This window comes from Sorex fumeus, unplaced genomic scaffold (assembly GCF_029834395.1).
Source record: "Sorex fumeus unplaced genomic scaffold, SorFum_2.1 ptg000115l, whole genome shotgun sequence".
NCBI lineage: Eukaryota > Metazoa > Chordata > Mammalia > Eulipotyphla > Soricidae > Sorex > Sorex fumeus.
Genome location: NW_026606172.1, coordinates 5,404,740 through 5,476,828, shown reverse-complemented (window position 1 = coordinate 5,476,828; position 72,089 = coordinate 5,404,740). Strand labels below are relative to the sequence as shown.

Below are 72,089 nucleotides of genomic sequence, written 5' to 3'. Positions count from 1 at the left end.
TAACAAGTTTCACAATGTTACTGGGCCCGCTCAAGCAATTCAATGAACAATGGGAGGACAGTGCTACAGTACTACAGTGCATTATGTTTCTTTACATATCACATATGAGAGAGGTCGACCATTCTGTATCTGTCCCTCTTGTTCTCACTTCACTCAGCACGATAGCCTCCATATCCATCCAAAAACTGCATGATTTTGTCACTTCTTATAGCAGCACAGTATTCTGTTGTGTATAAATAATAAGGTAGCATTTGTTCAAACGTCTTTTACTCCCTTTATTGGTAATATGTTGGGGTTGATGTGAGAATACTCTGTCAAATTGACAGGTAGGGAAGGTCCTTACCCAAGTGAATGGGAGTAAATTTCCTGGGGAGTAATAGCCCTGAAGTTGTGAAAGCCAACCTTGCAGAAAACAGGAACAAAGGCCCGATAATACCTTCACCTATTGCCAGCAACAGACCAAGAGAAGTTCCAGCAGGAACAAAAGGGCAGAAAAGGAATTTCAAGGAAGACCATCACCATTCCCAACTCTACCCCCCTTGGTAACCTCTTTAGCAATGGACTTTTACTTATGTAAAAGCCTCACATAGGGGCAGATTGGAAAAAAACTATACAAGCCACCTTGAACAAAGGAAGGATGCGAATACACTGCCTGAGTCCATGAGCTGCTTGACCTTATGCACACATGGCTGAGTACATGTGGCACCTGAGCACATGTGGCACCCACATCTCCACTCTTGAGATGTGTCCTTTCATGCTTTCATGTCTAACGCTGGGATATACATAGGGCTCTCTCAGCCCTTGGAGAAGCCTGGGTTCTCTCTTAAGTGTGTTACTCTCTACTCTCTCCCACTTCCTCTCCCTCCTTCCCTTCAAAACCTCCAAATAAAATCTATTTTACTTCACTGCTTGTCTAATCCTGAAATTCTTTTCTATGAGTTGAGATGAGAACCCAGTAACCCTGTGTCCTGGGTGGCTGAGGCGGATCAGGAGCAAGTGAACATCATTCCTTCCCTGCTTCGCTTAAGTCACTGGTGGGGCCCACTAACATCAAACTGATTGCTGGAGAGGTTAAAATTTTGAAAACATATAATCATGATGTAGCAAAGAATGACATATTAATGTCAGTAAGGTCAAGGCAATTTTAATGACCGTATGGGAGATACTAAGTCTGATTAAGAAAGCAATATGCTATAGATTCCTAACAAGGCTAATGATTTTTAAAATTTTACATAAAAATGTAATCTCATCTATAGTAGAATTCTATCCCTCATATATGCTCAATTTTTAAAAAAAATTTTAATTTCTTTTTTTTTTCATAAAATATACAAGGTCAGTCATATGGCTATTTATTCGGTACTTTTCATGTGCAGTATTTACACACACACACACACACACACACACACAAATTTGCATCAGAGGCAGGAAAACAAAAGAAACTGAACATTTTTATCACGGAGCCAGAATTCTAATCCAAGGACACTAACACCAAATCCTAAAGGTCAACCATTAACACTACCCATATTCCTCAAATACACCATCTTTCAAACTCTAGATTCATAGAATAAGAAACCCCCGAAAGGCCAGGTATTTGTGTGAAGATGTACCACTCAGCTAACTCAACTGAACCATCTGATGAAACTGTCTGAAGGAGACTGGCAGTATTACTATTTAGTCATATTGCTAATTACCCTTCAATTATTATGTAGCACATGAGAAATAACATTGCTCACAAGAACATTAGAAAGCAGGTCAATGAAATGTGCACTATGCTCAAATTTTAATGTCTAGAATGTGTGACTATTTTATGCTCCATAAAGCGTAAAAATTAACGTTACAGATAGAGTTATTTGCTAATCAGCTGACTTTTGTAAAAGGAGACTACTCTTAAATATCTTGGTGAGTTAAATGTACTAACAAGGGACCCTAACAATGGAATGGCAGAAAAGTTAGAGTCCAAGAGATTTGATAATGCTAAAACACTGATTTCAGGAGTGAAGGAAGGGGCAAGAAGTCAAAGAATTTGAGCAATTTCTGTAAGTTGGAAAAGGAATAGCAGATACAGGCCAGATATAACCTTGATTTCAGGCCACTGCTACTCATTTTGGACTTCTAGCTACACAACTGTAACATAAATATAAATATCTCAGTGGTTTTAAGTCTTAACTTTGTGATAATTTATCAAGCAGCTTTAGGAACTTCTGCAGTGAAAGCAAAAGAAGAAATCTAAGAGAAGGACCAGAAAAAACAACTCCTTTGAATCAACATCCTATTCCAACTAATCTCCTGAAGGTAATAGCTGTTTTGTAATAAAAGAAAAAATCTTTAATGTTATTAAGTTTGTTTTGACATAATGAACCAACTTGATATGATTGATAAATTTAACCCAGAGTTACTAGAATAAGGGATTAGTTTCATTAACCAGGATATTTCTTAATTTAACAGACACCCTACTTTCATGTGTTTCTTTAAATTCGTTAAGCCATATATAACATAAGCATCACTAAATATGGTTGGGGATAGGTGCTTGGGCCACATCTAGCTGTGCTCAGGGTTAACTCTTGACTTTGTGCTCAGGGATCACTCCATGTGTTGCTTGAGGGACCGTATATGGTACCCCAGAATGAATTCAGATTGGGCACTAGCAAAGCAGGCACCTTTCTCATTCTACTGACATTTCAGCACTAAATATGATTATTGACTATGTTCTAATAAGGATGCTATAAAAGCTATTATATGGTTGAGAATAATCTCACAACAGGGTCAAAGTACATGTTTAACAACAAGATTCCAGAACACTGAAAACCCAGGTTCTAGGTTATAGTTATTTCAAAATGTTATAGTATAAAACTAATATTGAAATTTAAAAATTTTATTGTTTTGAAAATGTATTTTATAGCTTAAATAATATTTTCTACAAAAAATCAGATCTAGAGGGAGTGAAATAAGTGTCCTCTTAAGCTATTAAATATAATATTCATCCAGAGTCTGAAGCCAGATGTTACTGATCATTACTATTCTTTCAGTTAGAAGACTCAAGCTTAGGCACTAAGATTATGTCACATACATTTATTTGCCTCAAAAAAATATTTTTGGAATCAAGATGATATGGAACAGTAGATAAGGCTCTTGTGAAAGAGAAAGTCTCAGTTTACCCTTGCCAGGTGATACAAGCAGTCCTGGTTTTTTGTTTGTTTATTTGTTTGTTTGTTTTGTTTTGATTTGTTTTACTTCCTGCAAATTCCTGGGCTTTTTCCTGATAAACAGGGAGTTAATAATTGTCCATCATAAAATTTTTCCTCAGAGTTTAGGCTACAGGGAGGGTAAGATAATGGAAAATGCTTAAGGTAAATGGCCAGGCAATGTTCTATTAGATGCTTGCATTCTCTGTAACATTTGCTGAGAGCCCACTTTTCATTTTAAAAGGATAACAGGAAAACCCTTATCTTTAACTTCCCTGCATTCCCTATAACACAAAGACCAGATTTTTCTACCCCACAAAAAAAAATATCACAAGAAGAGCCATAGTTAACTTGTCCTATACTAAGTTCCTCTCCACTTGGGGAGCAACTTTTCTTTCCTCTTCTACTTTGCAATATTTTTTTTTTACTTTCCAAATGAGTCTGAGTGTCTTTATTATTCAATATTATCATTATTAAAAATATTGAAGAACCCAGAAAATGTAAAAGAACATAGAGACCTGCCATGTCTGCTTCTGCCTCACCTGCATCCCTTGCCCTGCACATAGCTAACTTAAATTGGATCCCTGACATCCCATTTGGTCACTAAACCAGGCAGGAATAAATTCTGAGTGCAGAGCCAGAAGTAAGCCCTGAGCACTGCTGGGTGTGGCCCAGAACTTCAAAAGAGTTAGTTTTAAAGTTGTTCTTCCATCTGCTCTTAGGAATCTTTGAACCTTGTATAAATTCCTTATATCGCTTCCTTGTATATAAGAGAAATAAGTTTAAGAAGTGATGTTTTGAAATGATGATGCATTGCTATGTACATTAATTATAGCCCAACTCTAAAGATTCCCGGACCTCAAATCTGTAGTTAGAATTTCAGTTAATCCTGCAATGTATTTTGCTGCAATATACTGTGCCTTGTTATTTAATTCTTTATGTACCTCTAATACTATTTCCAGATTTTTACCATCAATATAACAAAAGCCATGTGAGTTAATGTTTAGATTTCCACCATAGATACTAGCAATACCATATTTCACATCTGAGGCATTCTATAAGTATCTTTTACATGATTGGAGAAAGCAGTGAAGAGAAGGTCACTTAGAGGTAACTTGAAAGGGGTATCATTATTATTAAAAAAAAAACACCTTATTTGTATGGAAAATGCAATGGATTTGCTTTAGTCAATTATTCATTCTTACTAATTTACCAAGATCTAACATTTAGAGCCTCTCTTAATTTCCACTCATTCAAAATAGAAAGTGAAATAGCTATTAAGGTTTTATTTTATTGACGAACCAAATCCATTACCCCTATGTTGAAGTTCATTTCTATTTTGTATGGTAGTAGTTCTGCATTCAAGTCCTTATTGGATTGAAGAGCAAATATATACATATGCTCTGTTGTGCCGGGGGGCACAAATTCTGTCTTGATTTACTCATGTGCAACTCCTATTAACACTGTGTGGAATTCAGGGCAAAGTTTAGTTTATTTTTTCCAAGAAGGATCATGTTGTTATATATTCCAAATAACACACAAACTCTTTCAGACTATAAAACCAATGATGTGCAGCCACACACATTTAGGATACTATTTAGCTTTTTCATTGACTAGATGTCTGACTAATCTCATTCATTCTTTATGGCACTTATTTTTAAAAGCAAGATTCACCAAAGAAAGAAATGAGGTGGATTTCTGCAACTATTCAAGTATGGATACAGAATTAAAGGGGAAATTCCATATTTTAAAGTTAAAATATGAATATTTTAAATACGGCAAAAAATTTAGCATATAGCCTTTGACTTGAAATGTGCAAAACAATGCTTGAGATCATCTTATTTAAGCATTATCTTTTAGTTTGGTAAAATGTAAGGTGCCACTTTGAATCTGGAGAAGCTGCCAGAGGTGGATTCATATGCAAATGTTGAGCTCTGAAAAAGAAAAGGAGTTAGGAAGGGCAGATACAAATAAAAATCCTCTTCTAATTTCCTCTTCCCTGATATCAATGATCCTCTGAGTAAATCTTGGACAGTCTTATACTCTTAACACTTTGCTGCAATACTCTGGCCCTCTGCATGATCAACCTGTCAAGTCATAGTCACAGATAGTAGAAAAAGAGAGTTCATGTGATTCTGTGTGTAAACTTTGAACACACTAAAGATACTCTGACATGTCAGCATATCCTGACTCAACACCTTCCCAACTAGATAATTTGGAGAAGCCATTTCATTTATTTTGATTTTCTCTTATCAGAAGAGGTTTTCAGGGGTTGGGGAATGGCCAAAGTGGCAAAATGCCAGCCACGAAAGCACTAGACCCTGAGTCTTATCCCCCAGGTACCCTCATGCACTTATGGTCCTGTGGTCTGGTCCTGGGGACTAAGCAACAATGTTCTAACCCCAACTAACATGTGAGGATCTGAGATTCCAACTTCTGAGTGTGTTTGCTTATAAGAAGATGCGCTAAGCCTGTAAATGCAACTCAATCTGTTGCACTATAACTGAGCACCACCCTGATGTCAAAACAACAATAAAAACAATGTAATGTGTGCATGGGGGTGGGGGAGGGGGTTATGGAGATACTTTTATTTATTTTTATTTTTTAAAGATGTTTAGATTAATTTTAATTTTTTAAGTTAAAAAAATTTTAGTTGTTCATGATGATTCATTACATTAAATAGTCTAACACCAATCCTACCACCATTAAACCTTCCCACCACCATTATTTCCAATTTTCTCAACCACCACCCAAGCCTGCCCCAATAGCAGACCCTAAATACTTTATTTTGTATTGTTTGTTATGAATAATTCCTTAAAAATGATAAAAAAAATTTCCTTAGAAGAACGTGTATGACGATTGTTGTCTCTCACCCTGGAGCAATTAAGCCCTTGTATGAGAGTCTCCTCCCCCCTGCGCCTGGCTGTCCTCATTGGGGCCCCTTGGAGGGAGGCAGGTTGAGTTTCCCTCCTCCCCTTCCCCCCAGCAGAGCCCCAGCAGCCAAAGACCTCCAGAACCAGCCACAGCCATGCTGAAACCACTCTCCACACGTCCGGACAAGCCTCATGCATGAAGGAACTGGCAGAGGAACCCAGGGTCCTGGGGCTGAGATCTCCAAGCCTACTGGGATTGGGACTGGGCCTTCTCCACCCAGATCCCCCATCTTCCAGTAGGTAAGCGTCACACCCACTAGCTGCCGCCAGCGCCAGATTGGTCCCATCAATGGCTAAAACGCAGAGGTTATAAAACCCAGCTCCCAGAAGCGACGTCTTATTATCTCATTCTTACTTTGGACAACCTGGCAGGCTACCGAATGTCACCTGCCCACACGACAGAGTCTGGCAAACTCCCCATGGTGTACCCAATATGCCAAATACCAGTAACAATGATGGGTCTCATTCTCCTAATCCTGAAAGAGCATTGAATATGGCTCTTTTAAAATATCAGGGCTAGGAAAGAGACATTACTGGTACCTGCTCGAAGCAATCGACGAACAACAGGATGATCATGATCGTGATGAGAGATTAATAACATATTGTTATAGATTAAGTCTTGGTGTTAAAATATTCTTAATAGACAATGGTTGCCTTGTATCAATGTGGTGTGCTACTCCTAGGATATTAGTGGTATAGAATGTGGAATGTTGCACAGCCAGGCACTCCAGAAATTCTAAAATTCTGAATGGGGTAATGCAAATAGAGTTCAATTTTTAACTGAATGGTGACTTTGGGGTCTGGAAGCATCTCTGCGGCTTGTTGATTTCTTTTGAGATTTATTTGAGTCTCTGGATCATGTCTGGTTAATGAGCTTATATGGCACCAGAGGCAGTTCATGGGTGTGACTACCAGGCTCCACTGCAGAGATGCCTCCAGACCCTTTGCCAGGCTGAGTCTCATCCAGACCCCCTGGAGTGGGACATGAGTCCTGCCACCCAGAGCTCTGGCAGCTGGAAAACCTCCAGAACCCGATTACTGTCATGCTCAGAGCCGACCTTGGATGAGCATCATCCATGAGTAGCACTGTAGCACTGTAGCACTGTCCTCCCGTTGTTCATCAATTTGCTTGAGCAGGCCCAGTAACGTCTCCATCGTGAGACTTGTTGTTACTGTGTTTGGCATATTGAATACCTCACGGGTAGCTTTCCAGGCTTTGCCATGCAGGCCAGACACTCTCGGTAGCTTCCCAGGCTTTGCCGTGTGGGCCAGATACTCTCAGCTTACTGGGCTCTCTGAGAGGGGCAGAGGAATCGAACCTGGCTCTGTGCAAGGCAAACGCCCTACCACTGTGTTATCACTCCAGCTCAGTGAGGATCAAAAACTCAGGTATGTGGGTTTTGTGACCAAAATCTAACAGGTTTTCATGGAGTCGGGAATGGGCAACCTCTCCCCATCCTCCTATTCTTCCTGGAGCCTGGCAGTCACACCCATGAGCTGCCTCTAGCGCCATATAAATTCATTAACTAGCCATGATCCAAAGACTCATAAATAAATCTGGAAACTGTGCCAGTGAATCGGGTTTTCTGTTCTGAACCTCTCTGTCTCTAAAACACTAGGTTCTTTTGTTTGTTTATTTTAGAGTCACATCTGGCAGTGCTAAGGGGTGACTTCTGATGCACTGCCCAGGGGTCACTTTCTGCAGGTACTTGAGGACCGTGTAATGGCAGGGATCCAATCTAGGCCTTCTGCATGAAAAGGAGATCCACTGATCCTTCGAGCTCTCTTTCTGACCCCTCTACAAAATGTTTTAAGGCTATGTAAGTTGATGTGCTATTGATAATTTTATGAAGTTAAATTTATAATGGGGCGGAGAGATAGGGCAACGGGTAGGGTGTTTGCCTTGCATGAGACCAACCTGGGTTCGATTCCTTCGTCCCTCTTGGAGAGCCCAGCAAGCTACCAAGAGTATCCTGCCCTCACAGCAGAGCCTGCCAAGCTCCCCAAGTCACATTCAATATGCCAAAACAGTAACAACAAGTCTCACAGTGGAGACATTACTGGTGCCTGCTCCAGCACTTGATGAACAAAGGGAAGACAGTTCCTACAGTGCAATGCTATATTTATAATGTAGCATTATTAAGTACAAAACGCAATATAGCAGAAGGTCACTAGTGACAGAGTAGCAGGTTGTAATATTACCCTATTTGAACCTGAGTGAAGAAAGAAACAAGAAGGGCTGTGTGCAGCAAATGCTGATCTAATGCTACGGTAGAATTATTTCTCAATAGCAAACCATTCTCTGACCTGTGTTGTTTATGGAGACAGACAGTGTGTTAGCTGCCTTGTGGATAAACAATTGAAACTGAATGTATCAGTACAAACGTATTAAATATGTCAGCACTAAGTTATATTCGGCTGCGTACAAGGCAAACGCCCTACCCGCTGTGCTATTATTTTTGAAAATCATAAAGGTTTTAGGGCATGTTAAGTCTTAAATATTTTTACCAAATGAACTGGTGTTAATAATTTTTTAAATTTATAAAAAATATATGTATATCTATATCTATCTTTAGACCAAATTGGACAATTCCCTGAGCAAGCAAAAAACAAAGCAATTAGCTTCATTTTTAGCTTCGTTTTAGCTTTGGGCCACACCTGGCAGGTGGTATTCAGAGGTTACTCCCAGCTCTGTGCTCAGGCATTGTCCAGGTGGTGCTGGGGGACCATATGTGGTGCTGATATGGCAGGAGGCTGCAGGGACTTAGACTGATTGCAGAGACTTCTGCCAACCAACCCAGGGTTGCTTCTAGTTTCCTCAATTTCCTGATCTGAGAAATGCTCGGTTTGCCACCCTTTGTGAGAAACTGCAGCAGACTATGACCACAAAGGCCCCCAGCAGAAGTGAGTCGGTTCCTTGGCTTTGAAGTATTAGAATTAAAGGTAACTATAACTTGGCTTTTGCCTCTGCTTCTGTCAGTCTGCATGCTTAGGGTACGAGAGAGAAATGAATTGTCATCTGGGGTTCAAGTGTGAATCCTGCCAAGGTCTCTGCCAGTACACCTATTAAAGCAGTTTTTCCTGAAGTCTGTGGTGTCCTGAAACTATTCAAGATTCCTGCCACACCAGAACCCACTGGGCCTCCTGTACACACAGCATGCATTCAGCCTGTTGTGCTATCTCTGCAGTCAGAGAGGTTTCTGCTTTTGTGTCTTTGACAAGACTAACTTGACTTGCATCAGCTATTTGCTTTTGTCTCTGAAAATCGCAAATAAAACTCCAACTGTTTTAACAAATGGATGAAGTAATTTCTAACTATCTTTTAAGAAAGCTCTAGTTTGATATCTAGTCATTTTGAAGAATATAATCCCTGTATTGACTCTATGTTAGTGTCTTAATAACAATATACATGGATATAGCCATGCTCCTGTTTTAGTTTGTAAGCTCCTCATTTGCATACTTTTTGTGTGTACACAACAAACTTTTACTAATTACTACTTTGGTGATTCACTGTTTCTGCATCTGTTACCTCAAAAATTTCGACAAGGGAATGACATATTTCATCACAATTCAAGGAGTTTTAGGATAGGAAGGAGGACATAAATGCAACCAAAGTGGTGATAAGTCCTCCCAATATTTCAAGTACAAATGTTATACACATTCTTATAATAAATCAATTATTGTTAAAAGGATAAACCCAAGGATCAGAGAGATGATACAGGGGTTAATGTATTTCTCTTGCACGTGGTCCCCTTAGTACATCCAGGAGTAATGATCTCTGAATTCAGAGCCAGGAGTCAGCCCTGATCACCAATGAGTGTGCCCCTAAACCAAAATAAATAAGTACCAATTGGACATATATCCTATAAAAATATAACTCCTATAAAAGGAATAAACTCAAAGACTAGAAACATATATATATATATAACTTAAGGAGACAGAAAAAGGATAAATAATGTGCAGGTGGTATAGCAGTATCCAGTCAAGAGTTGGGGAATCAGGATTAAAGAAAGACAAACTACAAATTGCAAGTAAATTACAGATAAGTCAATTTCAAAGTAAAATATAAAATGGCAATAGAACTAGTCACAATAATGTAGGCATCTAAAACCCTAGAGTTGTAGTGCTTATGTCAGAAACTGCTGTAGATGTTTTAGAAACAGCAGGCCATTTACTTCCTGCAACATTCATAGGAAGGAAATGACTATTTTTCCTATTTTGAATGTGACAAAAGGTATGTGGTCTGGTGTAACTTGCTCTATCTAAGATAGCTACCACCTGTCAAACTGTACGAACATCAATGTTCAGAATCAACATCCGGGAATATTGTATGCCTTCAGGGCTCAAAGAGTAAAATAAATGTCATATCAATTCCAAATGTAACTTCAGATAGCAAAAAACTAAAAAAAAGACCCAAAAATCTCAAAATATTTTAAAATTATGCTTCATTAGTAGCTGTAAAAGAGTTGATCATATGAAATACATCTGTTTCCTCATGAGTAAATTATGCCAAGCTCATACGTTTGTCTTATCTTTATGGGTGCTACAGTTAATAAATACTTACTATAGCATAGTTGCAATGCATTACAAAGTTTTTTAAAATTGTGATAATATGAAAGTTAAATAATGTTTCAAAGTTGTAAGTGAACCAATGTTAAGATGATTTAATGTTTCTCTGATATACAAAAGGATGGGGAGAACTGCAAAGAAATTTATTATTAAAAAGGGTTAAAAATTTTACTTGAGAAAAAGTTGGATGCAATTAAACAGTATGGGAGTTAAAAACTAAAATTATTAAGAAGAGATGCTATCATAAATGGTGCTCAGAATGAGAGAGGTTAAGAGTTAGCAAAATATCTCACATCTATACAATTCTACTACATCTGGGCAACAAAGAGAATTGAGGATGTATGAATAACAATAATTTGAACATTTGATGATTAGACAATAATTTATTTAGGTTTTACTTGCAGGGGCCACACCTGGCAGTATTGAGGGCTTATTCCTGATTCTGTGCTCAGGGATCCCTTTCAGCAGGTTCAATGAACCACATGAGTTTCTGGGAATTAGGTTTGTTTGGCAGTATGCTAGGAAAATGTCCTACTCATTGCCCTATCACTCCATCCCCTTATAATAAAATTTAATCTGTATGAAAGATATAGAGTATGCATAATATAAACATTCAATAATATTAGCTTATTTTTTAGAATTGAAAAACTTACTTGATTTGCTTATATCCAAGCACTGCTGTATGGAGAACCAGGGAAAAGTCCTGGGGACACTCAGTTAATCAGGCCTGTGTTCACTAGTAGGTCCTGACCATGTGGATCTATTCAGGTCCTGTGTTCCTGGGGACCATCAGCATCAACCAGATGATATTTGATGGATTCATTGGCCATTCCTTGCAGTTTTGGGAATTCTCCAAGGCCAAACATGGTGATACTCAGAGGTCCAGGTACCGCACACAGGTGAGGAGCATGCTATGGATCTCTGCATCACCTACTGACTTGATTTACATTTTAAGAAGAGTAATCTGACTGCTCTGTTGAGAAAAGTGAAGTGAGTTAATGAGGAACTTAGGGAGGAAAGATAGATGAAAATGCTCAAGAAGACAGATGATGGTTTCTTGAATTAGAATGATTCAAATTGCTGACATAATGTATTCTTCTGCTTTACCACATTTTGAAAGTGTAGCCATTTGATACTAATATTTAGACAATTAAATACCACACAGCATGGTATTAGTTCCAAATAAAAACCAGAACTTTAAGAAATCTTAGCAAACTTCTACTAAACATTTGATTCTTCCAAGAAATGATCTCTCATTTGCGGGATATGATGGGGAATATCAAATGTTCAAAGACAATAGAAAGAAGTGAAGGAGAACTGGTCTTTAATAGAAAGCTTGTCACGGATGTTGGGGTGGAGGTGAAAAAACACATTAGGGAAGGAAATACTATGGAGGGGTATTGTACCTGCTACAGAGGCAGGCTGGGGGTCAGGAGGGAAATTGGGGACATTAATGGAGGGTGGTGGACAGTTATAGGATTGGTGTTAGAACATTGTATGCCTGAAACTCAATCACACATATCTTTATAACTTTATAATTCATGGTGATTCAATACAAAATTAATTTTTAAAGATTTTTAAAAAGAACTGTTTCCTAAAGCTTCCTGTTCGACTACTTCCATGGTAAAAATATTACTCTTATACAGCATATAGCCTATTTTAAAATACCTGTGTTCTTTTATTTGTTTTGGGGACCATACCTGGAAGTGCTCAGGGACAAGTCCTGTCTCTATGCTCAGGGATCACTCCTGGTGGACCCGAGACTATATCCGATGCCAAGGATCAAACCCTTGTCAGCCTTATGCAAGGCAAGAGCTGCTGTACTATCTTTTCACAACCACCGGCATTAATTTTTTTAAATAGCAAGCCAAAGCCTGCCTGTCACAGACATGTGATAATTGTGATTTATAAGACGAATATATATATATATATATATATATATATGATCTTTATCTCTGTTTGCTGCATAGAGTTTCTTAAACCTTTGGAATGTCCTAAGTGATAAGAGTTATAAAGGTTACTTCATGGTGAGTCAATTAAAAGAAAAAGAGCTATAAAGGTGTCCAGTTATTCATGGCAAAATCTTTTCAATTACACCAGAGTTTACGTCATTAAGAACACTCTTGGAAAGCACCTAGAGATGGGGGAACAACAATATAATTGGAATTTTAAATTCCTTATTCCCAATTCACCGAAAAAGTTAACATGATGAAATCATGCAACTTGCGGCAACCTGGCTGGAACTGGAAGATACCATGCTGAGAGAAGTAAAACAGAAGAAAGACAAACACAAGATAATCTCACTTATCTGTGGAATATAGAATATTGAATGAGGACATATACTGTAGTAAAGAGGGGATGCCTAGATCACCCTTCACCCAGTGTTTAGAAAGGAGGACAGAGAAGAAATCCTCCAGGGGTAAAGAAGAGAATGGGAAGTAATGGAGACCATACATCAGTGTTCAATTATACAGGTGACATAGGTGAGTGGTATAGCCATCTTTCCAAAACACAAACTCAACACTGAAACCATGAGATCATAAGATGCAACCACTGGAACTTTATAATGTGACTGTCAAGTTGACAGGTGGGGATTGTCAGTGGGGAGGGAATGTGGGAACACTGGTGGAGAGAATTGAGACTTGAGGTGGGATTAGTGTGGAAATAGTCTATGCCTAAAACTCAACTATCAAAAACTTTGTAAATCACATTTGTTTAATTATATTAAAAAATACAATTAAAAAAAGTTTCCAGGGTCATAGGATGCAAAAAAGCACAGTGATGCAAGCCTAAGACACTGGGTGCTGAGGTCTACGAAGCTGTCCATAGGTATCAGTTTGGGTCCCAGAGGCTCTGTCTGGGGACCTTTAGCAACACAAAATTTGCACTCCAAATTGAGAGCAAATGTGTGTGAGCACTATGCCTGAGTGCAACTCCCAGCAAGGCCAACTTCTGTAAGCTTGGCAACAAAAGTGTGAGACCTTGGCAAGCAATGCAGTCAAGTGTATGTGTACCACAACCAAGCAGATGAGTCTGCAGTGATTTTAACAGCAGCAAAGGAAAGAGAAAATTGACCAAAATTAAAAAAAGAGAAAGAAAGAAAGAAAAAAGATTTTGTGGTCACCAGAGACAGAGAATGGAAGGAAGGGAACTAAAGAAAAATGTTCAAAAGATCCTATTACTCTCAAAATTCAGGGAGCTGCTAAAAGCATTACTTGAGATCAAAGATTACAATGTGGGGGTACATAAAGTCACATATAAACCTCAAACCACCCAAGGAAAGACGAAAGTCTGGGGTTTAATGGAAAAAGAAAAGGAGGCAATTAAACAAAAGAGTTTATTAGTGTTAATAAGCTTAACTCATTCTTGGCTATGCGCAATTGGTTACTGATTTTATCCTCCAGCAAATCATCAGTCCTCATGATCAGATGACTTCTCAAGCAATTGTTTGATGTTCTATAAAATGATGACTTTTTTGGCTCCAGCAAGAGATCTGGAACCCAATTCAACCCACTTCACTGCACTTTTTTTTTTTCCTTGCTGTGGCATCTCTGACCCCATTTAAAAAGGACTCCTCCTAGGTCAGCTGTTCACTATACAAACTTACAGTTAAAAGTGAAATATGCACTAGTATGTATTGTTCGACGAGATGATTATAGCTAACACAGCTATCTGACATAGAAAAGTTCATGTACTAAATTCTAAGCATTTTTATTCAAATTTTTCTTTTTATTGTATCTATATAAGGAGAGATATTAGCAGGCCTTGTTATATAGCAATCATTTTACAATATATGTAAATGTTATATGCCTTAAGCATACACAGTAATGTATGCCAATTCTTGCTAAATAAGAAGAGTGGGGATAGGTTTCATTTTGGTAAAACAGAAAGCATTCATGTACCACCAGACTTGGGCCTTAAAATTCAAAGCGACTGCTTTTGTGACCTTGCTCTATACCTCCTGTCATCTGGTTGAGTGGTATTATTCAGCATTCTTTCTTAATAAATGGCTAATCTAAGGAATAAAATGACTCATCAAACTTGAGGAGAGGGTGGTGAGAACCTCAGATTTTCCTTGTCGGACAAAAATCCAGATAACAACCTGGACCTGATAAGCATCTGAAGCGTCAATCTCCTGGAACTAAATTTTAATCTATGGAAGCCAATGTGATTGCAGGTAGATATGATCATAATTGAAATGACATTCAGTTTATATCACAGAATTTCTTAGTGTGAGAGGGAGAAAAAGACATCCATTGGAATTTATGTGAGAATAGCACCAGGTGCATGGGAAAAGATGGAAAAACCTGGTAGGAAGGGTGTAGGAGAAAAGGAGGGAGGAACTATATTTCCTTCTTCCTGCCTGTTGTCCAGCACGGCATATGTCATTAGCATGTATTCATTTTTACTGTTTGCGCTATTAGGAATGAATTTAATGGATATGATGTGATAACAGGATATGAGTTTATTATTTCTTAATGAGATTTAAAAATTACAATTAAAAATACATTCTAGTACCTACTAAAACTACTCTTGTGTGCTGATACAGTTTTATAGGATGATAGTTTTTACAAAATATATCATTGAATTACCTAGTTTGTAAATGCTCTGTGGTCCTATATTTAAGTACACATTGTAAGTTAACAGTATAGACTTCTGCTATCCACATACCTTCTACTCCCATGGCATTTTGCCTTGTCCATTTGCTAACACAAAGGAGTGCTTTTATGCATTGTATGTTTCACATGAGCCTAAGAGTCAGTCACAGACAATGGGAGGGCAGCATCCCAGATCCTCTGGAGAGAGCTCTTTGGCGGCTATCAGGACAGATCTGAGGCAAAAACTGTTACTTCAAAGCTTTTACCAGAAGCCAGCCACCACCATCAATCTACTGACACCAGCTGGATAGCCGCAAGACTGGAACTCTCTTCATAATCCATTAGCCTACTACCTTCTCTCACATCTAAGTCCTGGTCCCCAGTCTGAAAGTAAGGCAGTTTGTGGGGGAACAATTAGTTCACAATCTCAGGTTCTCAGCACCAGAATAAACCTGTTTTGTTCACATTAACCCTCAAATCTTCATATTTGACCTTTAAGCAACAAAGGGACCCTGGATTTGCTAACATTCTTGCTTTCCAATACAGACTGATAAGCAAAATCCATATAGGTATAGTTTGGCCACCAGAATGGATGTCATCCGGCATCCAATCAGAATGGAGACCGTTCAGCCAGTGCCTTTCAGCTGGTTATTAGCCTGATTCAAACTACAGGAGAATTAAGCTATTAGATTGCTGGATTTAAACACTACATATTTCTATTTTGTCTTTATTGTAATGAACAAGCCGTCTTTAGCTCCTGCTGTGCACTTTTGGAGGGTCTTCCATATGGTTACTGCTAAGTATTTTGGCATTTTCCCAACTGTTACAATTGGGTCAGTAGGGGGGATTGGGAGGAGTAATAAAACAAGGGTGACTGCAGCAGGGAGGAGTACCATTACTACACGCATAACAGCTTATTGCCTCTCATGCATTCAAGCACAGCTCAATGCTATTCATTACAACAGGCAGTCAGGGCAAACACTTTTTCCTTATAGTTTGCTCCAGGAAGGGCTAAGCTTTGCAATTGCAAGCTAAATCTCTGCATTTAAAAAACTTCCTTATCTCACCTTTTCATGACATCTAGCATAACTTTAGGAGGATCAAGACAATTAGATACTGCATACTGCGTGTCATTTATAAGGAAAGTTTTCACAACTGGACAGGTAACTAAACTTAAGCAGCAATAACAGAATCATCAGAAGTCCTGAAGGTCTTGACAGCTTATAAAAAAAAATAAAGAAGAGAAGTCTGAGTTAAAAATCCTTGAAACATGATTCATAAAGTCAAAGGTGACTCACAGGATTGACACTATTATTGGGTGTGTCTTCCCTATCAGAAATCACATGTCTGGGGGGAGGGGACATACTATTTGATCTTACAGAAGACAATGTTTCTTTTCAAGTACTAATAGATTGGTAAGGAAAAAATGACAGTGACATTAAGATTTGAAATAGCAAAATCATATATATATATACATATACACACCTATAAACACATACAAAATGGAGTAAAACAATGAACAGATTGTTTCTCATATTTATGCTTATACACACAGACTCTAAATAATTCACTATGCTTTTTCTTTAATATGATATAGAGCTTTTTCTCACAATAGTATGGAGTTTTTTTGTACTATACAGCTATATAGTCTAATAGGTTCACAGTATAGTCATGAATTCTTGACCGATCAAGATTAAAAAAAAAGTTGCATACATTTAAACCATATACCAATAAATAGAATTTAATGGGTACGGCGTGGGGGGGGGGGCAAATCTGTTTCAGTCAAGAACATCAAGCAAAAAAAAAAAAAGAGCATTTCATTAAGAAAGTGATTGCCCATTCTATTGCCCCCTTGCCCCTCCCCCGCCATCCCCACGCCTAGAAACCAGATTCCCAGATGCCCCCTCCGGGGGGGGGGGCGGGGAGCGGCTGCACGCCTTGACTCCCTCCGGGAGGCTGCATGTGGGTGGGCACCATGGAGATCGCAGAGCTCGTCAGGAAGAGGGCATGAGCCCCACAGTCAGCCAATCATCGGGAAACGACCTCGGCTTACTACTGCTCCCCCCAAACTCAGGACTGAATCCACACGGGCAGCAACGGGAGGACCGTTCCAGGAAGCACCCACACCTGCCCTAAGACCTTGGGTGGGTACGGGGGAAACCTGCTTCCAGCTTCATTTCCCGCCCCTCCAGCCCCCATCTCCCCTCCTCTCGCCCGGGGCACAGAGGCAAGCAATCAGCAGGGCTCCAGCTCGGCCGCCGACGCCCTGCATCCCCAGGCACTCGGCGCCAGCACCCCTAGCCCGGCCCCGGAGCTCGGCCCGTCGGCGCGAGCCGCGGGAGCCGGCGGCCGAGGGGCGGTGAGGGCAGCGACGCGGCTTCAGGCGCCGCAGTGCGCAGGCGCCACCGCCGCAGTGCGCAGGCGCCGCCCCGAAGTGACTTCTCCAAAAAAGTGTCTTAGTTGGCGGTCACCTGAGCGACCGGAGTGGCTGCCGGCAGAACCGGGCCCCTTCCTTCCGCGGCTCCCTCCCGGACCCCGCGCGCTCTCTGCTCCCGCGCCGCCCCCCCGCCCCCCGGGCCGCCCTCCCGAGACGTCCTGCGCGTCTGCCCTCTTCGTGTGTCCTTTCCGAGTCTCGGGCCGAACCGGGCCGCCCGGGCGCCGTCGCTGACCATGGCGTCCCTCTTCAAGAAGAAGACCGTGGATGGTAAGTTCCGGCCCGGGCCCAGGGGCCCCAGCATGACCATTTTCTGGGCTGTTTTATTATTTTTTTTGGAGGGGCGGGGGGAAGGTTATGGGTTTGGGGGTGAGATGGCTCTGTAGGAGGAGGGAGCTTCCTCCCGAGATTTCTCGCTGGGGGAGGGGGGCGGGGCTGGACCAACTGGCCCCACAGGTGACCGCCCTGGCGCGTCACCTCTTGGCTGGTCCGCGTTCGCCTGCTGACACGCCTCACCTGTCCCTGGCCGGTTGCAGGCTGGCCGCTTCCGTCTCGTAACATTCCCCACCTGCACTTCATCCTTACCCGCCCCCCGCCCGCCAGCCAGCGTCCGCGTGTGTCTTTCGTGGGACCGTGAGCATCCTCGGCGTGGGGAGGCTGCTGGTCCTCGCCGGGGCTCGGAGGCTGTGGCACTTGATGTTTTTCAAGGGTCGGTTTCTTGCTCCCCGCAGTTGGGAACTGCCCTGGTGGGCGTTCCTACCGGAAACCTGTGGGTTGGTGGAGCTGTTGCTCTGCTGCAGTTTGGTGGCTATGGAATAGGGGAAAGGGAGGGTATTGCGGGGTGGGGATGCCTAGAGGACGGTGGGTCACGGGCTCCCCGTACCAAGTGAATTTCGGGCTTCCGCAATATCAGTGCGGATGGAAATAGATGCTCGGGGAAAACAAGACCCAACGGGAGCGCGCGGGAATGCGTGCGTTGAGGTCGTGGGCCGCGGTGCCTCTCTTTGAAAGTTTGCCTGCAGCCCTGATTGATCAGTCCGGATTCCCCCGCCGGAGAACAACACGGGGCAATCAGAATCTTTGGGGATGGTAGAGAACAGCGTCCCCCCTCCCCCCCCCCACACACACCTCCCATGACGTGTCTACCCTAGGTGGTTGCTGTTCTTTGTGAGGGTCCAGTTGCCACAAAAGGAGCAGGGGTAGCTAGACAGTGATTAGTACAAACTGGGGAAGCTGTCCAGATCCAGGATAACACCTTTCCCCGCTTTGTATACATTATTACAGTGCCAGCAAGAAGGGGGTGGGGGGTGGAAGATGGAGATGGAGGGGGGATAACAAAGACCTTATCTTTGCCTTGCTATTCTATCTTTAACGTCAACATTTACTGTTATTTTACGCTAATTTATCATATAATTTAACTTATTTTTCTTCACTCTGAGAGGATGCTAGTAACATGGTGTTCTTGCTTGCTTAAAATCTTTTTCAATGACAAAAGTATCAGTTCTGTTTTCTCATTGCATGGTTCTTAGAGCTTTTGACAATCTAGTGGCTATGCACTTGAAATACACAGCAGAATATTTGGGGGGGGGGTGACAGTAAGGATATGCAGAGAAGTTGTTTATTTATACTCATTTGCAGTTGAATTAATTCATCTCAAGAAATAATGTTTTTGCTAAACTGACTTGTTTGTGGAAAAAAAGTCTTTTAAGACTTTATTCAGGAACTTTGCTACTGAATCAGCCTGTGTGTGAAATTTATTAATGTAAATCTTACCAGTATATTATTTACTCTAATGTCTGCACAATTGATTTTTTTCAATTATCATGCCAATTCAGATCACTTAATAACATCTTAATTTTAGATACTTGTACTTTCAGTATTTTGATATAGAGCTTTGCTGATGCCTTGATCGCTGCTTTTATTAAAAAGGAGGTGTTTTATTTTGAAGGTGACAGTATTCTAGCAGTAATGAGGCTATATATTATGAAGTATAATGTATTTATATGCAGTTCTCCAAGATTCCCAGACTCCTTGATTATTGATCATAAGATCTTTACTGTGCTGTCTTTTTATCTGGTTCAGCAGTAATAAAATTCTGATATATAAGGGAAATGTGTTACTGCTTATAGATTTGCAGAATAATTGAATCTTGTTTCTTAGAATTGGCTGGAAGAGTTGCAGACTATATCATTAAAGACTACTGCACATATAAATTAAAAAGGGAGACAACATTACAGCACTTATTACTATTCAGAATAATGTTTAATTCATTTTTGACACAAAGAGGAACAAGTCTCTGCAGTGTACACTTTTGTTACAGAAATTATTGAGAAATGTACCTTAATGCCTTAGAAGAGAAAGATTCTTTTGAATTTGAAATTACAATTGAGTACTTAATTTTCTTTCTGTCGATCTGTATACATCTACTTCTGTGTAAAATTATGTGCTTATGTACAATGTTTTTTTTTCTAAGTGAACTAAAATAGTCATCTCATTTTTGAAGCTAATTAGAGCCTATTAATCAGGATGTCATGAGGACTTGTCATGTCTGCACTACTTACTGTATGTGACTCTTACAAACTGAAGTTATTTAAGCACTATGTATATTTTGTTATTCTCTATAAAGACAAGTTTTGAGGTTCACTATAAGGTAACTATAAGTCTTAGCATTCTGTGTGCAGTATCTTACTTAATTTTCACAAACTCTAAAAGTTCTATTATTCCCACTATTGTGAAAATTGAGAGGTTTAGGACTAACTAGCTGGAGAACTGTACCAGTGTTATTTTTTTCTTATTAGTGATCCTATAGTAGATTTTAATTTTGATGGTCTTGTTAAATCATCCAATTCTCAACCCTTGGTAGATACTTTGTAATGTTTACCTTTTTTTCAGTGAGGTAGACTCTCCTAGAATTAGTAAAAGAGTCTTTATTTCTAACAGGGTAGAACTGGAAACAACCCCCTCCCTGACTTTCCCTCAATGCATCTGGTTTTTGTGTTTTTGAAACTTTTTGAAGGACCATATGTATCTCTTGTAAATCCATTTTTTTTCAAAATTTCTTAGGAAACCCCTCCAACCCATTTTACAGCACTTTATTTTACATCTCATAATGATAACTTTTGACATCAGTGACTTATATGTTCATAAATCCAGTGGACTTTTTTTTAATTACTGTGATATTTTGGGAAAATGTTTTGTTTTTAGATCCTCATAATTATTTCTTCCTTGAAATTTTTCTCTATGCCATGACTTTCTTAATTTTATGAGTCTTAAAATCTCTCACTGTTCTTTTCTTTCTTCCTTTCAATATTTCCTTTTTTTTCACTGCTTCCTCCCTATCTCTAGGCTTCTCTTTCTCTCTTAACTCTTCCTTTCCTTCCTTCCCTCCCTTCTGCACTCGTCTTCCATCATGGATTCTTTCAGGATCATATGGAACTCTTCAGTAAGACATAATATAATCTTTCTTGATCTCACCTTTGTCAGTTTGACCATGTCTTTGACATTTTATTGTCAGTAATATAGTTCTGTGTCCATCAGTATATACCATGCTCTTTCTTACTTTGACATGTATTGCTTATGGTGCTCCTACATATAGACTTCTTTTTTCTAGGTAACTTGATTATCAAATGCTTTCTTTGTCAAGTAATTCTGTGATGTAACCACAAACTGTGTTAAGTATATCACTCTTGGTGTTTATATTTTAAGTGTCTTCTTTCTGAAATGCATTGATCTGAACCAAAGTAATTTGTATGTAACTTTCAAAGTTGGATTATGCACACTCTGAATTTTTCTGTATTCCATATTTGTAAGATTACTGTCTTCAGCCTACATGGGAACATAGCTATAGTAGTTTATATTTTATAGACAAACCCCAGATATAAAAGTTTTTACCAGTCAAAAGGTAGTGTGTCTAATATCCAGAGCTTGCTATAGATTACCTTCCTATTATCATCATTCCACCTTGAATTTTTAGTGCATTTAGAGGTAAAATGTTGTGCAAAGAGCTTTGAAACAAAATTTCTTTTTTTTTTCTTGCCTCATTGGGATGGTAGCCATTAATGCTACTTGTATAGAGTTCATAATCTCTGATATAGATTGGATATATTACCTGTCATTAGTACTGATGTGATGCCTTATTGTTTATGGAGAAATGAAGTCACCATATATACAAACTGAATCTCACCAAAAAACATTAATTGTGCTTTCTGCCAAACAAAATACAACATTTTAATGGCACTATAGTACCCAGATATTTCCTAGGTTGTTGTGCTCTACTGAGCTCCACCAGTAGAAGTTGCTCAGGCCTACTTTTTCTGAACACAGATCAGTTATCTTCTATTCATAATAATGATCAGTATTTATCTAAACTCTTTAGTGCACTGTACTGCAGTGCTTCTCATTTTCTCATTTATCTTAGCAGAGAATTGCCCTTTGCCAACTTTTTAATGGAAGCTGTGATGGTGCCAATATCTCTGTCTTTGAAAACCTAAAGGGACTTACCTAAATTATGACCTGCCTCAAAACTTTTTGAAAACACCATTATTTTAATAATGTAAACATTTCTTTAGTGAATTGGGTGAGAAAGATTTTATTGGAGAAGAGAGGGAAAGTATCCAATTTTACTTGGTTTTATGCTATTAACTTGCTAATAAAAAAAAACCTGAAATGAGACACAACTAAGTACTTATTGGGGGTTTGAGAATTGCAGTTCATTATATACAGTTTTTAGGTAAAAACGTTTAGGACTGAAAATTGGTGAATTTTTTTTTTAAGGAAGAAAAGAGAAAGATGAAACAAGTTGTTTAAGAAAAATACTTTAATAGTAGTAATATATATATATTTTTTACCTATGCTTAATTGATTACTGGTTACATTCTCTGCCATTATATACAGTTTTTAGGTAAAAACGTTTAGGACTGAAAATTGGTGAATTTTTTTTTTAAGGAAGAAAAGAGAAAGATGAAACAAGTTGTTTAAGAAAAATACTTTAATAGTAGTAATATATATATATATTTTTTACCTATGCTTAATTGATTACTGGTTACATTCTCTGCCAAAATCTACAGTCCTCAGTATTTGTGATCAGGATTTCTTTTCTCTTGCTGGTTTCTCTAGCTAAAATTACTAAAACAGTTGTCTAAGGTCTTTAGGCCCAGCACAAATACTGTCATTGTTTCACCATATAGTACACACCCTCTTTTAAAGTGATTCTACATGTTTCTGTTTTACACATTACCACGGGGCTAGTAGACTCTCTATACTTTCTTTATAGTATTACAGGTCTTCTTTCTAAGCAAGTTCTGCTGAGTTTTTGGCCTTTACATAGTTTTCAAGTTGGTTCTGGAGTAAAGCTGTTAGCATGCACCTCCACTGCTCTTTCTGTTTTGTAGAATTATTTTTTGTTATTATTTCTTTATCCTATGTCAAACCCACTTAATTAAACTAAAACTGTTACCCTTGATTTCCTGGAATACCCTTTCTGAAGCCTGAGAAATAAATTTGTTTTGCACATTAAATACTGATTTCTCCTCACCTGTTCACATTGTCATTTTTCTTTTTCCACTGAATCTAGTTACTTCCTAAATCCATTGAATTTTTTTATTTTTTACTTAGTGCTTGATTTTTGAGCTGCTCCATTTGTTTTTTCTCTTCATCTACCTAAGAAAGTACTTCTGCACATAGCCAGGGCCTCTTTCCTTATTGTTCATTGGTGAGCTCCACCAGTGGAATTTGTTCAGACCTACTTTTCCTGAACATGTATCAGTTATCTTCTATCCATAGTAATGATCAGTATTTATCTAAACCCATTAGTGCACTATCCTGCAGTATCGTAATATCTACCATTTCTTCCTGTATCAGCTGATACAGAGCTTGCTGGTGAAATCCAGTGTAAACATTCTTTCTCAGTATCATGCTAAGCGAAATGAGTCAGAAAGAGAGGGATAGACATAGAAAGATTGCATTCATCTGGGGGATATAAAGTAACAAAGTATGAGATTAATACCCAAGAATAGCTGAGATCAGCACCAGGAGGATTACTCCATAACTTAGAGGCCAGCCAGGTATCCTAGAGGAAAGGGCAGCTCAGATAGAGAAGGGAGCACCAAATAAAGGATGTTTGGAGGATCCTCCCAGGAGGGGAGATGCCTGTCGAAAGTAGACTATGGACTGAACATGTTTGCCACTCAATGCCTCTTTTGCAGACCACAACACCCAAAAGGAGAGAGAGAACACAGGGGATTGCCCTGCCACAGAGACAGGGGGGATGGGGGGATGGGGGTGGGAGGGATATTATCCATGGTGGTGGAAAATGGGCACTGGTGGAGGGATGGGTATTTGATCATTGTATAATTGAAACCAAAGCACAAAAAATTGTAAATCTACAACTGTAAAAAAAAATAAAATAAAATAAAATAAAGGGAAAAAAAAAGTCAAAAAAAAAAACATTCTTTCTCTTGTGATACTTATCTCCAGAAGTAGTTGATGAAGTTGTGAAACATAGATCATAGTGTGCCCCTATCTCAATTTATATGAGTTGTACCAGCTGTGAAGCATTAAAATCTTGTAGATCAGTATTTACAGTCTTTTTATTGATTGAGGCCCCTCTTTGACCTTGTCTCCTTTCAGTACAGTGGCCCACCTAACCCCTTTTCGGTCTGTTACCTGTCTGCCCAACAGGTTGGCCCCATAGTCTTAAACTGTTGCTCCTGTTAATCCAGTTTTCCCTGGTGGGCCGTTCCCTTGAAATATCCTGGAGATATGGGCATGGGATATCCATATGACACCCCCCCCCAGCTGAGAAATACTCCATACAGCGATATTTTCCTCCTAGAGAGAGTTAAAAACATAAAATAGAATTTATTAGACAGAAAAGTGCAGAAAGTACAAAGCTTAGTGTATGACAGAGTGGATATTGTCTGGTATGATCTTTATGCTATACTTCAACAATTCAGGGACTTCTCTAATAACAGAATCACTTTAAATAGCAACTGAATGTTCATATATTTAGTTGATAATTACTTTTTGTTTTAATCCTCAAAAGTGTAAATTGAATGTAAATGAGCAGTATCTGGAATAAATGCTGTAATTCAAGTTGGGACTTGGGCTCAGATCCCAGTAGAAAATTGTAGTGAAAGAGGCTGGATCACATGGAAGGTCCTTTTGGTTTCACTTTTGTCCAGACCATATCATAGCCAAGAATCATTGCTGTTTATACAATTTGACAATTTTCTGATACCACCTATTTCAAAGTATTTCACATTACCCAACAAAGCCCTGGCACATAAAAATTTAGAATATACACTTAAAAAAAATTTCTATAGATTTTTTTTTTATTGTAGTTGTTCTAGCAGACAGAGCAGAGAAACTACAGAGAAAGTTCTAGGACCCACAAACTCCATCTTTTGTAGATATCAGTAGAATGATATAGTCATGTATGTACTTACCATTGTTTTGGTTCAAAATGAAAAAGAGGGAGAGTAAAAACTATAAGGGAAATATTTGATTATTTTAACACTTCATATTTTTTATTTCTGGTAGAAGGATCACCATCAGATTTTGCTGCTAAATTATCAGTCACCTTTCTTGAGAAACAATGCATTTCACTGTATATTTTATTATACACTTAACTATGCCTGTAAGGCAAATCCCTTTACATTTCATTGTATATGTTTGTACTTACTCAAATCACTGCTAAATATAATGGCATGGTAGTTGGTATTAAGAATAGTGAGAATACAAATAGGTACATACAGTACTTTAAAAAGACTTATAATCTTGGAAAGAGATCAGACATACTAAAAAATAAATTTACTGGTCTTCAAAATAATACAAGTGTCTCAGAATTATTCTCCTATTATTTACTCTGAATTATGTAGAAGACCAAATTGTTAAATATGGGTTTACTTAAACCCATATTTATTATTTAAATAGAACTTATTTTAAAAAATTAAAAAAATAATTTATAGGAATTCATCTCATGGAAAAATAGTTTACTGTTCTTTTCTACTTAACATACATCTTAAAGTATTATAGCTATGTTTTAATATGTAACATTATATGCTTTTGGTTTATGGCTTAAGAACTGTTTAAATATTAATAGATCTATTAACAACTGTGAGTTTGTAGAATCGCAGTACCAGACTTAATTTTTTTCTTTTCTAATATGCAGTGTTATGTTACACATAGTTACATAAAATTAAAATGAAACTCTAGCAATTAAATATATATGCTTTATTAAAATGTCCTGCCTTAATATTTATTTATCAATGAGAGCTACATCTGTCTTTTATTTTCTGATTCTCTGGCACAGACTAGCTGTTTCAAAAGCTTAATTAAAGTCTAGTATTATCTGCAGTTAGTAGGACCCCCATAGTTTAAGAGATCAGTCCCATAAGACTGTCCTTACTTCAATAGCCTGCTGCAAAAATACCATGTACTTCTGTCTCACCAGCTGTTACATTTGGGAGTACCCACAATTTCTTCCTCTAGATTCCTAATTTGCTAGATCAGAATAACTCTTAGAACTCAGAAAAGTGCTTTACTTATTACCTATTTTTATGAAGGATCCAACTCAAGAACTTTCATTGAAAGCAGGGTATTAGGGGTGGGAGTCAGTTAATTTCCATTTCCTTACCCAGCTTCTTCCATTTCCTTTAGTCAACTTCTCCAGTCTCTACCCCTTAGCTGTATCTCCTGGCTTACTGTTTAAGTAACTAGCATCACTCTTAAGTTATATCCAGCTCAGTGTGTGAATCAATAGAAACTCCTGTTTGGGAATTCAGAGCTTTTAGAAGCTTTGCCAAAGACCAGATATTTTTTGTTATGCAACCCTAGGAATGGAAAAATAGTTATTAATAAAAGTCTTGATCTTAGTTATCAAGTGTTTCAGTAGTGGTTTTGCAGTGTGTGCAAGACATGGGATGATGTATCATTGAGCCACACCCCTCAGCTGTGTCAATTACCTGTACACAAGCTAAATTATCAACAGTGGCTTCTCTTTAGCTCAGTTCTCATCATCACTCTCACTTAATTGTGTGCTAACTGAACTTTGGCCACAAAGCAATTATACACCAAAAATTTATTTGTGATTTTAGTCTTAATTTAGAATATATATTTTTAATTGAAATAGTAAGGGCATTGTTTTCCTGTTGATCTATTAACTTTAGGAAACAAGGAAAATTGCAAGTGTTGAGGATGAAAAGTTGAAAATTGCTTTAAAAGAGAAGAATTGGAGCTTTCCTTGCTGTTGTATGACATTTGGAGAAAGGATGTTTAAAGACACTTGACCTTAACTGGTTGAAAGAGTGGATTACTAATCTAGAAGAACTCCTGACTTTTAAAAAGAGGAAAATGTACTAGGGACAATTACATACAGAGAAAAGATCATTTTAAGAACATAGCAAAAATTGAGCCAAAGGGAGACTTCAGAAGATACTAGATCCTTTATCTTTTGGCAGAAGACCAAGGAATAAACTGACAAAATGGTTGTTTAAGAGAACCAGTCTGGAAATTTGTTATGTTAGGAAACTAAGAGATTATATTTTAGACTAAGGTTGATCCTTGAGAGATTATATTTTAGACTAAAGCATCCTTGATTTAATGAATTTTGAAAACAACCTGTAATATATTCTATATTATGGATGGCAATATATACTCAAATAGTAAACATTCTTAGAAACCTTGGAGCAAAGACATCTATTTAATTTTTTTTCTCAATTTTAACATTTCCTGTTTTTTTCTCTAAAAGATTTCTTCCCTCTTTTTTAATGAAAAGTCTGTTACCAATCCAAAAGAAAATTAGGTGAGTGGAGAAACTCTCATCCCCTTCTTTCATAATCTTTCTTAATTAGTATGGCTTTATATTGCTATAATAAAGGAACCTTTAGAATTTGTCCCTAGTAAAACATGAGTGTGACAGGCGAAAGATATAACTTAGTTGAGAAACAGAATAAAAAGTTTGGAAAATAGTGTTTTGTATATTTCTGTATACAAAAATAGGAGCGTTGGCATCATATTTTAACTTTTAGAAAGACATTATAGTTGATTAGTCATATTTTATGTACTGAGAAGATTTTATTCTGTTCTAAGTACTGTATATTTTTATTGATATGTGTCAGCATTTTGTAAGGATTATATCTTTGATAACTTTTCTGGCTTGAAAAGTTTCACGGTATAATATAGTAGTTAAAATGAAAGACTTTTGGGGCTGGAGTGATAGCACAGCAGGTAGGGCGTTTGCCTTGCACATGGCTGACCCGGGTTCGATTCCCATCATTCCGTATGGTCCCCCGAGCACCGCTGGGAGTAATTCCTGAGTACATAAGCCAGGAGTAACCCTGTGCATCGTCGGGTGTGACTCCCCCCCAAAAAAGAAAGATAAAAGGAAAGACTTTGTAAACTGACCACCTATGTATGAACCTTAGCAATAATTCTTCCTTGGGCAGATTATCTCAACAGATAAGAATTCCCTCCTATGAAAAATTAAGGTAATAGTGTTTACTTTTTTGCTTTTCCCAGATTGGGAGGTGAATGTGAAGTAGTATCTTTTTCCTGTTACCTGATAATAATTAACATCTTTTTCATGTGTTTATTTTCTTTGGAGTAATGTCTTTTAAATTCCTCCATTGTTTTGTGTTTTTTTTCTTTTGTTCTTAAGTTATGACATTTCCATGTACTGTACTACCATAGATATAAATACACATGTATCTGATGTTTAGTCATATTTAAACAATATACAGAATATGATTTGCATATATTTTCCTCCAGTCTTTAGGTTGTCATTTAATTTAATAATCTTCCATCAACCACAGTGTTTAATTTTTAGGAAGTCTAGTTATCCCCTTTTTTCTTTTGTTGCTTGTGCTTTCAGTGGCCCATCAGAGAATTCATTCTGCTAAATTCCAGATCATGCAGATTTACTTCTGTATGTTCTTCTAAGATTCTTGAAATTCAGCTCTTATATTTGCGTCATAAATATTTTTTAAAATTTTTACAGATGATAGAATGTAGATTCTAATTTCATTTTTTGAAATACAGATATCTGGTTTCCCAATAACATTTGATAAAGAAACTATTCCTTCCTTCTCTCTGGATCTGCCTCTTTAGTAAAAAGGCTATAGTAGAATTGATTATGATTTGATTCTTAAAACAAAACACTTGGACCCAAAAAGTGTTACTGTTACTTTATATGTGACTTTGAGAAAGTTATTTTTGACTTCTCAATACTGTTTTCTGTTTTGTAAGCTAATAGAAAGATAATTCCATTAAATTATTAGGAATATTATAATATATGTAATCCAGTGTGCATTTAAAACACTTTTCAATTTTTACCAATGAGAGATAACATCTTGGTAATACTTATCATCATGATCTGTAATCCTTTGAAGAAATAAGTGGTGAGAGTTTACCCAAATTATAGTATATGAGGCCTAGACTGATATTTAAATTCTTCAGATGATAGAACTAATGATCTAAATTAAGAATGAGTAGATACCTAAAGTATACCTTCTTCAGGTGGTAGGAATAATGATTGGAATTAAGAATGAGTAGATACTAAAGTATATCAGGGGCATCATTGTATATATTTTATTATGCCTTAATAAGAATTGCTCTTTTATACATAAGAATCTGAGTTTATGTAGTGTTGTATATTCCAAAATATCACATAATGATTAACTGGCAGAACTAATATTCAATTCTAGATCTGTTGCTTTTCTCTATTATGATAATTTAGTATATTTTTTTCTTTTTTTATGTAGGAGTACTGCTATTTATTTAGCTAATGATTAGCTGATTGATTTGGGCATGAACTCCACCTTACTTTTTTTTTTCATTGTTTTATTTATTTACTTTTCTTCTTATATTTATTTATTGAATCACTGTGGGAAAAGTTACTAAGCTTTCAGGTTTAAGTCTCCATCATACAATGATCAAACACCCTCCCTTCACCAGTACTCATTTTTCACCACCAAGAACCCCAATATACCCCACTCCCACCCCTCCCAATGCCTGTGAGGCAGATAATTTCCACTGAACTCTTCTCTACATTGATTACATTCATCATTTTGACAAAAGATGCACCATTATTGTTTAGAATTTCACCCCCAACAATCAGAATTGCTGAAAAGGCATTGTGAAATACTTTGTTTTCTATAGCTGGTTATGAGAATCATATGATGTCGCGTAGGATTTTGGATTTCTGCAAAGAGCCAGATAATTACGAGATTGGTTTCTGTACATCTGGTGTTATGGCTGTGCCAGAGAGCTGCTCGTGGGGGGCAACTCGAGACCTTGGTAGGCCGTGAAGGATGAGCTGGTACCACCCCCCGCCCCCCCCCCCCCCCCCATGAGACTGCAGTTGCCCCATCACCACTCGCTCATACCTGGCTTTCCAATAAACTCTGAGGCGGTGGCCACCTTACTGCCCCGGGGGGGGGGGGGGGCGGGGGGGAGGCTGAAGGGAGCACCCTTTCTCTCCTGGGGATGCATGGTGATGTAGTTTAAAGCATGGTCCATTCACTTTTCTGCCACAAGCTGCCAGGCTCTGGATTAAGTCCTTTTGCCTCTGTAGCCATGACCATGCCGGAGAGCTGCTTGTGCGGGGCAACTCGTGACCTGGGTAGGGCATGAAGGACTAGCCAATACCACCCCCTTTCCCATGAGACTGCAGTTGCCCTATCATTGCCAGCTCATACCTGGCTTTCCAATAAGTTCTGAAGCGGCAGCCACCTTGTATGCAGTCCAGATGCATTCTGCCAAAAGCCACTGGGTTTCAAGATTTGCTTCTGAGTCTCTGGGATCATGGCCGTTAATCAGCTTGATCAGGAGACAGAGAGGCCATTTGTAAGCGGCAACTCCAGGTCTTGTTGGGATGGGGAGGAAAGGGCCGGTTCCACCCCCATCTGGTGAGGCCCCGCTTGTCTTGTCACTGCAGGCCCAAACCTGACTGTCCAGTGGCCTCTGGAGGATGGCGGTCACCGGGACTACAAGGGGAACAGGCCAAGGCACGAAACCTATTCCCACCTGGAGTGGCCCAGCCCCAGTAACCTAATGCAGGAACAGGACGCATTTCTGCCAAAAGCCTTTGTGTTCTGAGATTCGTTTCTGAGTCTCTGGGATCATGGCCATTAAGAAGTTCGATTAGGAACCAGAGAGGCCATGCCTCCAATTATATAGCTGAGCCAAAGGTGGTTTGTGGGTGTGTCTCCCACATACCTAACTTTTATCTGTTTACTTTCTTGGTAAACTTTGCCCCAATATTTGGGGGTCTGGACAAAGGCACAGCAGCAGTTTTGGGGTATCTGAAAGTCTGACGGTGCCATCAGGCTGCTGATGCACTCCCCTCATAGGTACAGACTGACCTGCTGGTGGCACCATACCCCCTACTTTAGTATATTTTTTAAAGGATTTTAAAAAACACTTTCCCTGCCTTTTTTTTTCTGGATTTCATGCAATATTGCAATAGAGATGAAAATGGTATGTGGATTTCTGTGTATGACAAATATTGTTGCCATATAAAATGCTGTATGCTAATCAGTTATCTAAGGGACTATTTTATTGTGATTTATTTATACTTTTAGTTAAATCTCAAGCTGTAGTATATATACACTCTACAGAAGTACTTGTGAAGTCACTGCTTATAAGTCAAGCTTTATTTATTTATTTATTTATTTTTTATTTCTTTATTGAATCACCGTGGGAAAGGTTACAAAGCTTTCAGGTTTAGGTCTCAGTCATGCAAATATCAAACACATTTCCCTTTACCAAAACTTATTTTTTACCATGAAGAACCCCAATAAAACCCCACCCCCCACCCCTCCCAGTCCCTGTGGGGCAGATGAATTCTAGTTAACACTCTGTCTGCTTTGATTGGATTCATTGTTTCAATAAAAGATTCACCACTATTATTTAGAGTTTACCCCCCCCCCCCAAATCAGACATGCTGAAAAAGCATTGTGAAGTGATTTGCTTTCTACAGCTGGGTTCAAGAATTAAATGTTGGTTTTGGATTTCTGCTATTTTACTTATTGAACCTGGAAGTATTTCTACTGAAAGTCAGATAGTTAAGAAATTGGTTTCTGTGCACTGGAGACGTGGCCGTGCTGGAGAGCCGCTAGTGGGGGGCAACTGGTGGCCTCGGTAGGGCGTGAAGGGCGGACCGAAACGCCCCCCTTCCCATGAGGTTTTAGTCGCCCCCACTACCCCGGCTCATACCTGCTGTCCACAAGGCTCCCATGCGGCCGCCATCTTTCTTTCCAGAGAGGAGAAGGCGACTGGGGCAACACCCTTTCCCCTCTGGACAGACCTGATGGCCTGGATTAACGCATAGTCCATTCACTTTTCTGCTCCAAGCTGCCGGGTTCTGCATTAAGTCCTTGTGCTTCTGGGGCCGTGGCCGTGCTGGAGAGCCGCTCGCGGGGGGCAACTGGTGACCTCAGTAGGGCGTGAAGGACGGACCGGAACGCCCCCCTTCCCATGAGATTTTAGTCGCCCCCACATCCCTGGCTCATACCTGCTGTCCACAAGGCTCCCATGTGGCTGCCATCTTTCTTTCCAGAGGGAGGAGGGCGGAAGGGACCAACACCCTTTCCCCTCTGGGCAGACATGATGGCCTGGATTAACGCATAGTCCTTTCACTTTTCTGCTCCAAGCTGCCGGGTTCTGCATTAAGTCCTTGTGCTTCTGGGGCTGTGGCCGTGCTGGAGAGCCGCTCATAGGGGCGCAACTGGTGACCTCGGTAGGGCGTGAAGGGCGGACCGAAACGCCCCCCTTCCCATGAGGTTTTAGTCGCCCCCGCACCCCCGGCTCATACCTGCTGTCCACAAGGCTCCCATGCGGCCGCCATCTTTCTTTCCAGAGAGGAGAAGGCGACTGGGGCAACACCCTTTCCCCTCCGGACAGACCTGATGGCCTGGATCAACGCATAGTCCGTTCACTTTTCTGCTCCAAGCTGCCGGGTTCTGCATTAAGTCCTTGTGCTTATGGGGCTGTGGCCATGCTGGAGAGCTGCTCACGGGGAGCAACTGGTGACCTCAGTAGGACGTGAAGGACGGACCAGAACGTCCCCCTTCCCATGAGGTTTTAGTCGCCCCCACTCCCCCGGCTCATGCCTGCTGTCCACAAGGCTCCCATGTGGCCGCCATCTTTCTTTCCAGAGAGGAGAGGGCGAATGGGGCAACACCCTTTCCCCTCCGGACAGACCTGATGGCCTGGATCAACGCATAGTCTGTTCACTTTTCTGCTCCAAGCTGTTGGGTTCTGCATTAAGTCCTTGTGTTTCTGGGGCCGTGGCCGTGCTGGAGTGCCGCTCGCGGGGGGCAACTGGTGACCTCAGTAGGACGTGAAGGACGGACCGGAACGTCCCCCTTCCCATGAGGTTTTAGTCGCCCCCACTCCCCCGGCTCATACCTGCTGTCCACAAGGCTCCCATGCAGCCGCCATCTTTCTTTCCAGAGAAGAGAGGGCGAATGGGGCAACACCCTTTCCCCTCCGACAGTATAAGTCAAGCTTTAATACTTGACTTTTTAATTTTTGAGCTGAAGAAAATCTAATATTTAATAAGTTTGTTTCTTTCAAGTTCTCTTCATTTAACATTTTAAATGATATTGAATAAAATATTATAATCTCTTTATTTAAGATTTTCTGTGTCTGTTATGATTCTCTTAGATGTAATAAAGGAACAAAATCGAGAGTTACGAGGTACACAGAGGGCTATTATTAGAGATCGAGCAGCTTTGGAGAAAGAAGAAAAACAACTGGTAAGTAGAATATTTAATTTCAGTTTTACTTTTCAAACTAATTGGGAAATTAGTGTTAGAATAATTAACTAGCTAGGAAAAATTATACAGGTCAGATGTAAGTGATAAGTAATACATTAAGAAGTAATGTTCAATGATTTCCTGCATTTCTGTTTCTTTGTTATATCATTTTGCTGACCTTTATTAGGATTCTTTATATTTTGATTATAAAATTAAATTATTCTTAATTTTGTAAAAGTCATAAGTGACTATGAAGTATAATGCTTAAAACAGTGTCACTTTCATAGTTATCAACAAAACTAAAATAGTTCTGGGAAACAAGAGATAACTACTAAAAATAATATTGTTACCTCATTGTTAGGTGTCTTGATATTTTAAGGACCATGGTGTCAATAACAATTAATGTATTTTTGATATAGACTTTCTTGCTCATCTTTAAATACGGTTTCTGTTTGAAATGTGTGCTGCTTAAAAATCTTTCTGAAGTTTCCAGAGAGAGAGATACGTTCTGCATGTAGCCAACCTGGGTTTGATCCCCAGTACCCGTTTTAGTCTACCAATCCCTGCCAGCACTAGTCCCTGAACACAGCCTGGTATGACCCTAAATCTTCCCAGGAAAAATATTTTTGAAAACAGCATGGTGCAGGGCAATTAACATGCATGAACTCTACATCTTTAATGTACATAATTTGATAGATCTGACATTATAAACTCCTTAACCCATTACTACCATCAAAATATGAAGACCATATCCCTTATCTTCCCACGAATTTCTTAATCACTTTGTAGTTACTCCTAGAAATCATTTCCTATCTTTTCCCCAGCTGACTCTGATTTGTCACTGCAGATTTATTTATATTTGCTAGAGATTCATCTAAATGCAGTTATGTAATAAGAGTTTAAAATATGGTTTCTTCTCATAACTTAAGGTTGATACAATTTTGGTTATCTACATTGCTTGTATCATATTGGGTATCATTTTGTTGTATCCACATTTTGTTGTATTTTGTGTTTGGGTTATTTTCAAGGTTTGGCTATTTTATATAACGTTGCTTCCAGTGACTCACTGAAGTCTTGTGTGAATATTTTTTTATTTCTTTTAAATGTATTTTTAAGGAAGTATGCTAGTTTTAATGGTAAATATACTAGTAATTGTGTACTGAAGGAATAGTAGAGGGGTTAAAGTGCTTGCATTGAACAAGGCCAATCCATGCGCCATCTCCCATACTACGTATGTTCCCCAAGCACACCAGAAGTGATCTTGAGATACAAAACCTGGAGTAAGTGGTGAGCACAGCCAGGTGTGGTCAGCCACAAAGAAACAAAACAAACTAAAAATGGCTGTAATTTTTTTTATTCCCCTCAGCTATGTTATTGGATACCTTTACCTGTACGTTGTTCCACATCCTGACCAATAATTTTACCAACAATTATTTTTACTCTAGCTCATTCTTGTGGGTATGTCATAGGTTGATATTTTAAAGATCTAGCTACTCTCAGCTGATGATCCCTTCTTTTCAGTTTTATATTTGCCATTTAAATGAGCCTTTGTTATAGTATCTATTAGATTGTTAGTCATTTTTCCCATCAAATTATATTCCTGTTAGACATAAGTATTATTTCTAGATATAGCTATAGTTTTTACAGTTTTTCTTCAGTTCTTGGCCTTCAGTTTCAAACAAACAAACAAACAAACAAACACTGTCCTCCCGTTGTTCATCGATTTGCTCGAGCGGGCCCAGTAACATCTCCATTGTGAGACTTCTTGTTATTGTGTTTGGCATATTGAATACTCTCGGTGGCTTGCCAGGCTCTTCGAGAGGAGCAGAGAAATCGAACCCGGCTTGACCGGGCTGGCTGCACGCAAGGCAAACACCCTACCGCTGTGCTATCACTCCAGCCCTCACTTTAATTTTCCTAATAATGTCCTTTGCCCAATGAATGTTAGGAAAATATGATAAATTTCTGCAAAGTTGTCATATTGAATATGTAAACCAATCTGCAAAATATTTGCTCCTTAATGTACTGTCTTGGGGCCGGAGCGATAGCACAGCAGGTAGGACATTTGCCTTGCACGTGGCCAACCCAGGTTTGATCCCTGGCACCCCATATGGTCCCCTGAGCACTGCTAGGAGTGGTTCCTGAGTGCAGAGCCAGGAGTGACCCCTGAGCATCTCTGGGTGTGACCCAGAAGGCAAAAAAAAAAAAAGATACTGTCTCATGGTCCATGAATATCTGTATCTCTATACTTATTGAGAGCTGTAATTTTTCAGCATTTGTACTTGTAAATTTATTGCTCTTTTATATAAACTTCCTCCATAAACTTTATCCCTCACTAGTTGGTATCTTTATGCTAATTCATATCTTCATAGCAAATTTGATTTCTGGCTTTTTATTGCTGTTGATAGAAATACATGAAGTGTTTGTGTGTTCTTAAACTCTGTAACTTTTCTGCAGTCACCTAGTGGCCATTGTTGAAATTCAGTTTGGTTTTTGCAGTCATATTATCTATGAGTAAAATTTTTCACCTTATTTTTAATTAAGTGTTTTTAATTTAATTTTACTTACGTATATTTTACTTTTCTCTTTTCTTTATTACACTGGTTCATACTTCAGTGCACTTTCAACTGTAAGTGGCAGTACCTCACATCCTGGTGTTTTTACTGCTCTTCTAGGGGATCTTTTACCATTAATTGTAATTATCTATAGGCATCTTGTAGCTGTTCTCTCTCCTCTTGAGGGGAATGAATTTAATTTTTTTGGTTTTTGGTTAGGGCCCTAAATTAATGATATTAAGCATTTTGGTCAGATTTTAATGTAGCTAGTTTTGGAATTAAAAATCGGCTTCTTGAGACAGCATATTGTGGCGCTTATCTAATCTAACAGTTTGCCCTTTGGGAGGGAAAGGCATCCTTCCCAAATAGTGCTTAAATAGTGGCCACTCCTGGGGCTTATAGGCTGCTAGCCTGAGGATGCAGTGCTGTTTGAGTCTTGCAGTGTCAGTGGCCACTAGGGCCATACTAGCTTTGTGGGGGCTAGGGAGTATGCAATGTTTGGGCATGTACCCTAGTCCCTATACTATGTTTTCTGGACTTGACAAGCTGTAGTTTTACTGAAATGTCAGATGGACCTTTTCATTTAACATCACGTGTGTCTGTGGTAGTCTGTATTATTACATTCTTCCACTTCCCCTTTTCCCTACTTTTAAATTAAAGGTAAAGGTAAAGGTAAAGGCCCTCCCGTTGATCGTCGATTTGCTCGAGCGGGCCCAGTAACGTCTCCATTGGAGACTTTGTTGTTACTGTGTTTGGCATATCAAATACTCTCGGTAGCTTGCTGGGCTCTCCAAGAGGGGCGGAGGAATCGAACTCGGGTCGGCCATGTTGGCCGCTTGTAAGGCGAACGCCCTACCGCTAAATTTTAATAAATATTGAAAATTGGTGGAAGGTGGTGGGCATGGTGAAGGGATTGTTGTTGGAACTATATACGCCTGAAACTCAATCATCAATATCTTTGTAATTTTGTAACTCACGGGGATTGAATTAAAAAAAAATTTGAAGACTGGTCCACAGTACAGTTGTTAGGGTGCTTGCCTTGCATGTGGCTGACCCAGATTTGATCCCCAGCATCCCATATTGTCCCCCAGCCCCACCATGAGTGATTCCTGAGCACCGCTGGATGTGAATCTCCCCCAACACCCTCCCCCGACCCCAAATATGAAAATAAAACAGATAATTTTCTCTTGGGCACTGTGATTACTGTTTTTAAACTTGCTTAGTATATGTGGATGAAAGTACTAGTTCTCTTTTTCTAGTGAACATGTGGAATAAATTCTCCTTAAATTACTGTCCCGCTTGTATTTTATGGCAACCTCTTCTGTTCATGATTAGGGAGAAATAACATGTTGTATATATTTGGTCTATTCTTTTGAAATATATCATTGAAGACTACCCTTCCAAGTGGTTTTTCATTCCCAATTTTATTTCTTCTATTAGGAATTAGAAATTAAGAAAATGGCTAAGATTGGTAATAAAGAAGCTTGCAGAGTTTTAGCCAAGCAGCTTGTACATCTACGAAAACAGAAGACTAGAACGTTTGCCGTAAGTTCAAAAGTCACGTCTATGTCCACACAAACAAAAGTGATGAATTCCCAGATGAAGATGGCTGGAGCAATGTCTACCACAGCAAAAGTAAGTGGGAAACTTTTCATTGTAGTTCCATCGTTTCATCTGAGATTTGTGAAAGTCAATATGGAAATTGGATTAAAAAAATGCTTCCTGGTAATATATGCATTACTAATTCTGTAATTAGTAAAATTAGTCGTAATACTAAATAATTCAGATAATTGCTTTTAGATCTGTTCCTGATTTCTTCTAATATAAAATTTCTTATTTTGAAACATTTTTTTAATTAATGAAAAAATTTTAGTGAATTATTGTGAGTTGCCAAGTTATGAAGGTATTTATGATTGAGTTCCAGGCATACAGTGTTCCAACACCAGTCCCTTTACCAGTGTCTATTTTCTTTCTCAGTGATCCAGTTTCCCTGCTGCCCCCCAGTCTGCTTATATGACAGGCACATTTTTCTTTTTCTCTTTTCCTCCCCCGCTCCCACTTTTAGGTACTGTGGTTTAAAATACTGTTACTGAAAGGGTATTATGTATGTCACTTTATCTGCCTTCTTTTAGCACCTAATATTGGTCCAGAGTGACCACTTTCCTCTATTATTGTCACTGTGCCCTCTTCACTCTTCCCCTCCTCCACCTCAACCAAACACACACAGTAAGTAGTAAACTTCTTAGTAAGGACAAGTTCTTCTATTCTTCATTTTTATCGCCTTTGGGCTTTATTTGTTCTCTTACTATGTGTCTTCATAGTCCCCATATGAGTGAGATCATTTTTTGTCTGTCCCTCTCCCTCTGGCTCATTTTATTCAGCGTGATATTCTCTAGATCGATCCATGTGTCAGCACATTGCATGATTTTATTTTTTCTCACACGGCCACATAATATTCCATTGTGTATATGTTACCATGCCTTCTTTATCCAGTCATCTGTTCTTAGGTGCTTGGGTTGTTTCCAGGTGTTAGCTTTTGTAAATAGTGCTGCAGTGAACATAGGAGGGCAGATGTCTTTTGACATTGTGTTTTTGGGCTCTAAAGTTCTATTTTCAGGAGTGCAATTGCTGATTTTGTGGAAGCTCAAGTCCCAGTTTTTTGAGGTATCTCTAATAGAGAGATATAATCTCTGATATAAGGTATAATCTTATTAGGTATCTCTAATGTAAGATATAATCTTCCTAAAACACTGGATCAGTTGACATTCCCACCAGCAATGAGGGGGGTATCTTTACCCCTGCATCCAAACCACCACTGGTTGTTGTTGTTCTTTTGGTAAGTGATAGTCTCTTTGGTGTGAGGTTTTGTTGTTTTGATTTGCATTTCCATAGATGATTAGTGATATAGATCATTTTTTCATATGCATTCTGGCCATTTGTATTTCTTCTTTTAGGATGTTTCTGTTCATCTCTTCTCCCCAATTTGATGTGATTGGATTTTTTTTTCCTGTAAAGTTTTGCCACTGCTTTCTATGTATTCAATATTAGACCATTATGAGAAGAGTGGTGGCCAAATCATTTCTCTCAGTCTGTGAGCCATCTTTATATTTTGGCCATTGTGTGCTTTGAATTGCAGAAACACTAATTCAATTCTTAAAAGTGCCTCTATCTTCAGTGTCTTGACGAGTTATGCCTATCTTTTTCTCTGTGTACCTTATGTCTTCAGGTCTAAATTGAAGTCTTTAATCCATTTTGATTTGACATTTGTGCATGGCATTAGAAAGAGGTCTGAGTTCATTTTTATGCATGTGGCCTACCAGTTGATCCAATACCACTTATTGAAAGGCTTTACTTGCTCAACTTCATATTTTATTTTTTAATTGACTTGAAACAAGATTTTTAGTCTTTTAATCCGTAAATTTTGATTCCTGCATAGCTTTGATTAATTTTTATAAATGAGTCAGAAGGACACATAAGTATCAGAAGGATTTGTCAGTTTTATCAGGAACTTATTTTTAATTTTTGCTTTTGATATTGGAAACAAAGTTTTTTACTATATAGGTTTTAAAGGACTCTGAGTCTTTCAGTTATTTAAAAAATAATGAGCTCCTTAATGTTAAGAACTTGAGCTATCAGATGTTTAAGACAGAGCCTCCATTGTCACGAATACTAGGGTCTTTTTTAGGGATAGAAGAGGTTAAAATATAGTAGAGCAACCAGGAGAAAACTCAATGGACTGGAGTTTATGTGTTGCTTGAGGAAACCTAGGTTTTGCTCCCTAGCACTGAATGATCCCTTTGACTACTCCACTGGGAGTAGCCAGGGAAAAAATACATATATGAAAAGGCAACTGTCCACTATATATGAATCGATTCAATAAACTGCACAGACCTTAAAAAAAAGTGATCTAATAAATTTTGCAGAATGTTTTAAGACCTAGCTCTTAAAAATACCACTTGGTGTTAGAGATAGGGAGGGCTGAATATGAGTAATGAACAAATGAAAATAAAACTGACAGAACAGTAAAAGTCAATTATTTATATTAAGAAAGTTAGGAAAATATTATAAGAAAACCCATCTTGTTATTCATGGTATTCAGATTCTTCAAAATCAATACAGAATTATCACATATGTACCCATTGCTACTAGAGAAATTACAGGGTTAGATTCCTGTGAGCATTGTGTTTTTGTAACCAGTTCATACTTAATCTTGTTTCATATTTCTTTCTTTTAAAATACACCTAGTTTTAATATAAATTGATTAAAATTGATTAGCATTCTTTTTTTCTTCAAGAAGACACTTTATAAACTTTTTTACCTTGGGGTTACTTCATATGGTCCTGCAATTTTCACTTTAGTTTCTAAGAAATATTTTGATTCAGCAAATGCTCCTTTGTATAGAAACTTAAGTTTGTGACTCTAACATGTGATATGGATGAAATGGAAACCAAAATTAAACAAGGGCTTAACCTGTATTACAGGTTAATAATTTATATCAACTACTATAAACTATAACTGCTTTTATATAGACTGTAATATAAACTATAATATAAGATAGTTTATATTACAGTTTATATAAAAATAAATAAATTTTATATAAATATAAAAAATAGTTTATATAAAAGCAGTTCATTGAGGCAATTTGTCAGGTATATTGGATTCAAATGTTACTTCCATTAGTAGTTGTGGGATTTTGCAATTTTTTTCACAGTTTTTTGTATTTATTTTCCATTTGTTTAAAAAGAATTAAATGATACTACTTCTACACAAAGATCTGTTTGCCTTAACTGGCATAATTGCAAGTAGTATTATATGCAAAGTTTTTAGAACACTACCTGACACATTGTAAGATTTTATAGGCATTAGCAAGTCTCTGATCATCGCGATAGCACAGCGGTAGAGTATTCGCCTTACAAGCGGCCAACATGGCCGACCCGAGTTCGATTCCTCCGCCCCTCTCGGAGAGCCCGGCAAGCTACCGAGAGTATCTCGCCCGCACGACAGAGCCTGGCAAGCTCCCCGTGACATATTCGATATGCCAAACACAGTAACAACAAAGTCTCCAATGGAGACGTTACTGGGCCCGCTCGAGCAAATCGACGATCAATGGGAGGGCCTCATCATTATATTCACTATTATTTAAAGTAATACTTTAAGTCTGAAGTAAAGTAATATAATTTCCACCGATAAATAAAAAACTTTCATCTATACTGAGTAGGATTTAAGAGGGCACCTGTTGAAATCTAGATTAACAGGGAGTATTCTCTGAGAAAACAGTATATAAACTGAAATCTGAAGTGTTGCTAATAGGGAAAGCAAATGGTCAAGAACATTCCAAGCTAGAGAGAGCACATGCAGACAAATGGTAGGTCATGTTTGAGGAAATGAAAGATCATTGTGACTAGAGGACATTAATGCAAATGAGATTGGCTTTTTAATTTGAGGCGGGCCTCCAAAGTGGTACCCAGGGACCTGACCCAGCCACTCCTGCAGAGGCCTTGGGATGAAGAGATGCGCCAGCCCTGTGGTGCCAGGCCTAACCCGGGCCACATCTGGGGGATTTGGCTTATAAGAATTTGTGATGATGGGGATAGAACTGGGACATCTGCATGCTCTTTAACCCCTGTACCATTACTCTGGCCCAAGAATGACTTTTTTAGCAGAGTTCAATTAATGTTTAGCCTTATAATTTAGTTGTGGAGTTGGCTTTTAAGATGAATAGTAAAAAGTCACTGGAGAATTAGGTATACTGAACTAGTGAGGAGGCACAGAACTATGTCAGACAGACTATGATTACTATCACTTAGCACACTGATTGTTTTGAGAATTGATGGTTTGCATCTTATCTTTAAGCTAATATTTTATATCATATTTATTTTTAATACTGAGCTTTTACACAAAAATTTGGAGCTATATTAGCATTTACACATTTACACATTAAAGTAATTGTAAATATACTAGACTTCAATCTTCCAAATGTTGCGTTCACTTCTGGAAACATGGTTTAAAATATATTAATAGGGGGCTGGAGTGATGGCACAGCAGGTAGGGTGTTTGCCTTGCACGCGGCCAACCCGGTTTCCATTCCCAGCATCCCATATGGTCCCCCGAGCACCGCCAGGAGTAATACCTGAGTGCATGAACCAGGAGTAACCCCTGTGCATCGCCGGGTATGACCCAAAAAGCAATATATTTATATATATATATATGCTAACATTTTTTAATTTAAATATAATAAAAATTATAAATCAAATTTTAAAATTTAGATTTAATTATTACCTACTTACCACAGATTAGGCAGGTGTAATTTTGCCATTTTAATAGCAGCAAATTTTATGTTGGAAGTGCTTTTTTGTTACATAATTTTTGTCTGCTATTTAGTTTTTTGCATTGGTCTTTATTATGTAGATGTTGTGCATATGGCTTTCAAATAAGCATTTCTCTTTTTTAAATCTAGAATATTCAACACTCACACTTGATTGTGGCAGGAAGTATATCTTTAAATAGCCTATTTCTTATATGGTGTCCCTTTGAATTGAACTCCCTAGTAAACTTTTATAATTATACTGCTAACATAGGTATTTTCATATATTTTAAGACAATGCAGGCAGTTAACAAGAAGATGGATCCTCAAAAGACATTACAAACAATGCAGAATTTTCAGAAGGAGAACATGAAAATGGAAATGACTGAGGAAATGAGTGAGTTCAATTACTTGTAATAAAATTTACTGTTTTTACATCTTTGGATTGTCACTTATAGTAGACTCATATTCTCATTCATGCAAGCATTTTTTTTTTCATAAAAGGACACAGCACTTATTTTTTTCTAGGTAGATGTCTATATTGTGACTCCAGTTTATTTTTAAATTAGCAATGTGAAAATCTTAATGTTTATCTAAACGGATATGTTGTGCTATATTTCTATGCCGTATTGTATCAGCATCTTCACTTTATTGACAAATAGGAAAGAGAGTCTTCCTGCGCTCTTTCCCTTTGTTTCTGTTCTTTCAATTAAAATCTTTTTTGAGTTCAAAACATGAAACAAAAAAGCTTAATAATCTAACACAGTACACCTGACCCCAAACCTTCCCTGAAGACTTTTATTTAAAATGCCGTTAATATTGCATACCTTTAATATGAACTAATGTATTGAACCTCTTTGATAAAATTGTTTTGTTTTCAATGTATTTGATAATATTTGGTAAATGTTCCTGTATTAGTTTAAATTTTCCCACCTCTGTTTTGGTTTGTCTGTTTACATTTTTTAAATACTCTCAGTACAAACTTTAAAAGTCTTTGGTCTGTCTGTACTATCAGATTCTTCCCAGATAGATAGTTCATGAATGTGTGAGCCTTCATTGTATCTTGGTCAGATTGAATCATAGCTTACATGCTGTGTTAAAACTGATACTATGGTTTGTGAAGATATTTTTCCCTAAGCTATGCCTATTCTGGCACATTAATATAATAGCAATAGTATATACAGTTGCATCTAATTTAATTATATGAATTACTAGACTCACCACTGTCTAATATGTTATATAATATCTATTTTTTTTATTTAGGGCTTAAATGATACTGCCTGTATGTCTTCAGTAGTTAGGAAGTAAAGCAAGACTTGCCTTGCATGTGACTGAGTGTTTCATCGATCCCTGGCTCATATGGTACCTCAAGGACTCAGGAGTGATCCCTGAGTGCAGAGTCAGGAGTAAGCCTTAACTCTAAAACCCTCCAAAAGAAAATTTTTAAAATAAATTCTAAAAACATTGGTTTTTACTTTTAATCTGTTGTTTAAAAATTATAATCTGTAAGGATATTGAGTTTTAATGACAGAAACACTTAAAGGAATTGTCATTTATATAATAGTCACAGCATCTGTTATGCTATTGCCAGTGATGTGGCACAGGTGTGAGCAAATTTTTAACAGAGGAATTAACTTTTCCATTAAACTATAATCAAGAAGAGTCAGTAAGTTTATACTTAAACACATCTCTCATAATTGTTTTCATTTTTTATTTCAGTGCTTTGCAAAACACGTGATTCTGTTTTGTTTTTTTGTTTGGGGGCCACACCCAAAGGTGTTTGGGGCTCACCCATGGCTGTGCACTGGGGAATCATTCTTGGTGGACCCAGGAGAGAGACCATCTGGGGGGTCGGCGCTTGGCCGCGCTCTATGCAAGGCAAGCACCCTAGCACTCTGGCCCTGCAGATGCTCTGAAACGCATGAGACATTGATAGGTACTTTCTGTTTTACCACCTTAGTTGTGCACATTAACATTAGCTACTATTTTTATCCAAAGATAAATTCAAGGCTTTGATAAATGTCTTTATTGTACACTCTTTTTAAGTTTATTCATATTCAAACTTTGGAAATAAGATCTTTGAGAAATCTTTTTATTTTTTATTAACGTTATGGCTTTTTTTCCTGAATGTAGTCATATTTCTTAATCCCTGATTACATTATTCTGCCCTCTCTTTTCCATAACTTTCTTTTCATTCCTGCACCTACTCTGTGTTCAGACCTTTATAAATAAATTCTGACTGGCCTCTCCTTCTCCCCACTATCATCTGATTATCATAACTGCTAAGTTTCTTTTTCATACTTTTCTCTCTGAGTCTGACATTATATTCTTTCTGCGACTTCTTGGTGACTACAAAATAAAATCAGTTCACAAATCAAAAGCATATTTGAGCCAAGGTTGTTCATTTTTTCGGTGAGAGTACTGAAGCCCAGAGTGATATAGTGACTGATTCTCGAAGTTACCTAGCAATAAGTGGGAAAATTGAGATACTAATTCATCTAAATGTTCACTTTATTCAGTAGTGATACTTCTTTGTTGTAGACGTATGCTCTTTAGCCCTTTTCAGAGCATTTCAAATCATTTAGCCCTTTTCAAATTATACTGTTGGGCTAACAGAAATATATCCAGTTGTCAAACATGCTTGTACAAACCAGGTACCTGAACCAATATCAGTCTTTATTAATAATGTCAAGGATACAAATAATTAAGATTTATATGCCAAATAGGGAAACTAATGGACATCTAAAATGACTTTCAGATCTTTTTTGTCACAAAGTAATAATGATGTGTTTAATGAGATATGTTTATCTCATGTTAAAAGCATGTTTTAGTTGTAAAATACTTGCATCAGTCAGCCACCTTTTATAGGAGTTCATGATTCTTAAACAGTAGTATTGTATTGTTACTGAAGTAGTCCTAAAGTCCCGGGATGTCCCTGCTAAGAACATTATAAAATTAGAGGACTCTTGCTGAGTAGTTACTACTTTTTATAGGGAGTTCACTTCATATAAAGAAAATATACCATATTATCTGCTTTTCTTCTTCTGTAGCACATATGCTGCTTATTAAGAGAGAATGATAATAGGCCAAATGGTTCCATTCTTTTCTCCTAACCATTTCCCATCTATATACCTTAAATAATAAACCGAACAGAAAAATCTTAATTTGCCTTGTTTGTGATACTATCCTTCCATCATTTCTCTGCTTATGCTGTTCTTTCTTACATCTGATCAATCTCTCTCTGAAGGTTTATAATCCTTTATCTTTACATTTGTTTATTGTTTTCCACTTAAGTATAAATACTTGCTTCTTTCCCCTTTGTTTTTTTTCCCTTTGTCCTTGCTCTTTCTGCCTCCTCAATTATATTTACACTGTGTGCCAACCTTAGACTTTCAGAAATTTCTTCCTCACAGTGCCTGATATGAAGACTCCACAGATATTATAGAAAGGGAGAGTTAAAGGGGGGGAGTGCTGTAGTGTTAATAATCCCTGAAGGTTAAATACACATGCTTTGTATGAGTTTAATGAAATAGTGAATCTTAGACATTGTTAGAATATTTTGCCAACATCATTAATATTATTTTATATTTACTAAAATATTTTGGGTTGAAATTCCATCATTTCATATTTAGGGCTTGAAAAATGTATGTATCAGTGAGCTAAGTTCTTTGAAGGTGAATTTTATAGTTATAAGTTTTCTGTTCCATAGTATTAAATATGCCAGTGATATGCGTTCTACTCAAAATGTAAACATAAACTGATGTCTGATTGAAAGTGACAGCTTTTTTTTCCTTCCACAACTAAGTCAATGACACACTTGATGACATCTTTGATGGCTCTGATGATGAAGAAGAAAGTCAAGATATTGTGAACCAAGTTCTTGATGAAATTGGAATTGAAATCTCTGGAAGGGTAGGAGCATTTTCTTCTCAACTCAAAATAAGTTCTACCATTTTAATCGCTAAGTTATTTCAGATGACAGTACTTTTTGGTACATGGTTTTTGTATCTAGAATAAACTGCTCTATAGCATGTCCTTTATGTTCAGCCTGAATGTGAGATAATGCACTTCTTAATTATTTTTTTCTCTCTTCTATATAGATGGCCAAAGCTCCATCAGCTGCCCGAAGCTTACCATCAGCCTCAACTTCAAAGACTACAATCTCTGATGAAGAGATTGAACGGCAGCTCAAAGCCTTAGGAGTGGATTAGTTTTTTTAAAAAAGTATTTTTATTATTTGCAATTATTTAGGATAAAGCAAACATAGTACAGATTCTTTTTACAAAACATTTTGCAGAAATGGTGAATGAGACCATAAGTAAGCAGTTGTTTCCTAACCCATGGCTATTTTGAATCTCCTGCCAAAGAATATCAATGATGCAAAATTGGGAACAATTTGGATTTTAATCAAAACTATTTAAGAGTTATGATTTATAAAAAGTTAATTTCTGCATGGCATAAAGAAATTACATTCATTACCTAGGGTATTTATGTTATAAATTTTTTTATGCTCAAGACAAAATCTTGTGAAATGCCAATAGGCACCAGCTTAGATGTGTAAAAATATTAAAAAGTACATAATTAATTCTGTATCAGTTGCTTTTCCTTTGTAAGCATTTATGTGTTATGTTCATAGGCGTTCAGCTGCCAGATCATTTTTAAATGATCTAAAAGAAGAGTGCTATTTAAACATCTGTTTTAAACAAAAGAAAAACTGTTGTGAGCTTTTTTTTTCCTTTGGGAGAACATTCTAGTTGGTAATTTTATTACCTTTTGAAATGTGCTTGGCACCTGCCTTAAAAAGCACAAACATATTGTGCACATCTTTAGCGTATTTTAACAGAAAGAAAAGGACTGCATTTCAGACAAAAATTGAGACCTCTTAAAAAAATGATCCAGGCTGCCTTTGGAAGAGGCTGTAAAATTGAATATAATTAAAAAAAATAACAAAAATTTATAGTAATAAAGTGATATATTTTAATCTTCTAAGATTGACAAAATTTTCCTATGAATTATGATTAAATATATTTTCAACCATATTAAGTATGTATTTAACACTCTTAAATTTAAACTATCATTCTCAAGTAACACTTCTGTGACAATACTCAGCTTAGATTTTAAAACAAAAGAAAGCACTTTTTTCTTGGTATGTAAGCTACAACTTTGTCAGCAGTTATTGCCTATGTGTATTAATGTATTAGCAGTACTCTTAAAAGTTGCTGTTGCTGTTACTGTGTTATTTAATGTACATATGGAGAGTGAGAGATACTGAAAATAGCATATTAGAGATAGAATTTAGAGTTAGGTTTGTTTTGAAAAATGACATTGTGATATCTGGGTTCCAGCACATTCTACCATGAACGCTCTGAAGATCAGATAAGATATAACCATGTCAGCTTAGTATGGTGGACATTTTATATCAATATTGACAAGCGAAATTTATTTTAGATCTAGTGCCATATGAATTGGTGAGAAGAATGAAAAGTTAAATTTACATTTTAATCCATAAACTATTTTATGTTTACTGATTAAATTTCATTATAGTAGTATTAAAATACAATCTTCCTGAATGTTGGTGGGTCAAAACATTGTACTCGACTGTGGAATGTTAACCCAGATCATGCTTTTATCTTTGGATGTACATAATATTGCCAACTAACTTTATTTACTTTATTGTTTACATGAGGGGACTTTTGTTTTTAAAAAAGTATTTTGTTAAAAATATCCCAATAAAGATTTATTGCTATTACGCCTTTTTCCTCTTTTTAGATTTTTGACTTACATAAAATTAAAATCTTATGCATTATGATATTGACTTTCTAAAATTAAAATCTTATGCATGTTTGGTAGGTTTTCCAAAGAAAAAAGTTTTTATTATTTTCCTACATGGAATATTTACATAACTCTGCTACTTCCACTTTAACAAAACTTACATATTTTTAGAATGGGGAGCTGATACAGGAACTGCTGTTTGTAAATGGATTACCTACAGAGTGGTAGTTTTACATTGACTTGTTCTGATAATTCCTCTCCTAGAACTTTAAGGACATACAACATTTTTTTTTTTATTAGTGAAGCACCATGAGGTACAGTTGTAGATTTACAAATCTTTGTGCTTGAGTTTCGGTCATACAATGATCAAATACCCATCCCTCCACCAGTGCCCATTTCCCCCCACCCCCCCTCCCACCCTGCCTCTGTGGCAGGGCATTCCCCTTTGTTCTCGCTCTCCTTTTGGGTGTTGTGGTCTGCAAAAGAGGCATTGAGTGGCAATCATAGTCCATAGTTCAGTCCATAGTCCACTTTCAACACATACAACATTTTTTTCTTTCTTTTTTAAATCTTATTTCAAGTAAGATTCATCTCCTAGAACTTTCAGAGCATACAAGTTTTTCTTTTTTTTATCTTATTTTTAAAATAAAGTGTTTAGTGTTATTTTTCATTTCAATCAAATGTAAATGTGTAGAAGACTTGATAACACAGAAAGGAAAGTAGCCATTTTAATTTGGCTAGATTTATAAAACAGTCTGATGTCAGTTCTCACAGTGACTATAAATTTTCAGTACTATACTGTTTTGCTAAAATAAAAAAGTTTCTTCTGAATCCTTAAGAGTAAGAAGCAGAGGCTAGAGAGATAGTACAAGGTGTAAGGCACTTACTTGCATGAGGCTGAATCCAGTTTTTCACAGGCACCGCCTAATGTTCCCTGTCCTCTCTCTGACCCCCCCCCAGCATCACCAGGAGTGACTCCTGAATGCAGAGCTAAGTGTAAGCCCCTACACAGCCCAGTGTGTCCCAAATATCCACCCCCAACGCCAAAAAGAATAAAAAAAAATTGTATGCAAAGTGTTTAATTAGAATACTGTTTAACAAAAGGGAATGCCCTGCCACAGTGGCAGGGGGGGATGAGGGGGGAGGGATATTATCCATGGTGGTGGAAAATGGGCACTGGTGGAGGGATGGGTATTTGATCATGGTATGACCGAAACCCAAGCTCAAAAATTTGTAAATCTATAACTGTACCTCATGGTGTTTCACTAATAAAAAAAAAGAATACTGTTTAAAACACACACACACACACACACACACACACACACACACACACACACACACACATTTGCTTTCCCTACCTATTTTCACTTTGGTAAAGAGGTTTGACAATTGTATCCGAATGAGAGGTTGCCAATAGAACAGAAGCATAGAGCAATATCTCTGACACAAAAAATAATGTAACTTAACCCAAAATATTCTCCCACATACAAATGTGATGGGTGGATATTTTTGAATATCGGACAGTAAAAGGTGTCACCTACGTGTCAATACCAATTGATAAGATAGGTGACAGTCAGGTGATTGTGTTGTAGTGACTGTACTTTAACCTTTGAGGGAATACTTAATTTTAGAAGGAACTGGTAGAGACTCGAGCTTGTAATCTTATACAACAGAGGGCAAAACTCTAGAAACTTATGCACTTTATATAACCTGCATTTTATTTATATCTAAATGTTTGTTGAAAGAAGCTATACTCTGGCCACGTGTAATCCAGTAATCACATACTTTCGATCGCTCCTTGTGGGCTGGAAATTACCACAAGTGTGTGTGGGGTGAGGGTAGTTCGATAGAGGGTTCATTATGACAGTACTAGTTGGCAATAATCACTGGACAAGAACTGAGTGTTGAAAGCAGATAAAGGGATATACATGATAACCTTTCAACATCTGTATTGCCAACCATAGTGTCCAAAATGAGAGCGAGAGAAAGAGCGCATGCGAGAGAGAGGGCAGAGAGAGAGAGGTTCCTACCATTGATGCAGATTGGGGTGCGGGGTTGGGTGGGAAGAAAACTGGAAACATTGGTGCAGAAGTTTCACTGGTGGAGGGATGGGTGTTGGAACATTCTATGACTGAAACACAATCATGAACGACTATGTAATGCTCTATCTCACAGTGATTAAATTAAAAAAAATAAAAATTCACTGCTCTAGACTCTCAGGTGTTAAAGCAGGGTATGTGCCCTAGTCTGGAAAGAGAACTGTGATGATTTTCTCTGACATGATACTGCTTGAATAGGCTTTCATAATTATAGAAAAACATCAAGCTTCCCTTTTTTTCTCTGATGAAGTGAGTTCCATAAAATAACTTAAGACCATTCTTCTTAACCTCAGTTATCTTAGGGGTCAATTGGGTTCAATTTGCCTTAGAGGGAGATTGAGGATTGTGGAGTCTCAGATCACACTCATTCCCCATTAATTACTCTCTTTGCTCCATTTCTCTCAGGATCTTGGGGGAAAAAAATTCTACACAAATATAAGCATAGACAAGCCTCTTTTGTCCCCCAAACACTGAAAATGTATCTTTAGACAATGTATTTCTATCAATAATGATAAAAATGTCAAGGTAAATTGTACAAATAGATAAAATTGTTGACTATTTCTACCAGGTTAACTTGAATAGAATATACTTAGTAAGCTGAAGTGACTTTATATTTTAATGAAGTTGACTATATTTCTAAAGATTTATCATTAACCCTCTCATAGAACTTAATATGAAAGAGTTTTTAGTGTTTATTCTAAAAAGTATGAGCGTCTGTATTGCACTGCAAATTGCATGTCATTTATTTGCAATTTTAGACCATTTTCTACTTTTTGAGGAACAAAAAATTTCTAGATATAAAATATTGTTTCAAGCTTATAGATATGAGTTAGCAGTAAATACTAGTTTACTCACTAGTTTACTAGTGAAAAGCTAAATAACTAAAGAATTTTATTTCTGAGTCAAGTGTGGATTATTCAGGATTCTGTAAGGGGAGAAAATTGGTTTCTAGTGCTTGTATCATATAAAAAGCATGTATAATATGGGAAAATTATAATATCTAAACATACTTGTGATTATGTTCTAAGTATGTTATTCTGTTATGTAGTCATTAAAATTATATAGTCATTAAAGTCCTTAAAATTAAAATTAAATATAAACATTTAAAATGTAAAAACTCACTTTTAGATTTATATTGATGATATTTTATAAGTTTCAAATATGTGCATACAAACTTTTTTGTGGAGATAGGTGTGCATCCAATGCCTTTTTTTATATAAGAATTCACAGTTATGTATGGTTTATGTTTAGGTAAACTGAATAATTTGAAATTAATGTTTTTTTGTTTAATGTTTTGGTTTTTTTTTTGCTTTTTTGGGTCACACCCGGCAATGCACAGGGGTTATTCCTGGCTCTGCACTCAGGAATTACTCCTGGCGGTGCTCAGGGGACCATACGGGATGCTGGGAATCGAACTCAGGTCGGCCGCGTGCAAGGCAGATGCCCTACCTGCTGTGCTATTGCTCCAGCCCCTGAAATTAATGCATTCTTTTAGAAGCCTCTACTATATTGCATCGGGCACCTTCTAGTTACCACGTGAGGTTAGTATGAATCAGGAGGCTGAAAACTACTATCTTTTTTCATTAATGTATCAGTTTCTGACCAATCAATGAATGGTTATGTGTGCACATATGATCTACATAGATTATAATGTTTATTATGCTTGATCTTTATTAATGTAAGAAGCAAGGATCTAGACAGTGTAATTTAGTAAACATTCTAAATACTAAAGTTATTCACAAAATAAAACTTTGCCAGCAGGTTTACATTCAAAACACACAAAATCAACATTAAAAAAACTGATATTACATCACAGTTTACTTACAAGTTCCAAAGAAGTGCATTATTATAAATTAATGTCTTGAGGTTTAAAAATACCCTGAATAAAAAGCTCAGTACATCAAATTTTTAATAATAATTCTACCCACTTAAACTAAAAAGTGCATTCTTTCTAGTCTCAACAAGAGTGTCTAGATTGTGAGATTTAGAGTAGGTTGCATTATTAAACGTGGTACCTTCAAGTTCTAACTGTTAACAGCACACTCCCTTCCTTTAAAAAAAATTGTATAAAACTCTTTTTCCTAGATTAAAGAATTAAACAGAAGCCAGACAGCTGCATTGCTACAATTTATATAAGAGCAGATTTGGGTTAAAGAATTCCTAGAGCATTTTTCTTTTTCTTTATTTTTTTTACATAGCTACACATCAAAGATGCTAATGTCTGGGGAAAATAAAAAGATCATAAATTAATATTTCTACAGTTCTCTAAAAACACTTCTTCGGGTTCTGTGACCTAAATATGTGCTTTATGTGTACCATTTATGAAATTCGTTCCTGAATGTAATAATAAAATCTTAAGGCACTCAAGGCTCTTAAATTCAGTACTTGGTTCAAAGAAAATATTAGAGTTGATGGTGAGCTGTCATTAACCAATGGTAACAATTCTCTAATTGGATCCTCGCTGTAGATGTTTGAACTCTGTGGCATTATTGACTGAAATATTTAAGAAGCCAGTAAAACTCTTTGGAAAAGTAACTTTAAACAATCCCTCTGTATAATCCTGTGCCTTGTGTTTATATAGCTAAAAAAAGAGGGAACTGGGGCGGGGGGGATCGGAGGAAAAGAGAAAAACTTAACAGAACGATTGTCTTTACCTATGGGTTTCATTAGCTTAAGATGTGTAAGTGGCTTCTGATATTGATTATTTGAAAATAATTACCAGTACAATTTAAAGCTCGTATTTTTAAATGCTTCTCAAAGCAATTATAAAATAATTTTTAGAGTCAACCAAACAATTCTTTTTTGTTGAATACAAAGAAAAGTGGGAAAACTGGCTAGTTCACAAATTTTATCTGCATTCAAGATGCTCCTTTGAAATAGTGAATAAACTCTGATTCAGACTAGTTTTCACCCGTTTCTCCCTCTGCCGTCGATTGCAAAACCAAACCCTTACTACTTCTTTCTCAAGATTGAGTTCTTCAGCCATTCGCATGATCTCCTGAGAGGAAGGTTTATTCTGCTCTCCAAAGTGTCTCTCCAAGGCATCTTTGGCTGCAATGCTGGATGGGAGGGGCCATAGAGTGAGATTGTGTTGTCCATGTTTGGAGGGGAGATTCAGTTAGGTTGAATTCTCTATGTATTAATGTGAAAGATAACTTAATGACTTAAAAAACTTTCAAATCTTTAGAAAGTTTGGATGTGCTATTTGTTGAATATTTAGTAGTTGGTCTTAGACACGGTAATTGAAGAAATCACAGAAAATAAGGGAACACATTTCTATGTTTACCCCACTTCTGCCACAAGAGGGCACCAACTTCTTGAAAAAGAACAGGTCTAAATGTCCTTCAGAAATCACTAAGATTATTTAAATGAAAAGTTTAGTGGGCACCTAACCAAAGTGAAATCCTATATTTTAACATTTCCTCTGTAAGCTTTATGGAAATTACAAAAAGCTCACAGAGGAACTTTCTGGTTTGAAACACCAGGATGCCTTAGAAGTTTCTAAGAAATAGAAAGACATTCTTTTTGATTTCTAATAATAAATACCACATTGTCTGATGAAGACATGTGTAAAAGGAAACTTCTATAAAACCTCAATTTGTTTTTATCCAAAATATGTGAAACAGGTGTTTGATGAGAAAAATACACACTTTTATCAAATGGTAAAATGTCAGTTTTTCACATGTATTACAGTTATCTATTTAACATTAACAAATTGCTATGTTACACTTAGATTCAAATACAGATTACATATTTAGATTTTTTTCTCCCTCTGTTAACTTTAAACATTTCAAAAGAATACCTTATAGTTGTTCTCCGTTTCCTTTTCCTTTCATTTGTTCCCACTTTTTCACTGTATAAAGCTGTAATGGGAAATAGAAAGATAAGTACAAAACACTAAGTATAAAAAAAAAGATTAGATTTAGATTTCACACTTCTGAAATGACAATTCAAGCAAAAAACACTATAATTCTGTTTTAAAAGTTTGCAATAGTGTATATTCTAAGCCCTCATTTAAAAATAAGGAAAGAAATTAAAGTTAATACTGATATTGCATAGACAACTATCTCTTGATAATGTCCACTTTGGAGCAACCTTGCTCTACCCTGCCTTGGCATTAATACGAGTAGGAAACTCCATCACCTAAAATTGCTTATCTTGCTGTGTTTTAGGTTATTCACCTAGAAGACTAGTGTACGCAAAAAGAAAAATTGCATCGATACCTCATCTAGAAAGCTTTATCCACACAGTTTATATTCTTACTGTTTGACTTCTCAGTAAATTTATTTCGACATGTGCCATGTGCTTTTGCTTTTTTTTTTTTAAGTGTAATAACAAATCATTTTCTTTTAATCTCAGGGGGGAAAAATGCGGAGCAAGACTTCAAAGCTCTCTGTAGCATTAATCCTACCGATCAGAACCCATAGGTTTTAGATTAAGCATCACAAAGCCTTTAGAAATACATCTTTAGTACCTCCAACTTGCTCAGCTTCCTCCAACCATTTGGATAATATCGCTTTTAGTTTGCACGCATTTTTAAAGCTGAGTTGTAGATTCTCAAATCTGCAGATAGTTGTCTGACTGAATTCAGAGCCATGTACAGCCGCTAGGGCTTCCCCAACATTTGTTTGGGTGTATCCTGTGAATGGATAATAAAAAAAGCCAGTGCCAGCATTCCAGCATTCCTTGTTGGCATGTCATCCTACAAACTGATGTATGTTTGTCAACATCAAATACTAGATTTAAGCATAGAGATGTTAGAAATTTAGGGTTGATAGTTAAAGTTCAGTGTAGAATTGTCCAATACTTCCAAAATGTCTCTTTTGGTTAATAGATTATTTTTCTAGATGTCAAAAGAAGTTAAATACAAACAAATTGGATTGGGTCAAATTGGATGTTACATCACAACATTTTATGAGATTATTTAAATGTTTTTTCTCAATTTTTTAGATATCATGATATATGCTTAATAATATAAAATGGATATAAATACTTTAAATGAAATTAAGTGAAAAATGCAATGAAAAGTTCCAAGTAAAACTCAAAATTATGTTTATTTCTCGTCAAATACTTTTATTATAAGACTGACTGATCACACAACATTACATGCATACCTTGAGCACATTTATTACATCATTTTGTTGATGCTTCTATCTGCAGGCAAATGATTCTCATTGATTGTTCCAATCATTTTAAAGTACAAGTTGATGTAAACCATCAACATATAATTTGAACCATTACAATGCTGATGTTTATATTGCTCATTATATTTGAGCAATATAAAAAGAAAACCAAAAATAAATGTAAGAAAGAAGATGCCTGCTGCTATGTGTATTACACAATTGGTTAACTACAAATTCAGAGCCGAAGGCTATATGCCTGTGTGCATAAAATAGTTATATACTATGCTCATCAATCGATATCATTATAAAATTACCTGTGATTCATTTCATAAGTGCAGCAGTTAAACCACAATTTCTATCAATTCAGTTCCCCCCCTCATATTCTTTCATGAATTAAAATTGTTAATTGTTATAGTTATTTCATGTTATAAACACTTAGGTTGACAGCAAAGTCAATGAACAAAGTTCACTGAAAGGGAATTTGATTGTACTTGAAATGACTTTTTCATTCATTTTTGTTATAATTTAAAAAAATTTTAAACCAAACTACCATGAAGTTTGACTTCTCCAAGGTGTAAATACCCAAAAGAATTACCCTATATTTTCCCTACTATTTTCTAGAGACTGGAGCCATAGCACAGTGGGTAGGGTGTTTGCCATGCACGTGGCCAAAACGACCAACCCAGGTTTTATTCCTCCACTCCACTCAGAGAGCTCGGCAAGCTACAGAGAGTATCTCACCCACATGCAAAGCCTGGCAAGCTACCCGTGATGTATTTGATATGCCAAAGGAGACGTTACTGGGCCCACTTGAGCAAATCGATGGACAATGGGAGGACAGTGACAGTGACTATTCTCTAAATGTACCAGTTGTAGTTCAAACGCTGATGATAAACCATTAAAATGAATGGTCACACAAAGCATAGCCTGTCACCACAGAGCTCAGACTGTAAAGGGTGAGTGATAATAAAATAGCTGCTACTGGTAAGGGTGAAATATAAAACAACCTCTGTAGATACTGCTTTAACATGCATTAAAATTACAAATGCTAATGTTCTTTGATAAAGAAATTCTGCTTTTAGCACTTTCCTACACATAAGTGTTTAGGAATTAATGTGTAGGATAAATATAATATTTAGGAAGTGAGTTTCATGACATTTTTATAGTCATTTTTAATAGTGAGATGAGAAACAATTCTGTCAAGAGTGGGCCAATTAACTATAGTATGTTTGTAAAGCTAAATTTGGCAGTTCCACTAAAAATGCCCTCTAAAACTTAATACTGAAAAGTTTTCAACATAAATAGTTAAATAAAAATAAAACCACATGGATATAAAAAAAAATGTATGCATTTGCTTTGTATTGGCATAAAATGTCTCTGTAGGTATACAGAATATTGGAAGACATAGGATAGATATGACATAGGAAGGACAAGCACATATTTAACTTGTACTTTTTATGCCTTTGATACAAGAATGTATCATAAATAATTGGATTATTATGCACAAACATACAATTCAAATAAAATATGTAAGCAAGCACTTGTAAACTAATCCTCAGAAATAATTGTCATTAATTTAAAAAATATGTAATTAGTGAATTAAGAATTAGCAAGGAAATAAAGGTTTTGGTAGGATTTTGATATCTGTACAAACTTTCTAGCGAAACATACTGAAAATTGTTTTGACCTTTTAAGCAGAGTCTAAGAGACTAACAGACTGAACTGAACAAAGATTTGAAGTTATTTGCTCCTTGCTCTTAATGAGTGCATACCTAACTTAATTCTCCTCACTTTAAATTCATTGGCAAATTTTTCAAGTTCTCGGATTTCAGGAGAATCCATGTCGATTGGTTCTTCAACCAATTTACTTTTACGCCTGAGTTCCTGCTTGAAATCAGCAGCTGTGGGGTCCTCTGCCAGCAGGGGCTGGTGCATGGGAGGAAAGCCATGGCTCAAGGTATGATCAGGAAACTTATAAAGACATGGAGTCAGGCTACCTGTGAATAAAGACAGCAGAAATAAAGGGAAAGGCCTTTAAAAAACATACAGCATTTCTACACAAACAGAACCCATAAAGTGCCCAAATATCTGCACCAGCCAATCTCAGCGCTTAAAGGTTACTTGACTCTGGACTTCTGAATTTAAAATCAGCGTAATTTTGTAGGATTGTGATCATTTGTATTCCATCTTTTATATTCCAAAAGCAATGTAAAAAAGCTGAAAAACTGAAAACAATTAATATAGGCAGGACAAGACTTAGAAACGCAGATTTTCAGTAATTTTTCCAACTCTGACATGTTTTCCTAGGTATTGAAAGTGCAGCTCTAACAAGAATGTATTCTTTGATAACTATTTTTCTTCATTTGTTAGATAAATACAGTGTGATGTCTGTTACAACCAAAACACAGGATTAGTTGCTGTACTGAGCAGTTTTCTTATGGCCAAAGAATTGATTTTAAGTCTCTTATTGTTTTATCAGTAAACTAATTTCAATATAATAATAATGTCATAATATTTAACAGAGACAGTAAAATGATTTATGAGAAATAAAATACATTAATATGTTTAATAACTTCGTAGACTGAATGAACAAAAAAGAAACTTTAAAGATTCTATTAAGGGGCCCTATTGTATTAAAAAGTCATATACACATGATTTTTTTTTAAAATTGACTTTTCAAAGTTCATTTCTTTTTTTCCAGGAAATGAAGAAAGAGTCTACCTGAGTTTAGGAGAATATATGAGAGCATAGCATATAAACTATAGAAAATAATTTCCTATATGTTTTTTTCTTTTTTTTCTTTTTAATAAGTTTCTATTTTTGGTAGAAATTTCACTTCAATTTATATTAAGTGAAATATATGAGCATGCGTCTTCAATTTATCATTTTCTTATGAGTATAAATATTTAAAGTAAAAATAAATTACTAGAAAGTATATGCCATATTCATTCTTGGAAAGTTACAAAAATGACATCAAGAATTTATGTTGCCTTTAATTTCTCCTTAAGTATATTCACAAATCAAAAACATGAGTAATAATACATTTTGCTAGGATACATAAATCTTATATTAATATATCAATACATAATGAGAAATGAAGGGCGTAAGTCAGCAAACTGTTAGCATTATATTATTAAAATGGGAGTATGTAATTATAAAGTGCACTTCTCTCTGATAGACAGTAGTACTTTTCCAAAGCAAAATCAACTTCCAAGGGAAAGTTAAAATGAATAAAATAAGTTTGGCTTCTTTATAAATTAGTAAATATTTAAAAGAAACTATTACTGTCCAGAAAACTTCACGCTATTCTTACAATCCAAATTATCCCATTTTGCTTTATTTTCAAAAGTCAGCTTTCAACGCATTTTTTATTTCTACAAGTCAAAGTAAAAGAGAAGATATGTATATTAAAAAAAAACAAGTACTTTAATTTGGCATCAACTTTATATGTATCTAAAGATTTTTCTTCCATGTAGGCTTTCAGAGCTGTTTTTCATATGTACTTGAATAAATCTTTAATTCTTTCATCATTCAAAAAATATTGAGCATTGAGGGCCAGAGAGATAGTACAGGGAGAAGGAACTAGGCTGGCAGGTACTAGTTCAAATCCCTGGCACTGCATATGGTTGCCAGAACACTGCTGGAGTCACTCAGAAAACAGAGCCAGTAACAGCCTCCAGCACCATTGGGGGTGCATGTCCCCCAAATAAAATCAAACATTATTTAATGCGCTTAATGACAAATGACCCCCAAGAAAATGTAAAAGCTTAGAAAAATAATAGGCTTCTGTTTCTTTCTGAACATTTAGCACATTTTCTAAGACACTTTAAAGAACTTGCTTAACCTTTGATAAATTTTTATTTTTGATTTTAGGTTAGAAAATTGCAGTATATGTTTGATGTAGACTTGCCCTAAGCTTTGAATTTGTTCACAGTATTTACTATTATTTTCAATATTCTTGTAAATCAGTGTCTTTGGTGTCACTAATCTCTGATATTTTCTGAGCTTTGTCTCACATTTGTCATGTTCTTGTCTATCTATAAATATATGAGGTAGAAATAATTTCTATTTTTATATACAATTTTAAAATTTAGGAAATTTGAAATGATCATAACTTTCTCAGTCTCTACGAAAATAAAATTGAAATCCAAAGAACATTTCATTACCGCATCAAAAAAAATTAAAATAACAAATCCTTTTAGACAAAGACAAAGAATGTTAGAATTATTTATTAAAATATTAAGAATGTGTTATTCCTTTTTTGAAAAAAAATAAAATTATATGGTCTTAAGGGCTTGACGTGAAAAACAAAAGTGAAAACATGGATTGTGTAATTTTTTCATTTTTTGTTGTCTAAGTACCCCCAATTACCTGCAGAAACATAGCTTACCTGGAACTAAACTTCAACAGAAACTGGTAATAATGATCACAAACAAAACAAAACAAAATCCAAACAAACTGTTTTTTATCATTTGACTCTGCAGTTGAGGAAGATCAGGGAGGGAGTAACTGGTATATCTATATAATAAGAAACTTGAAACTTTTTGAATTCTGGAATTACTGAAAATGAACAAAAATAAAATATGTGGTGAGTCATTTGCAGCAGAAATCTCCTAAACTATTTTCAAAATGTGCTAATACAAATTTGTCTTCAGGTCGACATAAATAAATAGCTTGGATACACTTTCACATTTTATACAAGCCAAAGTATTATTTCACCGTACAGATGAACACATCAGAGCTTTCTGAATTGCTGTGTATTTCTGTGTGGCAGAGGTGGGTAAAGAACAGAGATAAATCTTAAAAGGCAGAGGTCTGGCTTGCTTTGCAGGGTGCTGACTCAATGTACCATGGCATGGGGCAAATTGCTCCTTTGCAGCATGTGGTTCTGCCAGATGCTAACTGACATCTCTGACGTTATGGTCTGGATGTCTTCAAAGAACTTGGGGGAAGCAGAGGCAATAGTGAAAAACACCGCCTTACTGAAGATAACACAGGAATTGACATCTAACAGCTCTATTTATTTAAATGATTTTTTGATGCATAACCTTGAGAAGAAAATCAGAAATTTGAATTCTATTCTTTTTTCTTTTGTGTATTGGTAAATCCTGTCCCTGCGCAGCTTAGATGTTCTGCCTGGTTTTGTAAATTTAGTCCATTTGGAATCTGGCCATATACATTTGTTTCCATATTGCCTCTGCCCCTCTCAGAGAGCCCGGCAAGCTAACCGAGAGTATCTTGCCCTCATGGCAAAGCCTGGCAAGCTACCCGTGAAGTATTCGATATGCCCAAAACAGTAACAACAAGTCTCACAATGGAGACTTTACTGGGTCTGCTTGAGCAAATTGATGAACAACGGGAGGGCAATGACAGTGACATATTGCCTATGGCTACTTTCTTGCTGTAGTGTCTGGATTGCATATTTGAGACAGACTAAGAAAAGTATTTCTAAAAACTTAGAAAAGGCCTGTTACTTCTTTACTGCTTTGGAAGGGAAAGGACTTCTAAGTTGATACAACTGGAGAAAATTAGGAGAAAATAAAATGTTAATTCCCAAGAAAAAAGAAAAAAAGAAGTGCAAGTGTCTGAAGTAGACCATTTTTCTCTACGTTAACTGTCAAACTGAAGTTGGTCACCCTTTCAGACACAGTGATCTTTTATCTATTTCCAACTAAAGAAAAAGAGAATTAATCTTTATCGTTAATTAATAAATATTACCTAGTTTTCTTTCCCTTTTTTTTCGAGTTAGCAAGTTATTTGACACAAAATTGTGGGGTTTTTCACCCCTGAAAGTAAGAAATTATGTGTTCTTCAAGAAATAAAGGATCTTCACATGATAAAGTTTTCTAACTAGCTATAGTTGAGTGGTATTATCTGATGCTAAAGACTGTTATTTGGTTTGCTTCAATTTGAAGTGCTCCCTTTATCTTCCAGTAGGATGGAGATTTTTGAAATTTCTTCCAGGTGTATCCAGTAGAAGTCAGGGGTGCAGGGACACTTGCAGCAAGTGGACCTGGTGGAAGGTTCACTTTGAGGGGCTCAGTGATGTTTAAAGGCCACACCTGACATTGTTTGCAGCGGTCTAAACAAACCTAGGGATGAAACCTCGAACTTTGCACATGTGTTTTGTCATGTGAACTTTCTCCCCGAACGCCTAAAAACTAATTTTTTAAACCAAAAATTCATGGCACAAACCTGCAGAATATATCATCCTTTACTCTGAGTGCAGAGTGGACAGTTCAAAGAGCTAATTTCCATACCTCCATGTATATCTATGAACTGGAAAGCAGAAATGATCTCAGATACCAAGAATCAATTCTGGGAGCATTTGCTGTCATTTTATGTGTGGATATGTGTGGATGTGTGTGCACACACATTTATTTAGAAGAGATTTTTAATATGATTTATAGTTCCATTTCTGTTACCTATACTGTATACTATTGAAGGAATGACAATAAGGAAGAAATTTATCTACAGGTTTATCTGAAAACATCAAAGAAGAAAATAAGTTTGAGTTGGTACAAATTTGCTGGAACTAAACTCTTTATAGGGCATGAAGACTGAAACAAATATTAAGTGACTTGAAAAAATTCCACAACTTGTTAGTGGTATTGCTAATTTATTGTTCCCAATTAGCTATTCTTCAAGTAAACCCAAAACTGGACTAAGAGGTACAATGATTCATGAAATTATTAAACTTCTCCCTACTGACACAAAATATCAAAACTAGTTCTTCTTTTTAGATGAGCCATTAATTTAATAAAATGAAATAGTGAAACTGACTATTAAATGATCAAGTTAAAACAAAAAATTTCATATTCTTTCAAAGACAGTTCTTTCTGTAATTTCACTTTCACATGAAGTGTATGACCATAAAAAACCTGTCTTTCTTTCTGGTGATAAAATGTTTCCATGGACTGTGTGAATATGGCTGATGTGATGAATGTCTTGAGATGTCTTCAAACATTCAAATAACATATATATATTTTTCTTGTGTACTTTATACATTTCTCTATTATTTCTAGGTTCCTGTGTTTTATAACTCCATTTGTATTGCCTCTCTGGGGCTGGAGACAGAAGAGTTCAGATGCCCTGATATTTAATCTGCCATTATAAAAATGTTACTATCACAGACTTTATCTCAAAATTGTAACATTCTAAAATATCACAGCACATGTCACAATAATATCCTGCTCAAAAATATATTCAAGTGTAATCTCTACGCTTACCCTGGTGAGTTTTTCTTCAAGTGACAAAACATAATTTTGTTTTAAGACTATTTTTGTGCTACCTTCAAATCCTAGATAACCATTTTGCTCTTAATATCACTAGCCCAGCGTTGAAATAATTTTAATGGCTTCTCCAGGAAATTCTTTTTAACCACGATGAAGAGAGTACGCTGAATGTATGCTCACGGAGGTGGTACTAGCACAACCTGAACTGACTGTGAAATTTCAATGTGAACTGAGACCTCTTTGTTCCAATCCTGAATACTGGGTGGATGTTAAAATTCCCGAGCCATCTGTAAAGTGATTTTATAGAAAAGGAAGTGATAACAAAATATATTTTAGAGTATTCTGTCTGTGACTGCTTTGATCTTTGTGCTAACTAACCTTAATTCATAGCTGCTTCTTGCTGAGTTAAGAAGGTACTCACAGGCAGGCACACAGGCACCCTAGGTTTGTGGGAATCTCTGAAAATGACCAAGACTTCTCCAAGAGAAAACAGCACAAGGACCATGCTCATGTTCTTTCCTGGGCTCTTAATCAAGAGTGGGAGAGGCCACAGAAAGCATTCTGCTTGCAACTCTGGTAGGGAAACACACATGATTTTACTTTTTTATAATGAAAGTAGTTCATCATGAACTAGGGCAGTTCTCATTAACCATGAATAAGCATATGAATCATAAATGGTCAGTTTCAAAGGGAAATAAAATTGTGCTTTTTAATTATTTCTTAATTATTAAAGAGAGCCATGAAGTAGCTCAGGTGACCACTAAAAATATCAGTCCCCAGCTTACCACAAACGTGTGGAGACTAGTTCATTCAGAATAGTGCCAAATAAAATGTAAGAGAAGCTAATTTGTCCTAGAACAATTCATATTTAAAAAAATATTTTTCATATTTTTAAAATATGAATTGTGCTATCTAGAAATCATTTTTTATCATATCATATTTTTAAAATATGAAATGTGCTATTTAGACCCTAAAATAAATAATGATTTACTCAAGCAGAAATATTGAGAATATATAAATTGACAAATTCTTCTTCTCTGGATTGTTTGGGGCTATACTCTGATTCAGGGGTAATTTTTGGCTCTGCACTCAGAAATTACTTCTGGCTGTGCTCAGGAGAGCATCTGGAATGCGGGGATTCAAGTTGAGTCAGGCAAATGCAAATCCTGTGCCCTACCCACTGTCCTATCTCTCCAGCCTCGGAAACTGATAAATTCTTTGTTCAACTATACTTTAAATTTATAAGCTTAAATCCATGTTACTGTAGTTCTTTGCCTTAACCTGGATAATAACAGAACATACATGACAGCTACATGTTGGGAAAAGAGTTGTCAAATATGTGATGCTTTATAGTTTCCCTCTCAATATCAGTCCCATTCTCATTTTGTTCCTATTTTTTTCTTCTGGAGGGGGAGGTGCATCAGGGGGTATTGTCAGACCTAGCAGTGCTCAGTGTTTAGTTCTAACTCTTTGCCCAGGGATCATTCCTGTCAGAACTCAGGACCATTTGTTATGCCAGATTGAAACTGTCTCTGTTTCTCTCTCACATACTCACATTGCTATCGTTATCAGTATTTATCTCTTCCTGTTGTAATTATAAATATAAAATAGTATTTTTAAGAAATACATTTCAGTAAAACTATATACTTCAGTGAAGCACTATAATCTGACTAAATCTTAAAAGAAAAAAAAACCTGACTCATTACTTTTGTGAGAGGATACCTTTGTGGGATCGTGGATGGGACTACCAGGCTGTGCTCAAGAGCATGGGACTGTCTACTCCTGGTTATTCTTGGTCAACAGGAGTGGAATTCCAGGGTGCCAGGACATGGAGTAGCTCATGGTCTGTGGTACAAGGGACCACATATCCTAAACCCTGTCCAGTCTACCTCCCACTCCATAAGGGAATTTTTTAAGTTGAGTTTCTTCTTCATTTAGAAATGTGCTATCTAGATCCTTACAGATATCTCATACTGTTCATAACAAAGCAATACAAAATAAATTATCCAGCATCTGCCTGTGGGGTAGACTTCTGTGGTGGTGGGAAAATTCACAGTGATTTTGGTGATGGGAAGGTGTAATGGTGGTGGGATTGGTGTTGAAATGTTGAATGTAGTCAACTACTGTGAACAACTTTATGAAAATTACACTGTAGCACTGTCCTCCTGTTGTTCATTGATTTGCTTGAGTGGGCACCAATAACGTCTCCATTGTGAGACTTGTTGTTACTGTGTTTGGCATATTGAATAAGTCATGGATAGCTTGCCAGGCTCTGCCATGAGGGTGGGATACCCTCAGTAGCTTGCTGGGCTCTCCGAGAGGGACAGAGGATTTGAATCTGGGTGCAAGGCAAACGCCCTACCCACTGTGCTGTCGCTCCAGCCCATTATTTTTATTATGAAAATAAATTAAAAAATTAAATATTTTCTCATAAAAAAAGTAGATAAAGTGCTTTCTTTGCATGTGCCTATCTTTAGTTCAGTTCTCCAGCACCACATACGGTTCCCAGAGTCCTGCCATGGGGATTCTCTGAGTGATCTCTGAGTACAAGGCCAGGAACAAGCCCTGAACAGTGATGTGTGTGACCTCAAAACCAAAAGAAAAAAATTAAAAAGTGCTTCCAAATGCCTCCATATGAGAAGTAACAAATAAATAGTTGGTCTTAATCTACCGATGTATTACTTACCCAAAGACAAATATGAGTATTTGCAATTAAATTTCACTGAAGACTGAGAGGCCACCCAGGGAGGAATTTCTCCTAAATAACTATTACCAAAGATCCGCAAATCACTGTCTTTCTATGAAGCAAAATCGTTTCTATTGCTTGATATTAACGTTGAAAGAGGTGAGGGGAGAGAAAGGGGAATACCTGCTCAAGAAAGAACAAGAAATTCTCCAGAGTTTAAAAAAAGAGAGAGATTTGCTCAAGGAAGAACTGGGGCTAAAAAGGGAGATTCAAAAACACTCTTAACCTTCAGTATCTCTTGAACCAAACGTCTTCAAGAAACACTATAATGAAAGCGTTTATAACTCTATGCTATCTATAGCTGATAGTCATAGTGAAGCACTATAATCTGACTAAGTCTTAAAAAAGCTGACTCATAAGTTTTGCGAGAGGATACCTTTGGGGGGTTTTGGATGGGACTACCAGACTGTGCCTTTTTTGAGCACTTGAAATGTGACTAATGCTCCTGAAAGATTGACCTTATTTTAGTTCACATACGATAGCAGAGTGGTAGGGCATTTGCCTTGAGCGCAGCCAGCCCGGCCAAGCCGTGTTCTATTTCTCCACCCCTCTCGGAGAGCCCGGCAAGCTACCGAGAGTATCTCGCCCACACGGCAGAGCCTGGCAAGGTACCCGTGACATATTCAATATGCCAGACACAGTAACAACAAGTCTCACAATGGAGATGTTACTGGGCCCGCTCCAGCAAATCGATGAACAACGGGAGGACATTTAAATGTTAATAACCGTATGAGGACCGGTGGCTACCAAATATTATGAATAGCATAAGCAAGTGATAATGGACAGTTTAACAGTAATGAATCAACTAAGAAGTCACAAAAATTGAACCCCAGTATTAAGAAGTATAGTGTTTAGACTGTGTAGAATAAGAAGAATAAATTATAAGCAATGCGATTTCTGAAGGCATCAAAGATTAGGGAACATCTGAAGAAATGATTGTTTTATTAGTAGTTTTCAAGGTTGAGATTCCCCCCGGCCCAAGATATTTATATAAGTCCCCAAACTCAGTATGATATACAGACAATTTTTCTTACCTGCCATCACTCCATAGGTTGATGGCTGGTTTCCATAATGACAGGAAGGAACAGAATAGTGAAGTCCCGTTGCTGTGTTTCCAAACGTTGTCACGGAGAAATACGTGTGCAAATATTTAGGAGTTTGGATCAAAGACAAAACAGACGGGACTGGTAAGAAAATGTATGAGGATTCAAGACACATTCATTTCATTTCAAAAACACACATTTAAATGATTCTTAAATTCTATGTCAATAATTTGATCTCATTTGGGGAAAGGTCTCTGGCAAGTAAGTTAAAACTAGGTTTCAAAATCTGCCTCAAGTAAGAGATTAAAGATTATAAAAATGAAAGATAGACTTCATTATTATCCTGCACTCTCTGAAGGGTGACTGACTATAGGTTCAATCCAATATAGACATCACAACAAACTAGAGGATCAGCCTCATAAAATTGAGAGTCTGGTACATAAAGTAGTATTTTTCTGCATGAAAAGATATAGATATTGACTCTCGAATAGTCCTTATTTTTGCTTATTCTAGCAAATTTAGAATTATAGATATAGATGTTGAAACTTTGAGGTTCAAGATTTTCTTAATCCATATAACTTATTCAATAATACTGATGATAAATTTTGTCAAAAAGAAATTAATTGATTTTGACTTGCTATTTATAAAGTTAGAGTCTCACATAGGAGCAGAATATTGTATGTGGCTATATGCTTTGAGGAAAAAGGGTGAATCTGGTGAGTCTGTGGTGTTGAATTTTTACCTAGGATTAAATTTAAGTTGTCATATCAACTAAAAATTGTAGGCTATTGGCAACAAAACTGTTAACCAATGTTTCCTCATTAATTTTATTTTCTCATCTTTCTTTAATTTAGATACAGTGGTGAATATTTTTATAAACATGGTATATTCATATCTTCTTAAAATATATATCGGGCTAGATATATAAAATTTAAGGTGCAGTCCTGTTAAAAGATTGATATAATCTAGTAATTAAAAACAACATTCCTTAAGAAAGTGAAATAATCATCAAAGTGCAGGTCAGTATTCATATCGTAAAGTGTATTCATAATTTAAATTTCATATTGATATGTAGGAAGAAATAAATTATTTTATAATTACATATAAAAACCTTATTATTCACTGCAAAAATAAACAAACATGAGTATTTAGTTACCATACAATCTTTAGATTATTACCAGTATTTTTATTCCTTACATTTTAAGTATGTATGAATATAATTCTATAAAAAATTATGTAACCAATATCACCCTAATTCAATATGTGTACACTGGTGAAGAATGGGTGTAGAAACATTCATATAACGAGAACCTAATTGCGAACAGCCTTGTAATTCTGTATCTTACTGTGATTCAATAAAAAATATTTTTTTATGATTTTTTATTAGTGAAACACCAACAATAAAAAATATTTTTTAAAAAATATGTATTTAGGTATTTTGACTGATTATGCAATTTTTACTTTCAAAGTTTAAAAACTTTTATTTATCTAATTTGGGAACTTGGATTAAGAGCTAATTTACTGTTATGTATTTATTTTTAATATCATTTCCAATTATATGCTTATTCCTATTTATAATTATTGATTTTGTTAAATAAATAGGGCTTGGGACCTAAGATTGCTATTGCTTCTATTATAAATTTTATTTATATTCTGGTTAAATACTGTTAATACAGATTGTAGATTAACCAAACAATGTATTATTCTTTTTAATCCCCAAAGTATACGTCTTTAAAATAAAATATATTTAGCGACATAGTAACTGTTTAAGTTTATTTGTTTTATTCCTTTTCAATTAAAATACCTTACCATATTTCTTAAATATGTGGTTTGAGTAACTTCCATTATTCTCATTGTAATGAAACTATGAGAATAACTGCTGTATTTTAAAAAATTAGTTTATTGGTTTTACCAAATCCAGAAACATAGTATATAGATTCTTTGAAATTAGTAGAAAAATACTGCCAACTTTTTATTAGGTTGGGAGCTATTGAGTTAGAATATAAATAAAGTCCAGAATCTTTAAGTCAGAATATAAATGCAGCAACTCAAATTTGCTTATAAATTCATAAAATTTAACTCATAATTGCTTTGTTTTAAAAACTGTATTGTTACTTACTGAAAGAAATTTACTCAATTCTAAGATGACCCGTTTAGAATTCAATTTTTAACACACTGCATCAAGAATTGGTACTTTAACAAAACATCTTTATTTAATTGTGTTTGATAGACTGTGTCAGAAAGTTAAATCTTAATTTTCACTGAAGAATGTTACATGGGAAAATATGCAAATTTTTAATTTAAAATTCAGCAAGAGTTTGAATGTCTTTAGGACTCAATCTTGTGAACATATAACTCAGTTCATTTTCCTAAATGAAATATTGCTCTAGTTGTGATTTCTGAGATTTAAACTAGGCTAAAATGTTAAGTTTATTAAAATATTTATTTTATTTTATTGAACTTTGTTTGTGGTCTTAGAAATTATTCAATGTAATGTGGCAATTTATGGATATGGTAGTCAATGAAAACCAACATCCAAATAAATTTTTAAGTTAAAGAATTAGCAGTAGCACCATTTTTAATTTTATTTTAATAATTGCAGAACCATGGTTTGAGATCAGAACTGCACAAATTCAAGGCATGAACACTACCACTGAGCCTCATAATTGTCCCTAGGAAATAACACTACCCAAATAGTAAATTCTTTTAAACTGTTCCATAAGTTTTTCTTTCTATAAAATTTCCACTTAACTGGTTTTGCATTAAAAATAAGCACTCTGTTTACATTCATAGAAAATTGATGTTTATAAAATCATCAATGGTTAAAATTACTGAACTTTCCAATACTTTTATGCATGTTGTCCTCTTTAACAATATTAATACTTAAATTAAAACATATTAAGCTGAAGGAGAAAAACAAAGAAGTGAAGAAATTCTAAACTAAAAGTCAAGCCTTTCTCCTGAAATGGTTAGGCCCAGCAGCAGGTAGACCGTTAATCGCATCAGTACCTGTAGACATCACATTATTGGCATGGTTGGAGACTGGTAGGCATTCAGCAGCGCTGTGATGCATTATCAGAGGCAGAGTTGCAGGAGACTCAGAATTCAGAGGTATAAAGGTATCAGCTGAAGTAAAAGGTTGGCAACTCATTCCCACAAGACAGTAGAAAAAGAAGAACTGCCCTCCTCAAATCAGAGTTTTATTATATTACCCCCTTAATGGGCTGTTTCAATCTCACTACCTGCATATATACATCAAGAAAGCTCTGAGGCACCAGGAGGGAGCGTGCTGGTATTTATACTGCTGGGAAAGCCCTTTATACATGTTAATCATCTTTTCCCAGGGGTATTGCTTTATCAATCTGACTATCTTCCTTCTGACCCAAACGTAATCTAGGCCCAAGAGAAAAGCTGTTTCTGGGGTGTAGATTGAGGGGAAGGAAGAAAACTGAAACTTTGAACGACTTCAGTACTTTGAAACTTCAGTAGTTCAGACATTTTAGAAAGGATTCCCTAACTTCTAAAAAGGACTTGTCTGAGAAATAATACTGCAATAAGTTGAATAAGGTATCTTTTTGCTAGTAACACTATAGAAAATTATTTATGTGAGATTTATATATATATAACTTCTCTTTAACTCAGCAAAATAATTAGAAACATATTACAAATTTGCAAAAAAAATACATGTGTAAGTGTAAATAGAAAGTTTAGTATATGCTAAATATGAGAATGAAAATATTGCCACCTACTGATGTATCCTCAACAACACAATTCTGAAAATCTATTTTAAAAATTATGTTATTAACACTATACTAAAATGAGAAATTGAAAATAAAAAAATTATACCAATCTGTAGAAATTATAAACCTGATAAAATTCAAGCATTTTCTCTGGAGTTCAATTCACTCATAAAGAATAAACTTAGTAAAATTTTTCTAGGCTTGAAGCACTATTAATAATTATGTCATGCAAATTTCAGAACATCTGTGTGTTATTTACAAAGTTATCCTTGCCAAAATTGATGGTACCAGGGTCTCTGTTCTTATCTGTTATCTGTTCTTATTTGTTAAGTCTGGCTGCAAACCCTCCGTGCAGCATATATTAAGTGATGATGAAAACAGCAATATGAAAATCTGACTGGAAAAATCTAAAACTTATAGTCATTATTTCCTCATGTAAATGAATGAATGCAGCACAATTCCTGGAACATAATAGGTAAATTTAATAAAAAGGAATGAAAGGAATGATTTGACAGGCATAGAGGCTAAGAAAAAGAAATGCCTCATTAGAAACTTTGAAATTTTGTGGAGGTGATATTTCAGATAACTTTAAACTAGTTTCTTTGTGTTAAATTTATCATTAATATTTATGAGAATACATTTTCCAAGACTGTAAACTTGAATAGTTTATTAGTAACAGGGTTATATTTTGTAGCAAAAGATGTTATAATATTGCCAAGTCATCAGATGTGACTTAAAAATATCTGTTATAAATATGACTTATTTTCTCATTGGAAATTCCTTTTGAAGCCAATTAACCTTTTTTGAGATAGATTACAAGTTATCAAAAGTATTTCATTTTTATAAAAATATCTGTATTTTCCTAGCGTTAATAAGAGTGGAGCGATAGCACAGCGGGTAGGGCGTTTGCCTTACAAGCGGCCAACATGGCCGACCCGAGTTCGATTCCTCCGCCCCTCTCGGAGAGCCCGGCAAGCTACCGAGAGTACTCGATATGCCAGACACAGTAACAACAAAGTCTCCAATGGAGACGTTACTGGGCCCGCTCGAGCAAATCGACGATCAACGGGAGGGCCTTTACCTTTAACTTTATCTGTATTTTCAGACATCACATATACAAAAAGTGATTTTCAATGTGTTGATAGAGAATTTGCTAAGATAATTAAATAAAACGAATTTAATGAGTACTGAATATTTATTTTGTTTGGAAGCCACATCCAGTTATGCTCAGGGCTTATTCCTGGCTTGGGGGACCACATGCGGTGCTGGGGATTGAACCCAGGTAAGATGTGTGCAAAGAAATGCCTTACCCGCTGTACTAGCACTATGACCTCATAGATACCTTAAACATTAAGCTAAATGATAGAGTATTACACTTGAAAATTGCCCTAAATTTTTTCCTATTGTTAAAGTCACTGGCATATATTGTAAACTAAACCAAATGATAGGTAATGGAGAGGTACAAAAAACCTGTCAGACAAAAAAAAAAATTTCCGATCAGTGTGCCATTCTATCTAAGTCATTACAATTTCAATCTTAAATTTATACTTTTCTTAATAATGGTTTAAAATATTGAAGTATTCGTGATGTGAAATCACAATAGGATGTTAATACAAGAAAGTTTTATGAATTTTATTTTGCTTTTTATAAACAGTTATGTACCACTTAAACATTGTCGATATTTTCATTGCTTCTGCCTCTTAACTTTTTAAAAATACAGTTAACAATGTCATTAATAGCCCATAGGATTATTTTGAGTATCTTAGGACAGATATTAGAAGTGGTGTTACTGAATTTGTCTTATGAAATGGTTTAAATGCTTGTAAATATTCCCAAATGGCTTTTTTTAAAAAACGCCATTGTTTAGAACATGTTAGGTCCACAGCAGAACTGAGAGGAATGTCCCCACATAGTCCTGCCCGGGGCCATGCAGTCCCCCTCACTGACAATATCCTGTGTCAGAAAGGTCCTACACTCATGTATTGTTGCAATAGAAAT

At 36.5% G+C, this 72,089-nt stretch overlaps 2 protein-coding genes and 1 non-coding gene across 4 annotated transcripts; 1 reads left to right on the top strand and 2 right to left on the bottom strand.

Annotated features, from left to right (window-relative positions):
• Positions 1 to 1,639: 1,639 nt before the first annotated feature.
• On the bottom strand, positions 1,640 to 1,768 carry LOC130043228 (small nucleolar RNA SNORA19). Its single transcript, XR_008795351.1, has one exon. It is a non-coding gene; the product is annotated as a small nucleolar RNA SNORA19 (small nucleolar RNA).
• Positions 1,769 to 17,704: 15,936 nt separating this feature from the next.
• Positions 17,705 to 48,082, top strand: CHMP2B (charged multivesicular body protein 2B). The gene is made up of 6 exons (XM_056135442.1): positions 17,705 to 17,986; positions 33,383 to 33,474; positions 37,470 to 37,664; positions 42,628 to 42,730; positions 46,139 to 46,245; positions 46,434 to 48,082. The coding sequence occupies exons 1-6, from the start codon at positions 17,953 to 17,955 to the stop codon at positions 46,542 to 46,544; spliced, it is 642 nt and encodes a 213-aa protein (XP_055991417.1). The 5' UTR covers positions 17,705 to 17,952; the 3' UTR covers positions 46,545 to 48,082.
• A 4,928-nt stretch (positions 48,083 to 53,010) lies between these two features.
• Positions 53,011 to 69,548, bottom strand: POU1F1 (POU class 1 homeobox 1). Of its 2 annotated transcripts, none has more exons than XM_056135466.1 (6): positions 69,361 to 69,548; positions 66,343 to 66,492; positions 57,100 to 57,324; positions 54,679 to 54,843; positions 54,007 to 54,067; positions 53,011 to 53,263 (listed from the first exon to the last, which is right to left on the bottom strand). In XM_056135466.1, exons 1-6 carry the CDS (start codon positions 69,500 to 69,502, stop codon positions 53,053 to 53,055), a joined length of 954 nt encoding a protein of 317 aa, XP_055991441.1. In that variant the 5' UTR covers positions 69,503 to 69,548; the 3' UTR covers positions 53,011 to 53,052. The 2 variants fall into 2 exon arrangements, with proteins under 2 accessions (XP_055991441.1, XP_055991442.1); XM_056135467.1 differs by having other exon boundaries at positions 66,343 to 66,414.
• Positions 69,549 to 72,089: the final 2,541 nt, after the last annotated feature.

Bases quoted from the DNA above. Each gene is read 5' to 3' on its own strand.
- CHMP2B (XM_056135442.1), top strand. From the start codon at position 17,953: ATGGCGTCCCTCTTCAAGAAGAAGACCGTGGATG. The intron at 17,987-33,382 runs GTAAGTTCCGGC...TGATTCTCTTAG, and splicing joins CAAGAAGAAGACCGTGGATG to ATGTAATAAAGGAACAAAAT. The intron at 37,665-42,627 runs GTAAGTGGGAAA...ATATATTTTAAG, and splicing joins CAATGTCTACCACAGCAAAA to ACAATGCAGGCAGTTAACAA.
- POU1F1 (XM_056135466.1), bottom strand. From the start codon at position 69,502: ATGAGTTGCCAACCTTTTACTTCAGCTGATACCTTTATACCTCTGAAT. The intron at 66,493-69,360 runs GTACTGATGCGA...TTTTCTTACCAG, and splicing joins CAATAATGTGATGTCTACAG to TCCCGTCTGTTTTGTCTTTG. The intron at 57,325-66,342 runs GTAAGAAAAATT...CTTTATTCACAG, and splicing joins AACCTATGGAGTGATGGCAG to GTAGCCTGACTCCATGTCTT.